The following is a 72,089-nucleotide window of genomic DNA, read 5'->3' as shown; positions in this document are numbered from 1 at the left end:
AATAGTGATGGAAAAGTTGTTTCAAGGGGACTAACACCTGGACTGTGGCATGCCGGAGGGGGATCCATGGCAAAACTCCCATGGAAAATTACATAGTTGATGCAGAGTCTGGTTTTAATCCACAAAGGGCATAAATCACCTAACATTCCTAAATTGCTTAGAATAACGTGCTTTAAAACATCAGGTATGATGTTGTATCGATCAGGTAGTGTAAGGGTTATGCCCACTTAACAGTGAAAGACCAAACTCCCCGTTTAACGCAGCACAAACAACCGCAAACAGTCCATTTGCACAACCGCAAACTCCCCATTTGCACAAGGTTGGATACCAAGCTAGCCATGTCCCGTTCTTTGTCCTCACTGATGTCATTGAAGGTCTCTTCCTCCACCCAGCCACGTACAACACCAAGGGTCCCCGAAAGGTGACAACAAGCCCCCTGGGATGCCTGCTGTGTTTGGTCTTCCACCTCCACAAAGCCACCTTCCTCCTCTTCCTCCTCTGACTCGGTTTTCCAACTCCTCTGCAGAGCCAAGCATTCCATGCTTGGCAGCTGTCAGCAGGTTTACCCAATGCGCAGTGTAGGTGATATACCTGCCCTGACCATGCTTTGCAGACCAGGTATCAGTGGTCAGATGGACTCTTGCCCCAACACTGTGTGCCAGACATGCCATTACTTCCTTTTGCACAATCGAGTACAGGTTGGGGATTGCCTTTTGTGCAAAGAAATTTCAGCCGGGTACCTTCCACTGCGGTGTCCCAATAGTTACAAATTTTTGGAACGCCTCAGACTCCACCAGCTTGTATGGTAAAAGCTGGCGGGCTAAGAGTTCAGACAAGCCAGCTGTCAGATGCCGGGCAAGGGGGTGACTTTGTGACATTGGCTTCTTACGCTCAAACATGTCCTTGACAGACACCTAACTGTGGGCAGATGAGCAGGAACTGCTCAAGGCGAGAGACGGAGTGGCGGATGGTTGAGAGGGGGCAAGGAGGACAGCAGTGGTTGACGTGGCTGAAGATGCTGGACCAGGAGGAGGATGGCGGCTTTGAGTTTGTGTGCTGCTTGTACTCATGTGTTGATCCCATAGGCGTTTGTGATGTGCGATCATGTGCCTTCGCAAAGCAGTTGTACCTAAGTGGGTGTTGGACTTCCCATGACTCAGTTTCTTTTGGCACAGGTTGCAAATGGCATTGCTGTTGTCAGAGGCAGACACAGAAAAAAAATGCCACACTGCTGAGCTCTGCAATGATGGCATTCTGGTGGTGGCAACAGCATGCGTTGATTGGTGTGCTGTCTGGCTGACCCCGGGTGCCGATGCATGCTGTCTGACTGTGCCACTAGCTCCTTGCGACGACCTCCCCCTGTTTCCAACTCGTCTCCTCCTCCTCTCTGTCTCCCCATCTGAACTTTCCCCCTGTTCTTCTTCTCTTCTAGCGGGTACCCACGTGACATCCACGGACACATTGTCATCATCAACCGCTTCACTTGTATCTGACAACTCAGCAAAAGGAAGCAGCAGCGGGTACAACAGCATAATCATCATCACACCGTACGTCCATGTGTGTAATGCTGCCTGACTGAGACATATCCCTGTTATCTACATCCTCTGGCAATAATGGTTGCGCATCACTCATTTCTTCCAACTGATGTGTAAATAACTCCTCTGACAGATCAAGTGAAGCGGCTGTGGTGCTAGTGTTGGTGGTGGGGGCAGGCGGGCGAGTGGTAACTTGAGAGGTGCCCGAAGCTAAGCTGGAGGAGGATGGTGCATCAAGGTTCCGAGCGGAAGCTGTAGAAGATTGGGTGTCCTGTGTTAGCCAGTCAACTATGTCCTCAGAACTTTTCGAGTTCAGGGTACGTGGCCTCTGAACACTGGGCATTATTCTAGGGCCAAAGGGAATCACAGCACCACGACCACGACAGCCTCTGCGGGGTGGCCTGCCTCTGCCTGTCATTTTTTTTTTATTAGTGATACTATGCGTGCAAGCTACTGTGACAACAGATATGAGTGGCACTGGCAGAAGTTGGCAGAGTAGACGCTGTAGGCCTGACACACACGCTTGCAGACAACTAACTGCTATTCAATTCCTTTTTTTTAAAATGTACACTACTGTTACACCAGATATGAGTTGCACTGGTGTGACACTGTGCCCTGGCAGGCCCTGAAATGCACACGTGTGAAGGAAACTGACTGCTATTATTTCACAGTAAAATTTCTAGTTTTTTTTTAACCCCTTAATGACCGAGGACGTACACCATACGTCCTCAGAAAAAATACAGTTAACGCCTGAGGACATATGACGTACGTCCTCGGTTTAGAAAGAAGCTGGAAGCGATCCTGATCGCTTCCAGCTGCTTTCCGGTTATTGCAGGATGCCTCAATATCGAGGCATCCTGCAATAGCAAATTTTACCCCTCCGGTGCATTCGTTGGTGGGTGGGAGCTGAAGTGGGAGTTGGGTGGGTGGCCATCGATGCGGGCCTTGTCAGAGAGGGGGGCGGGATTGGGGGCGGGACCGCCGGGGGCGCGTGCACGGGGAGGGAGTGGGTGGGAACCGCTACACTACAGAATAAAATGTTTTTATAAGTGGGAGAAAGGGGTGCAAAATATTTAGTACTTGGAAATCTAAGTGATCTGAGAGCGGGTGGGGGATTGGTCTTGGGGGGGAAGCTACACTACAGAAAAATGAAATAAAAATAAAAAAACAATATGGCCCCCAATAAGGCAGAGGGGGAGGGTTAGGAAGCTGTTTTGGGGATCCTACACAACAGCATATGTAAATATGCTAAAAAAAATATATATAAAAAAAAAAGATACCTTTTATTTTAGTACTGGCAGACTTTCTGCCAGTACTTAAGATGGCGGGGACAATTGTGGGGTGGGGGAGGGAAGAGAGCTCTTTGGGAGGGATCAGGGGGTCTGCTGTGTCAGGTGGGAAGCTGATCTCTACACTAAAGCTAAAATTAACCCTGCAAGCTCCCTACAAGCTACCTAATTAACCCCTTAACCCCTTCACTGCTGGGCATAATTCATGTGTTGTGCGCAGTTGCATTTAGTGGCCTTCTAACTACCAAAAAGCAACGCCAAAGCCATATATGTCTGCTATTTCTGAACAAAGGTGATCCCAGAGAAGCATTTACAACCATTTTTGCCATAATTGCACAAAATGTTTGTAAATGATTTCAGTGAGAAACCTAAAATTTTAAAAAATTTAACTTTTTTTTTATTTGATCGCATTTGGCGGTGAAATGGTGGCATGAAATATATCAAGATGGGACTAGATCAATACTTTGGGTTGTCTACTACACTACACTAAAGCTAAAATTACCCCAAAAAGCTCCCTACGTGCTCCCTAATTAACCCCTTCACTGCTGTACATAATAATGCTGTACAAGCTCCCTAATTAACCCCTGCACTGCTGAGCATAATACACGTGTGGTGCGCAGCAGCATTTAGCAGCCTTCTAATTACGAAAAAGCAATGCCAAAGCCATATATGTCTGCTATTTCTGAAAAAAGGGGATCCCAGAGAAGCATTTACAACCATTTTTGCCATAATTGCACAAAATGTTTGTAAATGATTTCAGTGAGAAACCTAAAATTTTAAAAAATTTAACTTTTTTTTTATTTGATCGCATTTGGCGGTGAAATGGTGGCATGAAATATATCAAGATGGGACTAGATCAATACTTTGGGTTGTCTACTACACTACACTAAAGCTAAAATTACCCCAAAAAGCTCCCTACGTGCTCCCTAATTAACCCCTTCACTGCTGTACATAATACACGTGTGGTGCTCAGTGGCATTTAGCGGCCTTCTAATTATCAAAAAGCAACGTCAAAACCATATGTCTGCTATTTCTGAACAAAGTTGATCCCAGAGAAAAATGTACAACCATTTATGCCATAATTGCACAAGCTATTTGTAAATAATTTCAGTGAGAAACCTAAAGTTTGTGAAAAAATTTGTGAAAAAGTGAACAATTTTTTTTATTTGATCGCATTTGGTGGTGAAATGGTGGCATGAAATATACCAAAATGGGCCTAGATCAATACTTTGGGATGTCTTCTAAATAAATAAATATATATATATATATATATATATATTTATATATATATACATACATATCAATGGCTATTCAGGGATTCCTGACAGATATCAGTGTTCCAATGTAACTAGCGCTAATTTTGAAAAAAAAAAATGGTTTGGAAATAGCAAAGTGCTACTTGTATTTATGGCCCTATAACTTGCAAAAAAAGCAAAGAACATGTAAACATTGGGTATTTCTAAACTCAGGACAAAATTTAGAAACTATTTAGCATGGGTGTTTTTTGGTGGTTGTAGATGAGTAACAGATTTTGGGGGTCAAAGTTAGAAAAAGTGTGTTTTTTTCCATTTTTTACTCATATTTTATAATTTTTTTATAGTAAATTATAGGATATGATGAAAATAATGTTATCTTTAGAAAGTCCATTTAATGGCGAGAAAAACGGTGGGTACAGTAAACGAGTAAGAGGAAAATTACAGCTAAACACAAACACCGCAGAAATGTAAAAATAGCCCTGGTCCCAAACGGACCGAAAATGGAAAAGTGCTGTGATCATTAAGGGGTTAATGTACACTACTGTTACACCAGATATGAGTTGCACTGGTGTGACACTGTGCCCTGGCAGGCACTGAAACGCACATGTGTGAAGGAAACTGACTGCTATTATTTCACAGTCAAAAAAGTGTTGTTTTTTTTAAATGTACACTACTGTTACAACAGATATGAGTGGTGGCACTGGGCAAGTGGGCACAGTATACGCTGTGAGCCTTACACACACGCTGGCAGGCAGGCAACTACAATTAGATTACACAGGAAAAAAAAAAAAAAGCAGACTGATGTTCTAGCCCTAAAAAGGGCTTTTTGGTGTGCTGTCCTTACAGCAGAGATCAGATGAGTCCTTCAGGACTGTAGTGGACACTGAATACACTAGCCTAGCTATCGATTTCCCTATTAAATCAGCAGCTGCTACACTGTCCCTCCTCTAACTAAGAATGCAGCTTCCGAATGAATCTAAAATTGATGCTGTCCAGGAGTTGGGAGGGTCTGGGAGGGAGGGTCTGCTGCTGATTGGCTGGAATGTGTCTGCTGACTGTGAAGTACAGGGTCGAAGTTTACTCAATGATGACGAATAGGGGGCGGACCGAACATCGCATATGTTCGCCCGCTGCGGCAAACGCGAACAAGCTATGTTCGCCGGGAACTATTCGCCAGAGAACTATTCGCGACATCACTAGAATTGTGGAGAGGTATTAATTTTAGGTACACACTTGGATTTAACTTTCACATTTTTCCTCCAATTAGAATCTGTACTGGATTCATTAAGTATACTTTCCATATTTTTCAGAGTTTCAAGTTCTTTGTCTGTCCATTCTTGATCTTTCTGATTCGCAAATAATTTTTTTAAACTTAATTTTCAGATATAGAGTTGTATATCTTTTGTAACCTCAAATTTATCGATTGCACCAGTAGGACAAAAGAAAGACCTTTACTTAGGACTGATATATGTTCTGCTGATAGTATATGTGGGGAAAGATTAATGATTGATCTTTAAAGATTTATTTTGATCTGCGAAAATGGACTCTGAGCCCTCTGTGGTTTATCTCTCTGTTGGGGTGCCCATGTGTAATTGCGTTGTCAGGTTACTTTTTGTTGGAACTTTTTGCCTCTTCTGGTAGTTCTGCCTCTCCTAATGTGTCTTCCTCTAAAAAAGATTTCCTTTTATTTCTAGAGGGAAGTTGGAATGAAGTTTGTTACAATGTGCCCTAAAGGGCTCAACATTCAGGTGGACCTATCCCTGTTCTACTAACATTGTGATACGAGCTGCAGACAACTAATCTAGACATTTCATACATTTTGCAACAGTTTTAGTTGAGTCTCTAGGGACCGCTTACACTACGTTCAAATCAGATGAGCCTTATGCATTCAGTTATACACCATTTACTAATTGGTTTGTTGACTCGATTTGTATGTATAACAACTTTTTTTTAAGCTTATAAGTCAGTGCTGACACAATTAGTTAACGATTTACTCTGGGTTTTTTCTGCCATTAGCGTTATCAGGTCAAAGTCAAGGAAGAATGGAGCTTAAAATATACACAGAACATATGTCCAGTTAAGATGCCATGATCGGAGGCTCTCTCTGTATTGACGATTGGTTAGTTCCATCACACACCCTTTGGTCTGCCTTCCTATCCCTGACCACGTTGCACAATGACATAAGAACCATAGCGGCTATTTCAAACCAGTGCAGTCAGCTCAAACACATATTCCTATCCTGAATGGCAGCATGAGAAGCCATATTAGTTACACGCTAAGGTAAATATTTCTTGTGTATCTAAGCATAGATATGCTGTTGTTACATCGTTTAATCTTTGGTATGGCAGTTATGATTTGCTTTGATTGGGGCCTTACTGACTCTTACAAAAATTATCGCATCTAGGCCGTATAGGCCTAATTTGGCGTGTTATTTGCAACATAGTTGCTTTGTGAGATATATTGTGTGTTCAGTTCATGCCCTCATTATAAGCAATTTGCGGTAAATGGTAACAATAGTGGCTAATTCTAAATGTATCATTTGGGGTTCTGTTGAGATTTTCTCAATATCATCAGCATGTTTAATACATTTGTAAATAAGATTACTGAGATATACACATAGCAAGCTCTGCTGGATAAAGTGGCATAGATATGTCTATATGTCTGTGTATATACATTTTAAATTTGCAATTGAAGATTAAAATAGTATAGTTTACAATGTATATATATATATATATATATATATATATATATATATATATATATATATACACACATTTGTATGCAAATTTTAGGCACCCCTGACAATTTCCATGATTTTCAGATGGGGTCACTGTGCATCGTTCAACAATTCAGCGCACTTTGCACAAGGAGAAGCTGTATGGGAGAGTGATGCGGAAAAAGCTTTTTCTGCACACACGCCACAAACAGAGTCGCTTGAGGTATGCAAACGCAAATTTGGACAAGCCAGTTTCATTTTGGAAGAAGGTGCTGTGGACTGATGAAACAAAGATTGAGTTATTTGGTCATAACAATTGATGTTATGCATTTTGGCAAAAGAACATAGCGTTCCAAGACAAACACTTGCTACCCACAGTAAAATTTGGTGGATGATCCATCATGCTGTGGGTCTGTGTGGCCAGTGCCGGTACTAGAAATCTTGTTAAAGGTGAGGGTCACATGGATTCCACTCAAAATCAGCAGATACTTGAGAATAATGATGAGGAATCAGTCACAAAGTTGAAGTTACATCAGGGCTGGATATTTCAACAAGACAACGACCCACAACACTGCTCAAAATCTACTCTGGCATTTATGCAGAGGAACAAGTACAATGTTCTGGAATGGCCATCCCAGTCCCCAGACCTGAATATCATTGAAAATCTGTGGGGTGTTTTGAAGCGGGCTGTCCATGCTCGGCAAACATCAAACCTAACTGAATTGGAGATGTTTTGCAAGGAGGAATGGTCCAAAATATCTTCATCCAGAATCCAGACACTCATTACAGGCTATAGAAAGCATCTAGAGGCTTTTATTTCTGCTAATGGAGGCTTTACTAAATATTAATGCAATATTTCTGTTGGGGTGCTCAAATTTATGCACCTGTCTAATTTAATTTTGATGCATATTGCACATTTTCTGTTAATCCAATAAACCTCATTTCACTACTGAAATATTACTGTGTACTTCAGTTATTTGATAGATTAAAACAAAATTGCTGATCCAAACACCCAATTATTTATAATATTTATATACATACACATTACCAGCGAAAAGATTACGACTCACTGAAGGCTCAGATGATGGTTAGCATTTTTTAGCAATAAAGTAGTTTTTAATTAAGGTATGAACATTTTTTTAAGATATAATACTATTGCATACATAATAGACTACAGTACTACTGTACTACTGTAAATATAACGTTTATATGCACTGGGAAACGAGAAAATTAGTGTGACTCACTTTATTGCTATATTCACTATATATGCAGCGGTCTGGAACCAAACCTGCAATATCTCTGAGGTATGCCTGTATACATATATATATATATATATATATATATATATATATATATATATATATATATATATATATATACAGGGAGTGCAGAATTATTAGGCAAGTTGTATTTTTGAGGATTAATTTTATTATTGAACAACAACCATGTTCTCAATGAACCCAAAAAACTCATTAATATCAAAGCTGAATAGTTTTGGAAGTAGTTTTTAGTTTGTTTTTAGTTATAGCTATTTTAGGGGGATATCTGTGTGTGCAGGTGACTATTACTGTGCATAATTATTAGGAAACTTAACAAAAAACAAATATATACCCATTTCAATTATTTATTTTTACCAGTGAAACCAATATAACATCTCAACATTCACAAATATACATTTCTGACATTCAAAAACAAAACAAAAACAAATCAGTGACCAATATAGCCACCTTTCTTTGCAAGGACACTCAAAAGCCTGCCATCCATGGATTCTGTCAGTGTTTTGATCTGTTCACCATCAACATTGCGTGCAGCAGCAACCACAGCCTCCCAGACACTGTTCAGAGAGGTGTACTGTTTTCCCTCCTTGTAAATCTCACATTTGATGATGGACCACAGGTTCTCAATGGGGTTCAGATCAGGTGAACAAGGAGGCCATGTCATTAGATTTTCTTCTTTTATACCCTTTCTTGCCAGCCACGCTGTGGAGTACTTGGACGCGTGTGATGGAGCATTGTCCTGCATGAAAATCATGTTTTTCTTGAAGGATGCAGACTTCTTCCTGTACCACTGCTTGAAGAAGGTGTCTTCCAGAAACTGGCAGTAGGACTGGGAGTTGAGCTTGACTCCATCCTCAACCCAAAAAGGCCCCACAAGCTCATCTTTGATGATACCAGCCCAAACCAGTACTCCACCTCCACCTTGCTGGCGTCTGAGTCGGACTGGAGCTCTCTGCCCTTTACCAATCCAGCCACGGGCCCATCCATCTGGCCCATCAAGACTCACTCTCATTTCATCAGTCCATAAAACCTTAGAAAAATCAGTCTTGAGATATTTCTTGGCCCAGTCTTGACGTTTCAGCTTGTGTGTCTTGTTCAGTGGTGGTCGTCTTTCAGCCTTTCTTACCTTGGCCATGTCTCTGAGTATTGCACACCTTGTGCTTTTGGGCACTCCAGTAATGTTGCAGCTCTGAAATATGGCCAAACTGGTGGCAAGTGGCATCTTGGCAGCTGCACGCTTGACTTTTCTCAGTTCATGGGCAGTTATTTTGCGCCTTGGTTTTTCAACACGCTTCTTGCGACCCTGTTGACTATTTTGAATGAAACGCTTGATTGTTCGATGATCACGCTTCAGAAGCTTTGCAATTTTAAGAGTGCTGCATCCCTCTGCAAGATATCTCACTATTTTTGACTTTTCTGAGCCTGTCAAGTCCTTCTTTTGACCCATTTTGCCAAAGGAAAGGAAGTTGCCTAATAATTATGCACACCTGATATAGGGTGTTGATGTCATTAGACCACACCCCTTCTCATTACAGAGATGCACATCACCTAATATGCTTATTTGGTAATAGGCTTTCGAGCCTATACAGCTTGGAGTAAGACAACATGCATAAAGAGGATGATGTGGTCAAAATACTCATTTGCCTAATAATTCTGCACTCCCTGTATATATATATATATATATATATATATATATATATATATATATATATATATATATATACAAAACAAAGCTTTCCTGTAACCTTAACAGGCGTGAATGTTCTATTGCATCAGTCAGTTTCAGGAAACCTCACAGTTTCTATTTCAAAAAGAGGCACTTAATACATGAAAAGTACCCTTCAGGAGCTTTTCTGTTTAAAACTCATTTGTGGCAAGGCGTTTTCACACAAAATGATATGCATTGTGATCACCCGTGAAACTCATCTACCAATTCGCTCAGAAAGTAAAAAAACTTTTTGTGAACAAATCACTATTTTTTTTTAAGGCCTATAGGCCTATATATGATATCAATATGACACCAGTTTGCCAAAGATTTTAAATGTTAAAATGTTATATATCTACCAGGGTGCAATGCAATATTGGATGCACTTAACAAAAGCAAGCACTCACTGGAAGTAAATAGCCCTCCATTTTTGATAGATAAAGACTGGTGAAACTGTCAGTATGTGTGTGCAGAGAAATGTGTTTCATCTTTTTTAGCATTTAATAAATCACATTTTACTTATCCTGTTGAGACCTGTATTTTTAAGATTCTGAACTAGCACAGCCTGTGGAGATCACAGCATGCAGTGAGACCAGGTTGTACCTGCATTTCTCTGATCATGATGGAATGACTAGAGCCTGCTGAGTTCACAGTGTGCAGCCCATGGATCAGTTATTCGTCTCTCCTCCTTAAAGATTCTTCTTATACATGCTTCTATAATTGGATACTATTTGTGTATGATTTGCCAATTTCTATTATCTCTGCTTTTCTAATGTAGTAAACTATGGGGTACATTATTTTGTGTCTATATTGTTTCATTCAGGTTATATAGATACATCATTTAGGCAGCTTAAAGGGACATGATACCCAAATGTTAAAGCAGTTGAAAGTGATGCAGCATATCTGTACAAAGTTGACTAGAAAATATCACCTGAACATCTCTTTGTAAAAAAAAAAAAGATATTTTACCTTATACTTTCCTCAGAGTCCACATCCCATTGTAAAGGAACGTTAACCAGCCATTCAGGATGCTAGTCCCAGGACTTACAAGTTAACGTGCATCTGGCATTTGCAGACACTGTCATGTTGTTTCCCTCCTCAGTTTAAGGATGTTTACTATGAAATTTTGTGAGATTACTATTGTGAGCTGAAGAAATTTTGAGGTAAAATATTTTCCTTTTTTGTGGGGGCAGAGCCGGCAGCCGTGAGGTATGGCCGCACTGTAAGTGAGCTCCGTGTGCCGACGCCCAAAATCTTTCTGTTATAGGGCAATTTTAGTAATGCCAGCCTAAAGACATCTCATAATATCCTCAGAGATGTGACAGGACATGAAAGGTGTGCTGTAAACAGCAGGGTATCACTGTTTTGGAACGCTCCATAGTGGGGCCTACACTCTTGCCGTCATTTTAAGCCTGAGGGCAGTACTAACTTCAGTGCATAGATGAAAACAAAGCGCTCTATCGGATGACCAGATCGCTAAACAGACTGCAAACACAGAATAGCATGGTCCTCTGAACTGAAAAGGTTGGTAAAACTGTATTTTTCAAAGTGCCTTGATCGGGCTATAAACACCCAGGATACACTATAAGTCAGTATTCCTCCCTCACCATGCATCTCCTTACAATGCATCCTGCACTATGAAGATCAGAGCAAACTTTTTACATCTAACAGGCCCTAAAAAGGACTTTTTTGCTGCCTCACTATACGCTGCTAATCATACAAGCTAATATTTAACTGGGCCTAACCAGTAGCAACATTATATGCTTCCCACCTGAATGAAGTTTTATATCTAATAAACAACAGCCTTCCATATTCCCTATCACAGCACACTACACCCTTAGTTTGGGAGGGGAAAATAAAAAACAAAAAAGCAAATACTGGCAGCAAGGAAGCCAAAGCAAGGTGTATAAATAATAAGGATAGACATTATTGTTCAGCTACAAGATGTTGCCGAAAAAGCTGCCAAAACCAGACAAACAACATAAAAAGCCAGCCAATACACGTACTTCTGTGAGCTTTTTCTTCAAGGTCTCAGACAATATTCAAGTGTCCTTTTCTGAACCTACTGAAATACAAAGATCAGTCTTGTCCACCTCAGACAGTGAGGATAGCTTAATTGAAGAGCCAATACAAATCTCCAAAGCCTTTATGGCTACCATACCATCTAAAGTCGATTTAGACAACTTGGTTGTAAAGGTTCATGAATGTATTAAATAAGAAATTGCAGGCCTCAAGAAAGATATGACTGAAAATTGGCAATCGTGTAGAGGCTTTGGAGGAAGACAACGATTTAAACCAATCTGAAATTTCCATCTTGCAAATCACAACTCAAACACATGATCTATTAATTCTCCAGCTGCAGGAGAAATTAGAAGACCTGGAAAACAGGGGACTTCGACAAAACCTGCGTATCAGAGGGATTCCAGAATCTGTGCTACCTAATACCCTCCCTGAATTCTTACAAGCCATTTTTTCTCATCTCTTGGGTCCTTCGTCAACCAACGATACATCAACAGACTGAGCTCATAGAGTGCTCAGACCATGACCACCTGATCAAGCACCACCACGAGATGTATTACTTAAGCTAAAAGATTACCAAACCAAAGAAGATATCCTCAAAGCTGCCAGACAACACAAAGTTATTAACTTCCAGAACTGTCATCTCCAAGTCTTTACAGACTTAGCTCCCTGCACCTTACAGAGAAGGAAGGAATTAACCACTTACCACAATCCTCAGAGCAAAGGGGATCCCATACAGATGGGGATTCCCCTGCAGATTGGGATTTCCCTGCTTTCTCACAGTCTCTCATCAAGGTATAAAACATACCTGTAAATCTTTGAATGAAGCTCCAGCTCTATGCTCTGCAATTGGCATAGAACCTCCGCAAGACAGCATAAGACAGAGTGTTCATAGATATGCCTCAGTCACAAAGACCCACATGCGCTCCATGGCAACCTCAGCCTGCAAAGAAGGCCAAGAAAACTCTATTGGCTACACCTACAAATAACATATAGGGACTGATACCACTACAGATTGGTGATAAATGCTATGTAAAACCTGATTACTGCTAAAAATTTAATAATTTTCACCCTGATTCTATTTACTTGTCCGGTAGACAGTAGATTTAACTTTAGAAATGTTATTTGAGATCATAACATTTTTTAGCTTATTGCACAGCAATATGCCCTGTTCAATAGTAATGTTTATGTTTTAAAATGGGATAGGCTATTCTTCCCTTATTTAGTGACAAGAGATGTCACGTTATTTGTTTTTGTTTCTATAGTTATTGTTTTTATGTTTTTCATTTGTTCTTAACAGTTATTATCTAGCACTACTTAATACACAATTTCAATGTTTACCTGAAGGTTCTATTGCAGGTCTCGACATACATACTTACCTTACACATCAGATAGGATATTCACTCACAAATGACTCATTCTATCCATTTCAGCTCATACTACCAGATACGTCATGAATGGTATGAAACCAATAAGAGTACTCACGCAAAATGTAAAACGGTTCAATGTATCTCATAAAAGATCATTAGCATTTTCTGATATTAACCACAAACAAATCAAAATTTTATTTTCGCAAGAAATGCACTACGCAGCAGGACAAGAACCCTCATTTTTCAACTCATCATACCCCATCCAACACCACAGCAGTCACACTTAAAAAAAAATCTCAGGAGTCAGTATCTTGATCCACAGATCAATACCTGTCCATTTGCAGCAAGTTGAAAGAGACAATGATGGGAGATATTTAGCACTACTGGGTTTGATGTACGGTATACCAGTTACACTGGTTAATGTTTACATACCAAACACACGCCAAGCATCCTTTTTCCGTAAAATAACTAATGGCATACTATCTTTCTCAAAAAGCTCTCTAATCATAGGAGGAGATCTTAACATACCATTAAATCCATCACTAGGCAATTCTACAGCACAATCTCATATGTCCAAACGCGTTCTTAAAGTGAAAGTAAAGTTTGCTGTATTACTATGCAAATATCAGCAATACAGCACAAATCAATGGCACTTTCATTCATGAAAATTTAAATTTTTACCTTTATTCGTAGTTTTATCAGGTTTTAGTCGCAATCTAACAAGCTTACGATTCAACCCGTGATATATTTTTTTTTTTATCCTGCTGGTCACGTTTTCAGAACAGCCAATTGACTTGCTGGCCGTTAGGCGGCCGTCATTTGACGTCACCGCTATCTTCTAAGCTCTGCGCATGTGTAAGATTCCTTCCTCTCCCTGGCGCGGCCCCGTTTAGCGCAAGTTTACTAACAAAACCATCAATACGTAGCAAGCGTGTTTATAACAAGCATTAACGCATGCGCATTGTGCACCGTCGTCGAGGATTGCCGCATGCGCACTGGTTAACTTGTCCGGGCACGAGCATTGTAGGCACGCTCTATACAAACAGACAGGAAATGGATCGTGGGCGGAGCTTTAACGGAACGGTAGGGGAGAACCAAATACATTTACTAACGAAATATGTAAGGTTAAAAAAAAAAAAAAAAGTTAGCGACAGTTTATTTTACAAGGTGATAGATTAAATAATCCTTGCAGAAAGTCAAAACTTTACCTTCACTTTAAATCGATGAGATGACTTAGCACTTTTAGGAGTACATGACGTATGGTGAATTCAACATCCCACTAAAAAAGAATTTACCTTTTATTCAGCACCTAATCACACTGTGATGAACTTGTTTAGTTTCACAGTGCAAGACCTAAAGTCTCATAAAAATGTTTTGTTGCTCTTAATTTGTACCTTCCAAGTGACAATTGCTATGTTACCTGGAAAGTATACAGGGAGACAATTGATGGTAAAATGAGTAATCACTTGAAGAGATTTAAATTGTTTATCTCAAGCAAAGTAATTATGTGGTAATGCAACTGGATTTGTATGTATATAGATAGAGAATGTTCCAGCACATACACTTAGTGATATGCATAAACTTATATTCCAGATAATAAGATTTATGGAGAACTAGGTTACAGTCTGGTTTGAAGATATTAATCCAATATTGTGACAAGATGCTTCTTCACAAGCTCACACACTCTCATACTAAAATATGTACATATTCCATCCACACAGTAAAGCGTTGTTTTATAGATATATTTACTAAACAAAACGATCCTTCAGCTGTGAGATTGAGGCAAATGAGTAACATAAGTAACAATGAAGTTTGTAATGACGGATCTTAAAGCCCCATCAGAGTTGAGTCATATCATTAGTAAATAAATTCAGAGTAAATACCTTGAGTCCATTAGCCTCCTTAATCCTACAGATGGTGATAAACAGTATGACCGATAAGGATAAGGTACAGATATTACTAATACTCAGTAGAACTCCAGAGAGCTGTCCGGTGCGTTCTGAGAGGTGTGCGGTGAGAGCGTGTCTGACTTCCGGAACACTGAAGAAAGAAGATCCGGAGCGGTTGTAGAGGGAAGTAGGAATCTCAAGCGGAGATGTACTGAAGATTCGTAATGAGCAAATAAAGTAAGAATTACATAAGCTGTGACACAGTTTAAGGGTAAAGCAAAAATATGGGTAATAAAGGCGTTAGAGTGTCAACTCCAGTTTTCACAAGAATTACGACTTGAAATAGGATTGAAAGTGACTCCAAAGTTTGCAGAGTTAGAATACTTCAATTTTCAGGCAAGGATTGAAGAGAGAAGGCACTCTTAAATAAGGAGCATGATAATGGGAGGGTATATACCTTAAAGGTATATCACACACACATACTCACGTATTGACTACATCCTTATAGATTATATAGCTATTACCTCAGTGATAAACACTGATATTCCCCACAAAGTGTGGTCGGATCACTCAGCTGTCCTTTGTAGCATACAGTGGTCCTCAATACTTTTTAAACCCTTTCAATGGTGTGTAGACAATGTGTGAGTGTAGACAATGCCTTACTAAAAGACAAATTAATTTCACAACAAACTGAGAAATCCCTGAATTTTTTCAGAACAATGACTTACCAGGAACTGACCCATACATACTGTGGGAGACACACACATGCTTTCTGGGAGGCGAGATGATAAAAATTAAGTCTGCCCAACAGAAAAAACATGGATTAATATATCAAGATCTGACCAACCAATTCCAGCAACTTGACCAAGCACATAAAACAAATCCTAATGATGTATCTATTGTATCACAGTTAGCTCAACTTAAGCATAAATTGACAGAGTTTTTGGATCATTCCGCACAGACACAAGCACTAAAACTTCAGCAGACTTTTTTTGTTGAAGGAAATAAACCAGGTAAATTATTAGCAAGAGCCCTTAAAACCAAGCAATCTAAGCACTATATTGCAAAACTCCAGAATCTACCCAACAGTAGAGTCATTGAGTATCGCAGAGATTTTTAAGAACTACTATTCCAAGCTCTATAATGTAACCCCTAATAGAAATGTTCATGACCACTCTCTCAGATGCAATCAATACCTAGAATTGGTATCACTCCACACTATCCCACAAGATAGTTTAGAATCTCTAACCACATTGATATCCACAGAAGAAATAGATATTGTGATCCAATCCTTAAAACAAGTCCTGGCCCTAACGGCCTCACTGGTACCTATTATAAGAAATTCAAACATATCTTAATATCATATTTGTTGGCGGTGTTTAACCATATTGATGAGAAAAATGGTTTGCCCACTTCCATGCTAGAAGCCATAGTAACCATAATACCAAAACCAAATAAGCCAACCCTTCCCCTTAAATTATCACCCAATCTCCCTCCTTAATATTTTCATTAAACTGTACGTGAAAATATTGGCCAACAGAATGAATACTGCGCTCCCTTTACTTATACACCCAGATCAGGTGGGCTTTGTGCCGCAGAGAGAGGCAAAAGACAACACTGTAAAGGTTATCCACCTCTTGCAATGCGCCTCAGAACACAAACTTCCTTTCATACTTCTTTCAACTGACACTGAAAAAGATTTTGACAGACTAGATTGGACTTTCCTTAAACTCACCCTAAGAAAATTTGGCTTTCCTGACAGTTTTGTTCATAGATTTTTTTTCTCTCTACACCACACCAACAGCTAAAATTAGAGTAAACAGTATTTTATCTTCCCCTTTCCAAATCTCCAATGGTACCCAACAAGGCTGTCCGCTATCTTCTCTACTGTTTGTATTACCAATGAAAATACTAGCAACAGCGTTACGTGAAAACCCTGACATACACGGACTCACTATAGGCACTACCCATCACAAATTGGCACTATATGCAGACGACCTACTGCTTACACTGACATCCCCAACCCACTCTCTCTCTCTGCGGCTCAGAGATCCCTTTGAGGAGTATGGTTCTCTTTCCAACTACTCAATCAACTTAAATAAATCTGAAATCCTTCCTATTAATTTATCAAACACAGATATTCATAAGTTGCAACAACAAATCCCATACTTAATACTGCAAAACTCCTTAAAATACCTAGGGATTCATCTTTCTATAAACCCTCAATTATTAATATAATTAAATTATGAAGCCCTCCTTAACACTCTCACTAAAGACACCTCAACGTGGCTTCATAAAAAATATAGTGGCTGGGTAGAATAGGGGTGACCAAGATGACTATTCTTCCAAAAATCCTTTACATGTTCCAAACTCTCCCAGATACATATCTCCCTAGACTACAAGCAGTTGTGAACTCCTAGATATGGAAAAAACATCCACCTAGAATTGCTAAATCCACACTATATCTCCCAAAGAAAACCGGAGGCCTGGGATATAACTAAGTACTGCACTGCGGTATTTCTAAGAAGGATTAAAGACTGGTGCACGTTTTCCACGAAATGCGATAAATCCTGGATAATTCTAGAACACGATTTTATAAAAGTAATCTGTGATGGTGCAAACAAAACACAGAAGGGCGCCTCCTAGTGTAATATCGTACAAGCAGTATATATATATATATATATATATATATATATATATATATACAATGGCAATAGACTGGCACTCACAAGTGTGGCAGCACTCACTCGTGCTTAGTGGCACCTACTGGGATCTCTCAGTGTCCCAGTTCACTGTTCTTGGGCTCTCACACACCTCTGTCAGGGGCGTAGCCTCCAACAGCAAAAGAACAGGCTCTCAGTCAAGTGATAAGTATAAAATCACTTTTAATAAAATAGTATAAAAACACAGTGTACAAAAAGTTCCCACTAAGTATTAAAATCATGCAACTAGTTTCTCAGCTGGCACGCTGTTTCCTCAGGCATCTAAAAACTGACTGAGAGCTCTAACCTATAAACTTAACATAACCAATGAAAACACCATTGTATTGCTACACCCCTACACGCAGCTGTTAGCCTGATTGATTTTCTACTTAACCCTTCATATCTCCCATACACATTTCTTTAGAAAGGAAAACCATATAAAGTTATTTGAAACACTCTATACAATAATCAGGTTCACCATTCTCCAAAATGTGTAGCAAATTAGCCAATAATGAATAAACCTTATTTGGTTATTCATGTATAATAGTTATATTAGGGGAAGGGGCTATGAGAGGGTTCTACAGATGTATTAAGGGGAGGGAATATGTGAATATGCTGCAGACACATGGGGGGGAGGGGATATGTGAGGATGCTACAGATGTACAAGGGGGGGGATCTGTGAGGATGCTACAGATGCATTGGGGGGAGGGGATATGTGATGATGTTATAAAAGTACTTGATGAAACGGCCAGGAGCTTGCGGCCGAGAAACCCGTTTAAAGCTCATAAAATAAATTGTTCTTATTCCTTTTTATTTAAGCCTGATTATTTTGGCTTCCTCATATTACCATTAACTTGGTCACTTTCAAAACAGTTTTTTCCTCCACAATATCACTGCGGACAGATTTCCTTGAACACTAGTTTTAAGTGTCTGTTGCACGCAGTGAATAGCTGCTTGTTCCAATACAGCACGGCTCCAGACGATCCCTTCTCAACTCGTGGAGGAGAGCCCACAGCTGTATCTTTGGAAGTTTGGATACCATCTGCTTTCAGCGTACTGATTGCTGCAAAACGTCAGTCTGCCCATTCGCACTTCTTTATATAAGAGTGCCAGTGCTCTTGTGAGTATATCTACAACTGTTTTTCTCCTATTGTGATCCCATCTTTTTGGAACTTACTTGCACTATGAGGCGCTGTCTTCTTTTGTTCAATTTCTAGATATTTTGTTTGATCAGACAGTTCCAAGAACAGCTGCCTGCTGCACTTCAACACTACCATTGTGTCAAAATCCCCATTTAACCCTCAGAGACACTGATGGTTTGAGATACCATTCTCTAACACCTCTTGGGACTTTTGCACGATAAGCATTTCTAATGCTAATTGTTGTCATTATATTGCTAATGCATTTGAATGTTATTGTCATTTTTTGCTATTATTATCAATTGCCACTATTCTAATATGTGACATCATTTTTGTTATGCATAAGAATTAATTCATTATCACACACCACACATTTTTTGTGTTACAACTTTGTCACACTCTGAGACTTTTTTATTATATATATTTTTTTCTACAATATTGTACTTTTTCACTATAGAGCCTAGATTAGTTATTTTGGTTATCTAATACGCTCTTACTGGAAGCTTTTTGGCGCACTCTATCACTACACTGCTGTATAGATAGAAATATGCATTAACAGTAAACATTACATTATCCTGTATGTGAAATATAAATAAATCCTATCAGGTTAGCCCACTCTCTATTGACTTATATGGGGAGAATACATTAACACGGTCGCAGTATTTGGTTAGCGCACAAACTTTTTACTTTCAATTGTAATACACACTCTACCTAACACACATAAAAAGCCTACTTTTAGCGAAGTTTACATTTCAGCAAAGTGCTAAATAGCCCAAAGTCAGGAAAAACTATTAACTTTGAGAGCCCAGATCAACTTTAATAATATATAAGTATATAACCCATAGTATATGTGTGTGTGTGTGTGTGTGTTTGTTTGTGCACATGTGCATTTGTATGTGTATAACTCTGTGTGTGTATGTGTCTGACTTTTATTTTGGAAATGCCATAAACAAATATCCACATTACTCCCTGACCATAAAATATTATTGTCAAAAAAGACCTAAAACCTGGGGGGGCAGCAGAATTTTGAGTGCCTAGGGCAGCACAAAACCTAACTACGCCACTGCCAGGGGTTATTTTTTCTTTTCTTTTGTGTCCTGTAATTCTGTATCTGATATTTACAACTTCTTATCATAACTATCTAAAAAAGGCAAGGATTTGTAAAGAATGTTTTTTACAACCTACATCTGGGTAAATAGATAAAAGGTGCAAATCACTCTTCTCAGGTATGGGCAAACCTGTCAACACAGAGTGACAGAATACAGTGTCCTGATCTCAAAACACAAACCTTAAGTCAATTAGAGGTGACATGCTAGGATATCTTAAGGCATGTTCTATTCACTTTTATTTTACAGGGTGACCAAACATGACAGACATGTCATGTTTGGTATCAAAATAATCCTCATGATGTTACAGTAGGATTGCTTATACGTGTATGTGTACTGTATAAACATAGCTAAAATTATGTGCGATCCTCTAACTCCAGCCAGTGCTTGCAATTTGGTTTATGGCCTGCCATAAAAAAGGGGTGACTACCTTCCTTGCCCACTCTGGAATGGGCCTGACCAGAAACAAGACCTCAGGAAAAATATATAACTTTATGCTTACCTGATAAATTAATTTCTTTCATGGTGGTAAGAGATGTAATCCAATAGTCCTGGAAATTATACTCATGGCCAGTAGGATGCAAAGAACCAAAAACTCTCAGAGTCCTTAAAACCCCTACCACCTTACCGGAAACTAGAGATGTGCCTTAGTTTTTGGACGAAAGTACATTTGTCATGAAAATCAGGTTTTCATTTCATTTTAACAAAATGTAAATCCGAATGAATGCACAAATAAAATTAAAGAAAATGACAATATATTGATGAAAATAATTAGTATTGATTTGTTTACTTAAAAAAAAAATCTAAGGTAAGTATTGTAGCTGTGAACATTTACAAACAAATGCACATCACTACTGGATGCTAGTCTGATATAAAGCCAAGCTAGAATAGAGAGGTAGGAAAAGAAAATAGAAGGAATAAAAGAGAGGAGGGAAAAACATAATTTATGTAAGAACTTACCTGATAAATTCATTTCTTTCATATTAGCAAAAGTCCATGAGCTAGTGACGTATGGGATATACATTCCTACCAGGAGGGGCAAAGTTTCCCAAACCTCAAAATGCCTATAAATACACCACTCACCACACCCACAAATCAGTTTAACGAATAGCCAAGAAGTGGGGTGATAAGAAAAAAGTGCGAAAGCATAAAAAATAAGGAATTGGAATAATTGTGCTTTATACAAAAATCATAACCACCTCAAAAAAGGGTGGGCCTCATGGACTCTTGCTAATATGAAAGAAATGAATTTATCAGGTAAGTTCTTACATAAATTATGTTTTCTTTCATGTAATTAGCAAGAGTCCATGAGCTAGTGACGTATGGGATAATGAATACCCAAGATGTGGATCTTCCACGCAAGAGTCACTAGAGAGGGAGGGATAAAATAAAGACAGCCAATTCCGCTGAAAAATAATCCACACCCCAAACAAAGTTTAAATCTTATAATGAAAAAAACTGAAATTATAAGCAGAAGAATCATACTGAAACAGCTGCCTGAAGTACTTTTCTACCAAAGACTGCTTCAGAAGAAGAAAACACATCAACATGGTAGAATTTAGTAAAAGTACTGTATGCAAAGAAGACCAAGTTGCTGCTTTGCAAATCTGATCAACCGAAGCTTCATTCCTAAATGCCCAGGAAGTAGAGACTGACTTAGTCGAATGAGCTGTAATCCTTTGAGGCGGAGTTCTACCCTACTCAACATAAGCATGATGAATCAAAGACTTTAACCAAGATGCCAAGGAAATGGCCGAAGCCTTCTGACCTTTCCTAGAACCAGAAAAGATAACAAATAGACTAGAAGTCTTTTGGAAATCTTTAGTAGCTTCAACATAATATTTCAAAGCTCTAACTACATCCAAAGAATGCAACGATCTTTCCTTAGAATTCTTAGGATTAGGACACAATGAAGGAACCACAATTTCTCTACTAATGTTGTTAGAATTCACAACCTTAGGTAAAAATTTAAATGAAGTTCGCAACACCGCCTTATCCTGATGAAAAATCAGAAAAGGAGACTCACAAGAAAGAGCAGATAATTCAGAAACTCTTCTAGCAGAAGAGATGGCCAAAAGAAACAAAACTTTCCAAGAAAGTAATTTAATATCCAGCGAATGCATAGGTTCAAACGGAGGAGCTTGAAGAGCCCCCAGAACCAAATTCAAACTCCAAGGAGGAGAAATTGACTTAATGACAGGTTTTATACTAACCAAAGCCTGTACAAAACAATGAAAATCAGGAAGATTAGCAATCTTTCTGTGAAAAAGAACAGAAAGAGCAGAGATTTGTCCTTTCAAGGAACTTGCAGAAACCTTTATCCAAACCATCCTGAAGAAACTGTAAAATTCTAGGAATTCTAAAAGAATGCCAAGAAAAATGATGAGAAGAACACCAAGAAATGTAAGCCTTCCAGACTCGATAATATATCTTCCTAGATACAGATTTACGAGCCTGTAACATAGTATTAATTACAGAGACAGAGAAACCTCTATGACTGAGAATCAAGCGTTCAATCTCCATACCTTCAAATTTAAGGATTTGAGATCCTGATGGAAAAAAGGGCCTTGCCATAGAAGGTCTGGTCTTACCGGAAGAGTCCACGGGTGGCAAGTAGCCATCCGGACAAGATCCGCATACCAAAACCTGTGAGGCCATGCTGGAGCCACCAGCAGAACAAATGAACGCTCCTTTAGAATCTTGGAAATTACTCTTGGAAGAAGAACTAGAGGCGGAAAGATATAGGCAGGATGATACTTCCAAGGAAGTGACAATGCATCCACTGCTTCCGCCTGAGGATCCCTGGATCTGGACAGATACCTGGGAAGCTTCTTGTTTAGATGAGAAGCCATCAGATCTATTTCTGGAAGTCCCCACATTTGAACAATCTGACGAAATACCTCTGGGTGAAGAGACCATTCGCCCGGATGTAATGTTTGGCGACTGAGATAATCCGCTTCCCAATTGTCTATACCTGGGATATGAACCGCAGAAATTAGACAGGAGCTGGATTCCACCCATACAAGTATTCGAGATACTTCTTTCATAGCCAGAGGACTGTGAGTCCCCCCTTGATGATTGACATATGCCACGGTTGTGACATTGTCCGTCTGAAAACAAATGAACGACTCTCTCTTTAGAAGAGGCCACGACTGAAGAGCTCTGAAAATCACATGGAGTTCCAAAATGTTGATTGGTAATCTCGCCTCCTGAGATTCCCAAACCCCTTGTGCTGTCAGAGACCCCCATACAGCTCCCCAACCTGTCAGACTCGCATCTGTTGAGATCACAGTCCAGGTCGGAAGAACAAAGGAAGCCCCCTGAACTAAACGAAGGTGGTCTGTCCACCACATCAGAGAGTGTCGTACAATCAGTTTTAAAGATATTAATTGTGATATCTTTGTATAATCCCTGCACCACTGGTTCAGCATACAGAGCTGAAGAGGTCGCATGTGAAAACGAGCAAAGGGGATCGCGTCCGATGCAGCAGTCATAAGACCTAGAATTTCCATGCATAAGGCTACCGAAGGGAATGATTGAGACTGAAGGCTTCGACAAGCTGAAACCAATTTCAGGCGTCTCTTGTCCGTCAGCGACAGAGTCATGGACACTGAATCTATCTGGAAACCTAAAAAGATTACCCTTGTCTGAGGAATCAACAAACTCTTTGGTAAATTGATCCTCCAACCATGTTCTCGAAGAAACGATACAAGTCGATTCGTATGAGATTCTGCTAAATGTGAAGACTGAGCAAGTACCAAGATATCGTCCAAATAAGGAAATACCACAATACCCTGTTCTCTGATTACAGATAGAAGGGCACCGAGAACTTTTGTAAAAATCCTTGGAACTGTTGCTAGGCCAAACGGCAGAGCCACAAACTGGTAATGCTTGTCTAGAAAAGAGAATCTCAGAAACTGATAGTGATCTGGATGAATCGGAATATGCAGATATGCATCCTGTAAATCTATTGTGGACATATAATGCCCTTGCTGAACAAAAGGCAGAATAGTCCTTATAGTTACCATTTTGAATGTTGGAATCCTTACATAACGATTCAATATTTTTAAATCCAGAACTGGTCTGAAGGAATTCTCCTTCTTTGGTACAATGAAGAGATTTGAGTAAAACCCCAGCCCCTGTTCCAAAACTGGAACTGGCACAATTACTCCAGCCAACTCTAGATCTGAAATACATTTCAGAAATGCTTGAGCCTTCACCGGATTTATTGGGACAAGGGAAAGAAAAAATCTTTTTGCAGGAGGCCTTATCTTGAAGCCTATTCTGTACCCTTGTGAAACAATATTCTGAATCCAAAGATTGTGAATCGAATTGATCCAAATTTCTTTGAAAAATCGTAATCTGCCCCCTACCAGCTGAGCTGGAATGAGGGCCGCACCTTCATGTGGACTTGGGAGCTGGCTTTGGCTTTCTAAAAGGCTTGGATTTATTCCAAACTGGAGATGTTTTCCAAACTGATACCGCTCCTGTAGGGGCTAAGGATCAGGTATTTGTTCCTTATTGTGACGAAAGGAATGAAAACGATTAGCAGACCTAAATTTACCCTTAGATCTTTTATCCTGTGGTAAAAAAGTTCCTTTCCCCCCAGTAACAGTTGAAATAATAGAATCCAACTGTGAACCAAACAATTTATTACCCTGGAAAGAAAGGGAAAGTAAAGTTGACTTAGAAGACATATCAGCATTCCAAGTTTTAAGCCATAAAGCTCTTCTAGCTAAAATAGCTAAAGACATATACCTGACATCAACCCTAATGATATCAAAGATGGCATCACAAATAAAGTTATTAGCATGTTGAAGAAGATTAACAATGCTATGAGTATTATGATCTGTTACTTGTTGTGCTAAAGCTTCCAACCAGAAAGTTGAAGCTGCAGCAACATCCGCCAAAGATATGGCAGGTCTAAGAAGATTACCTGAACATAAGTAAGCTTTTCTTAGAAATGATTCAATTTTCCTATCTAAAGGATCCTTAAAGGAAGTACTATCTGCTGTAGGAATAGTAGTACGTTTAGCAAGAGTAGAGATAGCCCCATCAACCTTAGGGATTTTGTCCCAAAACTCTAATCTGTCAGATGGCACAGGATATAATTGCTTAAACCGTTTAGAAGGAGTAAATGAATTACCCAAATTATTCCATTCCCTGGAAATTACTTCAGAAATAGCATCAGGGACGGGGAAAACCTCCGGAATAACTACAGGAGGTTTAAAAACCGTATTCAAATGTTTAGATTTAGTATCAAGAGGACCAGATTCCTCTATTTCTAATGCAATTAAGACTTCTTTAAGTAAAGAGCGAATAAATTCCATTTTAAATAAATATGAAGATTTATCAGTATCAACCTCTGAAACAGAATCCTCTTAACCAGAAAAATCATTATCAGAAACAGAATCAGAATGATGATGTTCATTTAAAAATTCATCTGAAAAATTAGAAGTTTTAAAAGACCTTTTACGTTTACTGGAAGAAGGAATAACAGACATAGCCTTCTTAATAGATTTAGAAACAAAATCTCTTATGTTAACAGGAACACCCTGAATATTAGATGTTGATGGAACAGCAACAGGTAATGGAACATTACTAAAGGAAATATTATCTGCATTAACAAGTTTGTCATGACATTCAATACAAACAACAGCTGGAGGAACAGTTACCACAAGTTTACAACAAATACACTTAACTTTGGTAGATCCAGCATCAGGCAGCAATTTTCCAGAAGTATCTTCTGATTCAGGGTCAATCTGAGACATCTTGCAATATGTAATAGAAAAAACAACATATAAAGCAAAATTGATCAAATTCCTTAAATGACAGTTTCAGGAATGGGAAAAAATGCCAGTGAACAAGCTTCTAGCAACCAGAAGCAAATAAACAATGAGACTTAAATAATGTGGAGACAATAATGACGCCCATATTTTTTAGCGCCAAAAAAAGCCCACATTATTTGGCGCCTAAATGCTGAAAACGCCAAAAATGACGCCACATCCGGTGACGCCATTTTTGGCGCAAAAAACATCAAAAAAATGCCACAACTTCCAGCGACAAGTATGACGCCGGAAATGACAAAGAAAATTTTTGCGCCAAAAAAGTCCGCGCCAAAAATGACGCAATATAAAGAAGCATTTTCAGCCCCCGCGAGCCTAACAGCCCACAGGAAAAAAGTCAAATTTAAAGGTAAGAAAAATTGATTATTCAAATGCATTATCCCAATAATGAAACTGACTGTCTGAAATAAGGAAAGTTGAACATCCTAAATCAAGGCAAATAAATGTTTAAACACATATAGTTAGAACTTTATATAAAAGTGCCCAACCATAGCTTAGAGTGTCACAAAAATAAGACTTACTTACCCCAGGACACTCATCTATATGTAGTAGAAAGCCAAACCAGTACTGAAACGAGAATCAGTAGAGGTAATGGTATATATAAGAGTATATCGTCGATCTGAAAAGGGAGGTAAGAGATGAATCTCTACAACCGATAACAGAGAACCTATGAAATAGACCCCATAGAAGGAGATCATTGAATTCAAATAGGCAATACTCTCTTCACATCCCTCTGACATTCACTGCACACTGAGAGGAAAACCGGGCTCCAGCCTGCTGCAAAGCGCATATCAACGAAGAATCTAGCACAAACTTACTTCACCACCTCCATGGGAGGCAAAGTTTGTAAAACTGATTTGTGGGTGTGGTGAGGGGTGTATTTATATGCATTTTGAGGTTTGGGAAACTTTGCCCCTCCTGGTAGGAATGTATATCCCATACGTCACTAGCTCATGGACTCTTGCTAATTACATGAAAGAAATAGAGGCGCATACTCAAACTGAGTGGGGGCTTGAGGGGTCTCACCACAGTGAAAGAAATTAATAAAGGTGGTGAGAGTCTACAATTTACTCCTGGGAACAAATACACAATCTGTGGAGTCCACAAGTAATCTGGGTGGGACCAGATTTACCATTCCAAATATATTGGATTTTTACTTGATTTTTTTATTTTTTATTTTTTTTTGGACTTACCTACCAAAAGTTGCTTCAAAAGAAGAAAAACATAAAAATGTTCAAATTTAGAGAAAATACGTGAGGAACAAAAATAAAATTGCCTTGCAATTTTTTTATCAACAAAGGACTCATTCTTAAAGGGCCATGAAGTATTAACTGATCTGGTAGAATGGTCAGTAATCCATTTAGAAATAACTGACCCACCACAAAGTAAGATTTATGAAAAAAGCTTTAACCAAGGGGCTAACAAAACATCAGTAGCCGTCTGACCCTTTCTGAAACTAGAAAAAAAGAATAAACACGCTAAAAGATTGTCACAAATCCTTAGTAACCTGTAAAATAGAACTTCAAAGCTCTGACCACAACAAAATAATGGAGAATATTTTGGATTACGGCAAAAAGACAAAACAAAAATCTTATGATTGATGTTAAAAGAAGAAACCACCATGGGCAAAAGGTCAACCTTAGTCCTCAAAACTACTTTATCCTGAAGAAAAAAAAAGATAAAGATGCTCATATCAAAGAGCAGACAAAACAGAACCTCTTCTAAAAGAAAAAATAACCAAAAGAAACAAAACCTTCCAGGACAAAAGCTTAATATCCAAAACATGCAAGGTTAAAAAAGGAGAAACCTGCAAAACTCTGAAAACCAAATAAGATTACATGAAGAAGAATTGGTTAATCACAAGCTTTATCATGACTAAGGCCAGAAAAAATTCTGAATATTTAGCAATCTTCTTGTAAAACAAGACAGAAAGAGCAGAGCTTTGACCCTTAAAAGATCTAGCAGATAAACCCTTATCCAAACCATCCTGAATAAATGTAAGAATTCAAGGTATTCTCAATGAGTGCCAACTGAAACCATGTTCCACACACCAGGAAATAAAAACCTTTTAATTTTGTTATAAATCTTACCTTATCACAGGTTACGGGCCAGAACCAAAATGGCAGAATTAGAAAAACCTCTCTGACTTAAAGCTAAGCATTTAATCTTCAAGCCAAGTTTAGAGATTTAAAATCCTGTTAAAAAAACTAGCCTTGAGACAGAAGGTCGTGATGCAAGGGTACAAACCACAAAGGAAAACTGAGCTGAGAGTAACTTCCGCCATTTCTGTTCTGTCATGGAAGGTCTCATGAAACCTAAATATGTAATCAAACTCAAAAAAGTATGCCTAGACTGAGGGGACAATGGTTTTTTTTTTTTTTGAAAATTTGCTTTCCAACCATGCTATTGAAGAAACAACAACATTCTGTATGAGATATTGCTAAATGTAAAGGTGGAGCCTGTACCAAGATATCGTTCAGCTAAGGATCCACCAAAACACCCTGATATCTTAATAATAACAACCACATCACAAATGAAAGCATTAGCTGTTTGCAATAGTTTTAATTGGTTAGAAAACTCTTCACCAACAGAATCCTCAGAAAGTTGTTCAGATAAACCCTAAAACCAAAGGGTAGAAGCTGCAGCAACCCAAACAATACTAATTCCTGACTTAAAAAGAAAAGCTGCTTGCTGAAAAGCCTTTCTATGAAAAGACTCAAAAATCCATAGGGTCTTTAAAAGAGGTACTATCCTCAAGAGAAATACTACTACATTTAGTTAAAGTGGGAATAGATCCCCAAAGCTCTAAATTAGAAGCAGGCAAAAGAAAACATTCTTTTAAAACTCTGAGCAGGATTAAAAGGGATACCAGGCTTGGACCACTATTTAGAAATTATCTCAGAGCTTGCATTAGGAACTGGAAATACCTCTGGAGATTTAACAGAGGGTTTCAAAATAAAATCCAGCTGCTTAACAGACTTATCCACAGAAACTTTAGAATACTGAGACCCTAAAGAACATAACACTTCTCTTAGAAGAGAATGAAAGAGATCAAGTTTAAACAAAAAAGAGGAAGATTCAGATTCTAATCAAGAGACAAAGGCGTAGATTTAACAAGGGCCACATGGCCCTTGTTCCCCTTGTTTCCGCGTGAGCCTTCAGGCATAACTTGTCCGCTGCTTCTGAGGCTGCGGTCTGCAATACGCTTGATCCTATACAATCGGGCAGATTGACACCGCCTGCTAGCGGCCAATTGGCCTAGAATCTGCAGTTCCGTTGAACTGCTTGTGCAATGATAAATGCTGACAGCATATGCTGTCGGCATTCAGCGATGTCTGTCAGACATGATACACTACAGCTTATCACGTAGGACAAACATTGGTAAATCTACCCCAAACTCATGATCATCTGAAAAAAACTTCCCCTTCAGCGGAATAAAACAGAAGACGCAGAACCTGGAATATTCAGCTTAACAAACTTAGATGCAGTGGAGCATAAAAAATGTTTCAATCCTGGTGCAAAATCTGAAGAGCTCCCCTGTGTACTACAAAATGAGAGAGGACAGATACTTTTATGTTCAGAGGATCTAGCTTCTGAGGTACAAATGTTAAGAGAAGAGGAAACAGAATCAATATGCTCCATAAAGAATAATAATTAAAACAGGCAGGTAATGAAAAAAGTCAAAATACATATACAGGCAGGATAAATAAAGTAACCTTACACCCAAATAAAGCAGCTATTGGAAGCAATGAAAACTTATCCCCTAGCCAGAGGCTAAAGCAGGCTTTAGGTACGTTAATAATCAATAGAGCATCAGATGATTGTTAACCCGACGACAGGCTAATCACACAGACATGCCTATAATACAAAGTGATTGAAAAAAACAGCAAGTACATGTCATTAACGATAAAAAAAAAAAACGGACGCATGAAAAAACGTGCAAACATACCGATGCATTAAAAAATTGACAAGCGCAAATAAACCGACACATGAAAAAATTAAAACTTAAAACACCTTAAGGGCTACATAGGGTGAAAATAAAGTACTTATAAACCCATGCCTAAAATGTCTGACATAATCATCCCCAGGATATGATATACCCATAAGTGAGTACCTACTAATAGCCTATATGATAAACAGATGCCAACAACAACTCCCGCACTTACCCTGATAGGCACCCATAATATTGGACTTACCATAAGCAGAGAAAAACTGCTTCCAGTAGCCAATACAGGGCGAGATTACATATGCGGCTGTATTGATATCACATATACAGCACCTCATATAAATGCGGTGCATATATTTCACCCGTCGCCCGCTAATTTTACTCCCATAATTTAACGTAGATCCGCATTGAAAGTCGGTATCACATATTCAGTGTAAGGACTTGCTCAGCGAAAATTGAAAAATGTTACTCCATTTTCACCTCGCCACACATAGGCAGGCACAGCATGCCTTGCACTGAATATGTATGCACTGTAACTGCCTTGAAGTATTAATAAACACCTAATGCATGGGCAATATCTACCTGTCAACCGCCATCCCCCACCGCAATAACTAATAAAATATATTAACCCCTAATCCGCCAAACCCACATCGCAAACTACCTAATAAATTTATTAACCCTAATCTGCCATTCACCCACATCGCAAATCTACCTAATACATGCATTAACCCCTAATCCGCCATCCCCCCACATCGCAAAGTAACAAATTAACCTATAAACCCCTAAACCATCAACCCCCCACAATGCAAATAAATAACTCATTTAATTACTAATCATCCTAACCTAACACCCCCTAAATTAACCCCAATTACGTAAAATAAAAAAAATACTAAGTTACAATTAAAATAAAAAAACCTAAGATTACTTAAAGGGATACTGAACCCAAATTTTTTCTTTCATGACTTTAAAAAAAACAACAACCTAAGAGTAAATTAATCTAAAATTACAAAAAATTAAAAAAGTCTAACATTACAGAAAAAAAACAAATAATCAAAAATAAAAAAATAAAGCTAATCTAATACCCCTATGAAAATAAAAAAGACACCCAAAATAAAAACACCCCCTAATCTAAACTATACTACCAATAGCCCTTAGAAGGGCCTTTTGTAAGGCATTGCCCTAAGTTAAACAGTTCTTTTACATAAAAAAATAATAAGCCCCCACCTAACAGTAAAACCCCCCCACCCACCAAACCTCCCAAAATAAAAAAAAAACCTAACACTAAAAAACCTAAACTACCCATTGCCTCTAAATGGGCATTTTGTATGGGCATTGCCTTAAAAAGGGCAATCAGCTCTTTTACAGCCTAAAAAAAACCTTAATCTAAAAAAAAAAAGCCACCCCAAAAAATGAAAAAAAAAGTCTAGGTCTAAGCCCCAAATATTGTAGGTACTCACCGTTCCTGAAATCCGGTGGAGAAGGTCTTCTTCAAGGCACTGAAGATCTTCTTCCAGGAAGCGATATCTTCATATCTTCGTACTATCACCGCCGCACACTGAAGATTGAATGTAAGGTACCCATTTTATATTTGGGGTACCTTGCATTCCTATTGGCTGAAATGTTCATATCAGCCAATAGGATGTGAGCTACTGATTTGAACAGCCAATAGGATTTCAGTAGCTGAAAACTAGTAGGGTAAAACTGAGACTCAAATCGGTCTGAGAACCCTTTTCACAAACACCTGTAGCACCTTCCTTCTTCACCTTCCTCCTGCGAAGGCAAAGACAAGAATAGTTTCCTTTAAAGTGGGAAGGGTTTTAAGGGCTCCGGCAGTGTGGGGATTTTTGCTTCCTCCTGGTAGCAGGAGTGCAATTCCTAGGACTAATAGATCATGGACTCTCACCACCTTTATGAAAGAAAATGTATTTAATGGTGAATTTAGCAAAATAATATGGTCTTTCTACATGGAAGGCTGAGAACAACTGTGTTTGTGGCCATCTTTCTGTCATCTCCCTGGAATAGAGGCTATTCTGGTAACATTTTAGGTTCTATTTCCCCTTTTTATTTTAAAATCTGTTGCTGTATGCATTTGGTTAATTCCTTTTTCTTAAAATGTACGGTGACTCTTTTTTGTTCATAATAAATGCACCTATATTAAGTTTTTGCTTTTGTCAAATATTTGAACCACATTACCAAAGAAACTAGTTATAACAGTATTGTGTTTTGCTAGAATTTTTTTTGCCATATTTTGCTTTGAGATAGTTAATCAATTAGTCTGTGTTTTCCTTAGAATTTCCCATATAATAATCTTAAAGTGGTGGAAGCAGAGATAGTTTAGTGTGGATGGCATTAAAGGGGTGTATGATCATTTTTTTAGGTCTAGTACAAACAATAGTGTTTGTTAACCCTTGCACCCACTGAACTAAGCCACAGGTTTGCCTGAAGTGGCTAGAGAAACTGGTTAAGGTGGAAAGGGTTGGTGACAAACTGGTGAATGTTGCAGGGTTGGTTGACCCCTGTACATCACACACAGTCTTACTCTATCAGTAGGAGTCCTCTCCCCAAGTGAATACAAAATGTTTATTGTCCTCTGCTGGCCAAAAATCCCTTGGGACTTTTCAAAAGAAAATGTCTGTGGAATCTCCCCTATCATATAATAACCCCATGGGCAAAAGAGACAGTCTGTCTCTCGAAGGCCAAAAAGAAATGCATGTTTTCATTTAAAAATTCACAGACCTTAGTAAACAAATCAAAGTTATCTTTTTGTATTATAAATCACATATAATCTGACGTACTAAAGTTATAACTTAAATAAATTAACACTTTTATGCTTGTTTGTTTTTGGTACAGATATAAATGAGTCAGACCCCTCAAAACAATGTGAGATTGAAAAGTGATATTAATTTATATTATTTACATTAATCTGAGACAGTGATAATTTAGAGACAAGCTTACAAAATCTCTAAAGTTGATGTAACACTGACTTTCATTTCTGTCTTTGTAATTCAGCAATACGTACTATATTAGGTAATTCTAAAATTAAATTATGTCTTGTTTATGACAATCTATCAGTGTCAGGTGAAAAAAATCTCACTTCAGACTAGGACACTTGACAGTAAGTATTCTAATGTTTATCTTTCACGTATGAGCTTGTAACAGCAATCCTCGTGTAAGCTTGAGATGCCTATTGTGTATCTGCTGACGGTTGCTTAGGAACAAATATTGCAGCGGAACATGAAATTATAAACAACAAATTAAATGTAGTTCCTACAGAGACATGTTCAGATTGCATGTATAGTATGCATCTGTGTCCAATGTATGTTTATCAGTATTAAAATATACTAGCTCTGCACAACCATTATATTTATGAAAAACATAAACCAAGAATAAGTAAGAAGGGCAGATAATCTAAATGGATTATTAATTATTTATCATATTAAATTATCCTTTTATACCTGGCATAAGATAAAACATTAGGTTAATATTCTTGCTGATGAGTCATTTACCACCTTGTTTTTCTCAGTTATTATAATATAAACATTTAATTACTTGATAATCTACCCATAATAGTAGAACAAATACAGAATATAGATCCACAACTTCATATTCCATTTTTACATTTATTATCAGTGATAACTTCTAATTACTATGGGCCAGATTACGAGTGGAGCATAAAATTGCACCTTTGTGAGTGCGATATTTGCACTCCACTCGTAATACCAGCACACGCAATTGTGTGCTGGTATCTGAAGTGGTCCGCATTGTGAATGTGACCTCACGTTCACATTGCATGGAAGCTTTGAGCTCAATAGAGCGCGCTGAGGTAGGTGGTGAGTACAAAGTGTGTTTTTAATACAAAGCAAAATGTGACACAATTGGTTACATAAAAGGAAGATGTGTTTAATGTCCCTTTAAATAAAAAATAAAACAAAGTTGCAATTTATATTTATGATTTATTTTGCTTGCTGTTGCTGTAAAATATATTTTAAAACTGTTTAGGTCGAATTCTTCTTTCTCTTGAGATGCTGACAAGGCACCATCATACTTGAGTATGGTAAAAACATAATTTATGTAAGAACTTACCTGATAAATTCATTTCTTTCATAGTGGCAAGAGTCCATGAGCTAGTGACATATGGGATATACATTCCTACCAGGAGGGGGCAAAGTTTCCCAAAACGCCTATAAATACACCTCCCACCACACTGATACCTTAGTTTAACGTATAAAAAGTAGTGAGGTGTAAAAAGGAGTAAAAAAACATACAAAAAGAGGAAGTGGAAAAAATAATGTGCTTTTATACAAAAAAATCATAACCACCAAAAATAGGGTGGGTCTCATGGACTCTTGCCACTATGAAAGAAATTAATTTATCAGGAAAGTTCTTATATAAATTATGTTTTCTTTCATGTAAGTGGCAAGAGTCCATGAGCTAGTGACGTATGGGATATAATAATTGTTTTCTTAAAAAAAATTAAAAAAACTCAAATCATACTGAAACAGCTGCCTGAAGAACTTTTCTACCAAAGACGGCTTCAGAAGAAGGAAATTCATCAGAATGGTAAAATTTAGTAAATGTATGCAAATAAGACCAAGTTGCTGCTTTGCATATCTGATCAACTGAAGCTTCATTCTTGAAAGCCCAAGCCAAGAAGTGGCAAATGATCTAGTAGAATGAGCTGTAATTCTCTGAGGCGGAGACTGTCCCGCCTCTAAATAAGCTTTGTAAATCAAAAGTTTCAACCAAGATGCTAAAGAAATGACAGAGGCTTTCTGACCTTTTCTGGAACCAGAGAAAATAACAAATAGACTAGAAGTCTTTCTGAAATCCTTAGTAGCCTCAACATAGTATTTCAAAGCTCTTACCACATCCAAAGAATGTAGAGATCTTTCAAGAGAATTCATAGGATTAGGACACAAGGAAGGAACAACTATTTCCCTATTAATGTTGTTAGAATTCACAAATTTAGGCAAAAATTTAAACGAAGTCCGCAAAACAGACTTCTACCGGCTTCGATGAGGACTTCTGCCGTTTGGATGAGGATGGATGTCCGGTCTTCGAAAAACTGTAAGTGGATCGGTGGGGGTCAGTGTTAGGTTTATTTAAGTTTTTTTTTTTTGGTGGGTTTTATTTTTAGAGTAGTGTCTGGGCAGTAAAAGAGCTAAATGCCCTTTTAAGGGCAATGCCCATACAAATGCCCTTTTCAGGGCAATGGGGAGCTTAGGTTTTTTAGATAGAGTTTTTATTTGATGAAGATGGTTGTGTGGGTGGTGGGTTTTACTGTTGGTGGGGTGCTTGTATTTTTTTTCAGGTAAAAGAGCTGATTTCTTTGGGGCGATGCCCTGCAAAAAGCCCTTTTAAGGGCCATTGGTAGTTTATTGTAGGCTAGGGTTTTTTTTTATTTGGGGGGGGGGGGCTATTTTATTTTGATAGGGCTATTAGATTAGGTATAATTGTTTTTTATTTTTGATACTGTGGTTTGTTTGTTTTGAAAATTAGGGTTTTTTATTTTTGTAACTTGTTTTTATGTTTTGTAACTTACGGCTAGATTACGAGTTTTACGTTATGAGTAAAAAAGCAGCATTAAGACTCATAACGCTGCTTTTTCACTACTGCTGCTTTTACGAGTCTTGTAGGTACAGCTGTCCCGCACACGTCTTTGGCCTTACTGCAAATTAACTTACGCAATTTTCGAATAGTCTTTTTTCAATGAAACTTCCATAGCGCCGATATTACAAGCTTTTTTTTGGAGGCCAAAAAGTGAGCGGTACACCCTATTCCGCAAGATTTGTAACGCATTCTAAAGTCAGTAGCTATGAGTTTTACACTACAAAGCTGTAACATAAAACTCATAACTAAAGTGTTAAAAAGTACACTAACACCCATAAACTACCTATTAACCCCTAAAGTGAGGCCTTCCCACATCGTAAACACTAAAATAAAATTAACACCTAATCTGCCGCTCCGGACATCACCGCCACTAGAATAAACATATTAACCTCTAAACCGCAGCACTCCTGCATCGCAAACACTAGTTATATATTATTAACCCCTAATCTGCCGTCCCTAACATCTCCGCCACCTACCTTAATTTATTAACCCCTAATCTGCCGCCCCCAATGTCGTCACCACTATACTAAAGTTATTAACCCCTAAACCACCGCACTCCCGCCTCGCAAACACTAGTTAAATATTATTAACCCCTAATCTGCCGTCCATAACATCCCCGCAACCTACATTACAGTTATTAACAACTAATCTGCCGCCCCAACGCCGCCGCCACTATACTATTGTTATTAACCCCTAAACCTAAGTCTAACCCTAACACCCACTAACTTAAATTTAATTAAAATAAATCTAAATAAAACCTACTATTAATAACTAAATAATTCCTATTTAAAACTAAATATTTACCTGTAAAATAAACCCTAAGCTAGCTACAATATAACTAATAGTTACATTGTATCTAGCTTAAGTTTTATTTTTATTTCACAGGCAAGTTTGTATTTATTTTAACTAGGTAGACTAGTTACTAAATAGTTATTAACTATTTACTAACTATCCTAGCTAAAATAAATACAAATTTACCTTGAAAATAAAACCTAACCTGTCTTACACTAACACCTAACATTACACTACAATTAAATAAATTACCTAAATTAAATACAATTAACTAAATTAAATACAAATACCTAAATTACACAAAATAAAAAACAAATTACAAGATTTTTAAACTAATTACACCTAATCTAATAGCCCTATCAAAATAAAAAAGCCCCCCAAAATAAAAAAAAACCTAGCCAAAACTAAACTACCAATAGCCCTTAAAAGGGCCTTTTGTGGGGCATTGCCCAAAAGAAATCAACTCTTTTACCTGTAAAATAATAGAAACAATCCCCTAACAGTAAAAACCACCACCCGCACAACCAAACCCCCAAATAAAACCCTAACTAAAAACACCTAAGCTCCCCATTGCCCTGAAAAGGGCATTTGGATGGGCATTGCCCTTAAAAGGGCATTTAGCTCTATTGCTGCCCAAACCCAAACCCTAATCTAAAACTAAAACCTACCCAATAAACCCTTAAAAAAACCTAACACTAACCCCCGAAGATCCACTTACAGTTTTGAAGACCTGACATCCATCGTCAACGAAGCCGGGAGAAGTTCTCAACGAAGCGGCAAGAAGTCCTCAACGAAGCCAGGAGAGGTATTCATCCAAGCCGGGAGAAGTGGTCCTCCAGACGGGCAGAAGTCTTCATCCAGACGACATCTTCTATCTTCATCCATCCGGCGAGGAGCGGGTCTATCTTCAAGACATCCGGCGCGGAGCATCCTCTTCTTATGATGACTCCCGACGAATGAAGGATCCTTTAAGTGACGTCATCCAAGATGGCGTCCCTTAGATTCCGATTGTCTGACATAATTCTATCAGCCAATCAGAATTAAGGTTGAAAAAATCCTATTGGCTGATGCAATCAGCCAATAGGATTGAACTTCAATCCTATTGGGTGAACCAATCAGCAAATAGGATTGAGCTCACATTCTATTGGCTGTTCCAATCAGCCAATAGAATGTGAGCTCAATCCTATTGGCTTCATTCGTCGGGAGTCATTGTAAGAAGAGGATGCTCTGCGCCGGATGTCTTGAAGATGGACCCGCTCCTCGCCGGATAGATGAAGATAGGAGATGCCGTCTGGATGAAGACTTCTGCCTGTCTGGAGGACCACTTCTCCTGGCTTGGATGAAGACTTCTCCCGGCTTCGTTGAGGACTTCTTGCCGCTTCGTTGAGGACTTCTCCCGGCTTTGTTGGTCATGGATGTCGGGTCTTCAAAACTGTAAGTGGATCTTCATGGGTTAGTGTTTTTTTAGTGTTATTTTCAGGGTTTATTGGGTGGGTTTTAGTTTTAGATTAGGGTTTGGGCAGCAATAGAGCTAAATGCCCTTTTAAGGGCAATGCCCATCCAAATATCCTTTTCATGGCAATGGGGAACTTAGATTTTTTTAGTTAGTGTTTTAATTGGGAGGTTGGTTGTGTGGGTGGTGGGTTTTACTGTTTGGGCGTTGTTTGTATTTTTTTACAGGTAAAAGAGCTGATTTCTTTGGTGCAATGCCCCGCAAAAGGCCCTTTTAAGGGCTATTGTTAGTTTAGGCTAGGTTTTTTTTTTGTGGGGGGGGGGTTATTTTGATAGGGCTATTAGAGTTGGTGTAATTAATTTAAATACCTTGTTATTTGTTTTTTATTTTGTGTAATTTAATGTTTGTTTTTTTGTAATTTAGGTATTTGTATTTAATTGTAGTGTAAGGTTAGGTGTTAATGTAAGACAGGTTAGGTTTTATTTTACAGGTAAATTTATATTTATTTTAACTAGGTAGTTAGTAAATAGTTAATAACTATTTAGTAACTATTCTACCTGGTTAAAATAAATACAAACTTGCCTGTAAAATAAAAATAAACCCTAAGCTAGATACAATGTAACTATTAGTTATATTGTAGCTAGTTTAGGGTTTATTTTATAGGTAAGTATTTAGTTTTAAATAGGAATAATTTAGGTAGCGATAGGAATTTTTATTTACATTTATTTTAATTATATTTGTTAGTGGGTGTTAGGGTTAGGGTTAGATTTAGGTTTAGGGGTTAATAACTTTAGTATAGTGGCGGCGACATTGGGGGCGGCAGATTAGGGGTTAATAAATGTAGGTAGGTGGTGGAGATGTTAGGGGCAGAAGATTAGGAGTTAATAATATTTAACTAGTGTTTGCGAGGCGGGAGTACGGTGGTATAGGGGTTAATATGCTTATTATAGTGGCGGCGACGTTGGGGCGGCATATTAGGGGTTAATAAATGTAGGTAGGTTGCAGCGACATTGGAGGCGGGAGATTAGGGGTTAATAAATATGATGTTGGGGCAGCAGATTGGGGTTAAAAATTATAATGTAGGTGTTGGCGATGTCTGGAGCGGCAGATTAGGGATTAATAAATATAATGCAGGTGTCGGCGATGTCGGGTACAGCAGATTAGGGGTTAATAAGTGTAAGATTAGGGGTATTTAGACTCGGGGTTCATATTAGGGTGTTAGGTGTAAACATAAAATGTGTTTCTCCATAGGAATCAATGGGGCTGAGTTACGGAGCTTTACACTGTTTTATTACAGGTGTTAGGCTTTTTTTCAGCCGGCTCTCCCCATTGATGTCTATGGGGAAATCGTGCACGTACAACCAGGTCACCGCTGACTTAAGCAGCACTGGTATTGCAGTGCGGTATGGAGCTCAATTTTGCTATACGGTGCCTTCTTGCCTGTTAATGCCGGGTTTAGGAAAACCTGTAATACCAGCGCTGTAGGTAAGTGAGCGGTGACAATAACGTGCAAGTTAGTACCGCACCCCTCTTACCGCAAAACACGTAATCTAGCCGTTACTGTTTTTTATTTTTTGTAACTTAGCATTTATTTATTTTTTGTAATTTAGTCATTTCTAATAGTATATGTATATAATTTGAGTAGGGTTAGTTTTTTTATATGTAATATAGTTAATTTAATTGGTAGTTTAATGTAATTTTAGTATAATAGTTAGGGTAGGTTAATTAATAGTTTAATATAGTTTAATGTAATTTTAGTATAATAGTTAGGGTAGGTTAATTAATAGTATAATATAGTTTAATGTTATTTTAGTATAATAGGGTAGGTTAATGAATAGTTTAATGTATTTTATTTTAATTCTAAAGGTAAGTTTTAACTTATAAGATAGGGATGAGGTAATTTTAATGTAAAGTTAGCGGGTTGTTAGGTTTAGGGGTTAATAGCTTAATTTAATTTATGGCGGTGTGGGGGGCTGGCGGTTTAAAGGTTTATAGGTTTAGTTAATGGTAGTGATGTGGGAGGCCAGGGGTTTAGGGGTTAATAATTTTATTACAATTACGGCGGGGTCCGAGTGCAGCGGGTTAGGGTTAATAAATTTTCTTTAGCTTGCGGCAATTTCGGTGCACCAGATTAGTGGTGTTTGGACTCGGGGCTTATGTTAGGGTGTTAAGTGTAAACGTCAGTTGTTTTCTACCATATAAATCAATGGGATATCTGGCAGCATCGAACATAAGCTTTTGCTGCTTTCAGACTCCCATTGATTCCTATGGCATCTGCGGCCTCCAGGGTGGCGGATTGAAAACCAGGTATGCTGGGCCGGAATAGTGGCGAGCGTACCTGTTAGAAATTTGTTAACTTGCAAAAAATGTCAGATAGTGCTGAATACAGAACATCTGTAATTACGTAAGCATCGATCTGTATCGGATTGAGAACGGCGGATCGTATGTTACGTCACAAATTTCAACTTTTGCCGGTCTGTAGGCTTTGATAACTATGTTGAATCAAGCTCGCCACAATTACGCTGCGGAATTCCGGCTTATTTGTGGTTGACGAATTGATAAATAGGCCTCAAAAGGTCTGACCTTAAAGGAAGTGGCCAAGGTTGGCAACTGGACATCTGGACAAGATCCGCATACCAAAACCTGAGAGGCCATGCTGGTGCTATCAGAAACACATGAGATTGTTTGATTATGATCTTGGAGATCACCCTTGGAAGAAGAACTAGAGGCGGAAAAATGTAAGCAGGTTGGTAAACCCTAGGAACTGCTAAAGCATCCACCATCTCCGCCTGAGGATCCTTGGACCTGGGAAGGTATCTGGGAAGTTTCCTGTTGAAACGAGAGGCCATCAGATCTATTTCTGGAAGACCCCACATCTGCACAATCTGATGAAACACATCTGGATGGAGAGACCACTCCCCTGGATGCAAAGTTTGACGACTGGGATTATCCGATTCCCAATTGTTTACACCTAGGATATGAATCACAGAAATGAGACAAGAGTTGGACTCCATCCAAGAAATTATCCGAGATACCTCTTTCATTGCTAAAGAGCTGCGAGTCCCTCCCTGATGATTGACATTTGCCACTGATGTAATATTGTCTGTCTGAAAACGAATGAAAAATTATCTCCTTAATAGAGGCCAAGCCTGCAGGTCTCTGAAGATAGCACAGAGTTCTAAAATATTGATTGGTAACCTCACCTCTTAAAGGTTTCCAAACCCCTTGTTCTGTCAGAGACCCTCAGACATCTCCCCAACCTGTAGAACTTGCATCCATTGAGATCGCAGTCCAGGAAGGATGAACAAAAGAGGCCCCTCGAACAATACGGTGATGGTCCAACCACCAAGACAGAGAGAGTTGAATGTTGGGATTTAAGTATATCAGTTGTGATATTTGAGTATAATCCCTGCACCATTGATTCCGCATGCAAAGCTGCAGAGGTCTCATATGAAAACGAGCAAAGGGGATCGCGTCCGATGCTGCAGTCAGACCTAAAACTTCCATGCACATAGCCACTGAAGGGACTGATCGAGACTGAAGTTTTAGACAAGCTAAAACCAATTTCATTCACCTCTTGTCTGTTAAAGACAGAGTCATGGACACTGAATCTATCTGGAAACCTAAAAAGGTGACCCTTGTCTGAGGAATCAAGAAACTCTTTTGTAAATTGATCCTCCAACCTTGCCTTTGAAGAAACCACACTAGTCATTTCGTGTGAGATTCTGCTAAATGAAAAGACTGAGCTAGTACTAAGATATCGTCCAAATAAGGAAACGCTGCAATACCCTGCTCTCTGATTACAGATAGAAGGGCACTGAGAACCATCAAAAAGATTCTTGGAGCTATCGCTAGGCCAAATGGAAGAGGAACTGGTACAATTACCCCTGAAAGCTCTAGGTCTGAAACACATTTCAGAAAAGCCTGAGCCTTTACAGAACTTGTTGGAACATGAGAAAGAAAGAATCTTCCCATGGGAGTTCTTATTCTGAAACCTATTTGATACCCTTGAAACACAATATTCTGAATCCACTGATTCTGAACATAATCTGTCCAAATGTCCTCAAATAATTTCAATCTGCCCCTCACCAGCTGAACTGGATTGAGGGCTGTACCTTCATGCAGTCTTGGGGGCTGGATTTGTTTTTTTATAAGGCTTAGTTTTGTTCCAATTTGAAGATAGTCTCCAATTGGAACCAGAGGCCTTAGGAGTGTTTTTTGTTCTTTATTCTAACGAAAGGAACGAAAACGATTAGGAGCCTTAAATTTACCCTTAGAATTTTTAACTTGGGGTAGAAAAACTCCCTTCCCCCCAGTGATAGTGGAAATAATAGAATCCAATTGAGAACTAAACAAATTATTACCCTGGAAAGATAGAGATAGTAATCTAGATTTAGATACCATGTCAGCATTCCAAGGTTTAAGCCATAAAGCTATTCTAGCTAAAATAGCTGAAGACATAGATTTAACATTGATCTTTATAACGTCAAATATAGCATCACAAATGAAATTATTGGTATGTTGAAGCAGAAGAACAATGCTAGACAAATCAGGATCTTCTACCTGACGAGCTAAACTGTCCAACCAAAAAGATGAAGCAGCAGCCACATCAGCCATAGAAATGGCAGGTCTAAGAATATAGCCAGAATGTAAGTAAGCTTTTCTGAGATAAAATTAAATCTTCCGGTCTAAAGGATCCTTAAAAGAAGTAGTATCTTCCATAGGGATAGTAGTACGCCTGGCAATAGCCCCATCAACTTTAGGGACTTTTTCCCAAAACTCGAAATTAGCCACAGGTAAAGGATATGACTTCTTAAACCTAGAAGAAGGATTAAAAGAAGAACCAGGCTTAGACCATTCTTTAGAAATCATATCAGAGATAGCATCTGGAATAAGAAAAACCTCAGGAGCAACCTTTGGAGGTTTAAAAACATAATTTAAATGTTTACTGGCTTTGTTATTAAGAGGACTAGACTCTTCAATACCCAAAGTAACCAAGACTTCCTTCAACAAAGAACTAATATAATCAATCTTAAACAGATAGGAAGATTTGTCAATTTCAGAGTTTGATTCAGGATCCTCTGAACCAGAAGGATCCTCATCAGCAGAGGATACTTCAGTATGTTGTCGGTCAATAACATTGAGAAGTTTTAAAAGACCTTTTACGTTTATTTGAAGGCGGAATAGCAGACATAGCCTTTTATTTAGCTGCAGCAATATAATTACTTACATCTACAGGAATATCAGGTACATTAGACGTTAAAGGAAAAACAGACAATGTATTGGTACTAATAGAAACATTATCAGCATTCAATAGCTTGTCATGGCAAATGCCACATAACTGAGCTGAAGAAATAACATCAGCTAATTTACAATAAACACACTTAGCTTTGATAGAACTGTGTTCAGGCAGCAGGGTTTCTACAGCAACATCAGAGGCAGGATCAGACAGACATCTTGCAAAATGTAAAAAGAAAAAAACCCATTTAAACAAAATATCCAATTTCCTCATATAGCAGTTTCATGAATGGTAAAAAAATGCTTATGCTAAAGTAATATGCAAAAAAATAAGCATCATAGCTCTCTAACATATAAAGAGAACAAGAAGCACTAAAGTAAGAGGGGTAATATACAAAAAAAATTTGCGCCAAGTATAGCACATGACGCAAAAGAAAGTGAAAAAAAAATTTTGGCACCAAAGCTAAAACCAGGAAATTACACAACTCGCATCATAACAAGCGTGACTTTGCGCCAAAAGAACTAACGTCAACAAAGAATGACGCAATAAAAAAACGGCATTTTGTGTCCTCCGAGCCTAGTTTGCCTGCGAAAATTTTGGAAAACAAAGTCAAATTGAAAGAATTGGAACCCCAGGTAAGACAAAGAAATTAAAATAAACTTCCTAAACATTAATTCCATACCGAAACTGACAGTCTGCAAAAAAGGAAAATATACATAGACCTGACTCATGGCAAAATATAAGTAAACACATATATTTAAAACTTTACAATATAATATAAAGTGCCAAACATAGCTGAGAGTGTCTTAAAAAATGATACATACTTTCCAGCCAATAGGATTTTAGCAGCTCTAATTCCTATTGGCTGATTCAAATCTTTCCGCCAATAGGAATGCAAGGGATGCCATCTTGGATTCAGTGTACGGCAGCGACCGTATTAAGAGGATGCTTCGCGCCGGATGTCTTCAGGATGGACCCGCTCTGCGCCGCCGGGATCAAGATAGAAGATGCCGCCTGGATGAAGATTAAAGAGGCCGTCTGGATGAAGACTTCTCGCTGCATGGATGAGGACATCGCCACCAGGATGAAGATTGAAGAGACCGCCTGGATGAAGACTTCTCGCCGCCTGGATGAGGACTTCTCTGCCGGGATGAAGATTGTTCAAGCGGGACTTCAAAAACTGTAAGTGGATCTTTGGGGGTTAGTGTTAGGTTTTTTTATGGGTTTTTTAGGTGTTTTTTTTTAGTTTAGGGTTTGGGCATGTAAAAGAGCTAAATGCCCTTTTAAGGGCAATGCCCATCCAAATGCCCTTTTTAGGGCAATGGGTAGCTTAGATTTTTTTAGATAGTTTTTTAAGATAGTTTTTTTATTTTGTGGGTTTGGGGGGGTTGTAATGTTAGTGGGTATTTGTATTTTTATTTTATTTTTCAGAAAAAGAGCTGATATCTTTAGGGCCCTACAAAAGGCCATTTTAAGGGCCATTGGTAGTTTATTCTAGATTAGTTTTTTTTTATTTTGGAGTGTTTTTTTAATGGGAATTAGAATAGGAATAATTTTTATTATTTTTGATAATTTGTTTGTGTAATGTATTTTTTTAGGGGGTGTTTGTTTTTTTGTAGCAAAAGAGCTGTTTAACTTAGAGCAATGTCCTACAAAAGGCCCTTTTAAGGGCCCTTGGTAGTTTATTCTAGATTAGGCTTTTTTATTTTGGGGTGTTTTTTTTTTTAAAGGGTATTAGAATAGGAATAATTTTTATTTTTTTGGATAATTTTGTTTATTATTTTTTGTAATGGTAGGTTTTTTATTTTTTGTAATTTTTTGTGTTTTTAATTTTTTGTAATGTTAGGTTTTTAGTGTAAGGGAGCTTATGTTTTATTTGACAGGTAAGTTTGTATTTATTTTAACTAGGTAGTAAGTAAATAGTTAATAACTATTTACTAACTAGTCTACATAGTTAAAATAAATACAAACTTACCTGTGTAATAAAAATAAAACCAAAGCTAGCTACAATATAACTATTAGTTATATTGTAGCTAGCTTAGTTTTTCTTTCACAGGTAAGTATTTAGTTTTAAATAGGTATTATTAAGTTAATAATTGTAAATTTAATTTAGATCTATTTTAATTATGTTACAGTTTGGGGGTGTTAGGGTTATGTTAGGGTTTGGTTTAGGGTTAGGTTTAGGGGTAGGTTTAGTGGTTAATAGTTTAATTTAGGTTGTTGCGATGTGGGGGGCTGGCAGTCTAGGGGTTAATAGGTTTATTTAGTGGTAGTAATGTAGCAGGCCAGAGGTTTAGGGGTTAATAACTTTATTTAGTTGCGGTGATGTCGGGGAGCAGCGGAATAGGTGTTAATAACTTTAATATAGTGGCGGCGATGTTGGGGTGCAGTGGAATAGGGGTTAATAAATTTAGTATAGTGGCGGCGATATCGGGAGTGGCAGATTATGGGTTAATAACTTTATTTAGGTGTTGGCGATGTCGGTGGGGGGCAGAGTAGGGGTGTTTAAACGTGGGGTTTATGTTAGGGTGTTTACACATTAGTTTTCTTTTCCCATTGATATCAATGGGGCTTTGTAATGGAGATTTTCTTTCCACGATCGCAGGTGTTAGACTTTTTCTGACCCGCTCTCCCCATTGATGTCTATGTGGGAAGCGTGCACAAACACGTGAGAACAGCGCTTGTTTTGGTGCGGTATTGAGCTTAAAAACCCCATATCGCCTGCACAAGCCGTGTTTTTTAAAACTTGTAATGGCAGCGCTATAAGGGATTAAATAACGCCACTTTTGTTGCGTTCGTTAATTTCCCTATAGCCCTCAAAACTCGTAATCTAGGAGAATGTTTCTTTTTGGCATTTCCTTTAATCAACCACTTACCAAACAGCTGGTTTTCCTCCATTTTTCCCCAAACCCTCTCTGTTGTGCATTGTCTTATTCACCTACAACCCGTTTGCCTCACTGCCTTTTGCACTGTTTGTTCATCCAGCTTCTGCTTGCCCTATTTATTGCTTCCTGCAATCACCTCTGCCTTTTTTCCTACTGCTCATCCTTTTTCATCTCACACTGCCACTCCTTGCATTCATTTCTATGGACAACCATCTTCTGACTTAACACCATTTGCAACAAGACCCATCCCAAGATGTTTACTACTGTTTATGAGACAAAAACCTGTGGTTTTCAGGGTAAATTTATTGTGGTTTAGTTTAGAATGTTGCTGAACTGGATAATTTTAATATACAGCCCGATGTGACCTTTTCCATGGTGTATGTGTGCTACTTTGATAATCTAAGAAGAGGGTGTTTGCATTTAGGGTAGGTAAGTAGCAGCTAGTGGAGTTGTAATGTCAAAAGTATTTCATTTTCAAATAAATAGTAGCTTGCAATGTAAAGTACCAACCTCAGAAACATAATTTTGTTTTTTATGTTTTATTATTATCTCATAGGGAATGTAACATCAAAGTGGACAGCAGATTGAGAAAATCCCTTTGGGATGATTTTTTTTTACATAGTTAAGGTTTTAAATGTAGCTATCTTGATAAAAGAAATATCTTGCAAAAATGTGGGGGGGTTTCTTTTATTAGATGATCTCTCAGTGTCACTAGACATTTTTTTCTAGATATAATTATCCTGATGCTCTAAGATGCCTTTTGCTGTGTCATTAAGCATAACTGTCAAAACTGTGACAACAAGTGACAGCTCAAGTGAAATTCCTTTCTGAGACAATAAAAATATCCATATTAATCACAATGGTGAGATTTCGGTGTGTCTCTTGTGTTTCCATCTTCATAAAGAAAAAAAACATTGTGCAAGGTCATACCTTGTGCTCTAAAGTTTTTTTTTAAAGTTTTTCCAATATTCTTGCTACTACATTATTGCTATGGAGTAAACCTAGTCACTTATAGGTTTCACGATTTACAGTATAAGAACTGGTAAAATCCTTTTCTAGATTGGAAATAATAAAAAAAAAAAGGATTTTTTTTAATGATTCAAGTAGAACATACATTTTTGATCAGCTTTCCAATTTACTTCTATTATGCTCTATCTGAATCATGAAAGAAAACATTTGAGTTCAATGTCCCTTTAAGTGTCATTGTAATTATTGTGCAAACATGCCTAGTATACCCATCATTCCTATATACAAATGACATTCATATTTTTTTTTTTTTACCAGTTATCAAGATGGATTCCGATAAAAATAGGTTAATCTGACACATGTAAATTATGGTTTCCCTTACACACTGTACAAAGGGATTACTTCAAAACAACTGTAATGTAACCTAAAGAGGTGTGAAATTGCAATTGTATGTGCCAGATTTGGCTGGATTCACAGCTTGAAAACATTTTCAGGAACTTTCGGAGTGAAAATGTGTCTGAGGCTGTGAGGCTTTAGCAATCAAATTCATTTTAGATTTTGATCACCTTAAAAACACACCCCTTGTCCAAAAATTAAACCTCGTTATCGTGAGCAAATATTGGAAAGATTGTGATGGACCCCCTGATTGGTATAGCATAGTCAAATTATCCTCATGCAGGTATTGAATCCACATTAAGAGTAACTTCCACCTACCTTTTAAAGGAACATGAAACCCAAAATTTTTCTTTCATGTTTCAGATAAAGGGGCCTATTTATTAAAGGTCTTGCGGACCTGATCTGACAGTGTGGAATACGCTCTCCGCATTTAACATTGCACCAGCAGCTCACAAGAGCTGCTGGTGCAACGCCGCCCCCTGCTGACTCGCGGCTAATCGGGCGCAAGCAGGGAGGTGTCAATCAACCCGATCGCACTCGATCGGGTTGATTTCTGGCGATTCCTGTCCGCCTCATCAGAGCAGGCGGACAGGGTTATGGAGCAGCGGTCTTTAGACCGCTGCTTCATAACTGGTGTTTCTGGCGAGTCTGAAGACTCGCCAGAAACACGGGCCCACAAGCTCCATTCGGAGCTTGATAAATGGGCCACAAAGAATACAGTTTTAAACAACCTTCTAATTTCCTTATATTACCTAAATTGCTTAATTCCCTTAGAATCCTTTGTTGAAGAAACAGCCAATAAGAAGCCTCTGAGCCTACCTAGATATGCTTTTTAACAGAGAATACCAAGAGAGTGAAACAAATTAGATAATAAAAGTAAATTGGAAAGCTTTTTAAACTTTTATGCTGTATATGAATCATGAAATAAATAATTTGGGTTTCATGTCTCTTTAAATATATAACTGAGTCACTCCCTGGCAATTCAGTAGTTTGTAAGGTAGAAAAAGGCTTTCACACAACTGAATGTGGTAGAAATGAAGATATGCTGACAAGGACATCATTCACTTTAAGGTTTTGCAAAAATCCCATAAGCACCAATATTTCATTTTCATGCTACACTATAACCACCATATGCGAAAACAACTACATAATGTACATAATTATATCCAGTATTGTGTAAATATTTGCTGCTTTTGATATGTTTGCAAAGCTACAGACAACCCAACTAGCAGTTGTATCTTATTACTAAATAAAGGGAAATTAGATTTTCATTTACACAGATCACTGACACGTGTTTTATAAGTTATGTCAATTAAATGGACACTAAACCCAACATTTTTCTTTCAGGATTCCGAAATAGAATACAATTTTAAACAACATTCCAGTTTACTTCTATTATCTAATTTGCTTACAATTTTAGATATCCTTTGTTGAAGAAATAGCAATGAACATGTGTGAGCCAATCACACAAGGCATCTATGTGCAGCTACCAATCAGCTGCTACTGAGCCGATCTAGACATGCCTTTCAGCAAAGAATATCAAGAGAATGAAGCAAATTAGATAATAGAAGTAAATTAGAAAGTTGTTTAAAATTGCATGTTCTTTCTAAATCATGAAAGGAAAAAAATTGGGGTTCATAGCCCTTTAATAACAGCTATTTTCTAGCAATAATATCAGCTAAACATTCTCTTAACCACTTTATTATCCTATTATGGCTTAGATTACAAGTGGAGCACTATTGATAGCACAGGGTGCACTCTCCATATTGCAGCCTTGCACTAAGAATAGAGCACAATTTGGCATTACAAGTGAATGGTAAAATCTTGTAGTTGGTGGTACACTAACATAAGTGAGGAGTTATTGTTGCGTGTGACTGTAACACATAACAGCTCTGGAAAATTTAGAGTATGGAGACCAGGAGTAAAGTGTTAGGGCTTGAATAAGAGTATAACTAAACACATATATAGGGGAACATTTATCAAGCAGCAGATGCTGCTTATCCTGGGTGAGCCTTCTGGCTCGCCCGAAACAGGATTTAAGAAGCAGCGGTCTTAAGACCTCCTTACCTCGTCCACCACCTCTGAGGTGGCGGACTGCAATCATACCGATCAGATACGATCAGGATGATTGACACCCCTGCTAGCGGGCCAATTGGCAGCGAATGTGCAGGGGCGGCATTGCACAAGCATTTATTGTGAAATGCTTGTGCAATGATAAATGTCGACAGCTTATGCTGTCTGCATTTAGCGATGTTGGGCGGACTTGATTCGCTACAGCAAATCATATCCACCTGACGTTTGATAAATAGGACCCATAGTATGTTAAAGTATTTCACACATGCAGTCTGTTGGACTGCGAAGGGCTCACAGGTGTGTATATATACGTATATATATATAAATGTGACCCACTGTAAAGAGGTTCACATAATAAAAGCACCAGTTCAGGCTTCCATCCAAAGGTTAAAATCACATCAAGGATCAGCTCTTCTCCAAATGTAAATCCAGGATACTGCAAAAGAATAATCAAAGAAGGCACTCAACTGGTACAGTAATACTCACAATTTTAAATGCACTATAGTAATTGCAATATAGGTAAACTGGGTGAATCAGAACCCCCCCTCAGTTAGCTCCATCCGGTAAACAAAGCTTGCTCAGGAATAGATAGACTCCACTAGTATCAAATGGGTATATTAAATTACCAAATCAATGTGATTCAGTGTAAAAAAAAAATCCTTAAGGCACAGGGGATTCGTTTTTTAAAACTTAAAAAACAATAATAAAATACTGCAACACAATTTTCAAGTACTAAATAGTACTACTTCTTCAGGCAGAATATATATATATATATATATATATATATATACTATATATATTCTTATGCACATACACACACAAATATATATATGGGGTTAAAACTGCATACCGATTGCACTTTCATACAAATCGAGGTAAATATATGGCTAGTGACACGCACATACCATCCTCGCTCAACATTCAGTGGTAACATCACAAGCTTATTTTTTTTCACTACACTGACCCTTTAAATGCTGCAAGTTTTGTTTTTATCCTTGAGGATAACTGTATCTGTTAAATGACCAGTCCCCTTTACTCTTTCTTAATTTATTCTCAAAGTCAACAAAAGGCAAATGGAGCAATAGTCACATAGTGACAACATCTGCTACTAAATTATGTTTGTATTACAAAATAGCATAGCATCAAGAAAGTGTTTATTCAACTTATTTATTCATATACTAGAGGTACTTCCTGTTATGAAATTGCTTGTTTAGAATTTATTTAAAAATAATCTCTGTTGATACACTCAAACCAGCTATTTTTCAGCCCATTAAAAATAAAAAAAGTCCTAAAAAAACTTGTTAATGCCTACAGTTTAAGTGATAGGTGATGTTACTAGTGATGTCATTGATGGTGTCATCAGGAATGTCATGTGTGATATAATCAGTGATGACATTGATGAATTCATGCAAAGCACCCAAGCAGTTAAAGTTGGGAATTTTCTTGCTTTTTAACATTTGTTTAAGAACTTAAAGTCTAGGCATTAACTTAAAGGGCCACTAAACCCAAAATCTTTCTTTCATGATTCAGATAGAGAATAGAAAATTAAACAACATTACAATTTACTTCCATTATTTAGTTTGCTTCATTTTTTAAATATCCTTAGTTGAAGAAAAAGCAATGCACATGGTGAGCCAATCACACGAGGCTTCTATGGGCAGCAACCAATCAGCAGCTAGTGAGCATATCTAGATATGCTTTTCATCAAAGAATATCAAGAGAATAAAACAAATTAGATAATATAAGTAAATTAGAAAGATGTTTAAAATTGTATTCTCTTTCTAAATCATAAAAGAAAAAATGTGGGTGGCATGTCCCTTTAAATTTTTTGCCAATTAATTACTTGTTGTTTTAAATTTTCTTGAATTCACACTCATATGCACAATGCATATTTTTATACTTAAAGAAAAGCAAAATTTATGCTTATCTGATAAATTTCTTTATTTCCGGACAGAGTCCACAACGTCTTTCTAATTACTAGTGGGATATTCACTCCTGGCCAGCAGGAGGAGGCAAAGAGCACCACAGCAAAGCTGTTAAGTGTCACTCCCCTTACCCATAATCCCCAGTAATTCGACCGAAGGGAAATTAAAGCAAAGGAGATAACACAAAGGTGTAGAGATGCCTGAGGTTTAGTCAAAAATAACTGTCTAAATTAAGGGTGGGGTCATGGACTCTCCATGTCTGGAAAGAAAGAAATTTATCAGGTAAGCATACATTTTGTTTTCTTTCCTAAGACATGGAGAGTCCACAACGTCATTCCAACTACTAGTAGAAACCAATACCCAAGCTAGAAAACACGGAATGAACAGGGAGGGAGAATAAGACAGGCGGACCTAAACAGAAGGCACCACTGCTTGAAGAACCTTTCTCCCAAAGAAGTCTCAGCCGAGGCAAAAGCATCAAATTTGTAGAATTAGGAAAAAGTATGCAGAGAGGACCAAGTTGCAGCCTTGCAAATCTGTTCCACAGAAGCTTCATTTTTGAAAGCCCAATAAGAGGAGACCGCCCTAGTGGAATGAGCTGTATGTCTCTCAGGAGGCTGCTGTCCAGCAGTCTCATTAGCAAAACTAATCATACTTCTCAACCAGAGGAAAAGAGAAGTAGAAGTAAACTTCTGACACATGCTTTCCAGAGAAACAAACAAACAGGGCAGAGGACTGGCAAAAAAAAAGTAGCCTGTAGATAGAATTTTAGAGCATGCACCACATCCAAGTTGTGCAACAGACGTTCCTTATGAGAAGAAGGATTAGCACAAAGAGAAGGAACAACAATTACCTGATTAATATTTATATCCGAAAATACCTTAGGGAAAAACCCCAATTTAGTACAAAGGGCAGCCTTAAGGCAAATCACACTGTAAAGTCGAGAGTTCAGAAACTCTCCGAGCAAAAGAGATAGCAGCAAGAAACAAAACCTTCCAAGATAACAACTTAATATCTATTGAATGCACTGGCTCAAACGGAGCCTGCTGTAAAACTCTAAGAACAAGGTTAAGGTCCAAGAAGGAGCAACATGTTTAAACACAGGCCTGATTCTGACCAGGGCCTGACAAAAAGATTGAACATCTGGCACATCTGCCAGACGCTTATGAAAAAAAAATAGATGGTTCAGAAATCTGACCTTTCAGAGAACTGACTGCCAACCCTTTCTCCAGACCTTCCTGGAGAAAAAAACAAAATTCTAGGAATCCTGACCTTACTCCAAAAATAGCCCTTTGATTCACACCAATAAAGGTATTTACGCCATACCTTTTGGTAAATTTTACGAGTAACAGGCTTGCAAGCCTGGATCATGGTCTCAATGACCGATTCAGAAAACTCACGTTTAACCAGAACTAAGCATTTAATCTCCAAGCAGTCAGCTTCAGAGAAACAAGATTTGGATGGAGGAATGGACCCTGAGCTAGAAGGTCCTTCCTCAGAGGCAACCTCCAAGGTAGAAGAGATGACATCTTCACTAGATCTGCATACCAGATCCTGTGAGGCCATGCAGGAGCTAATATAATTACCAACTCTCTCTCCTGTTTGATATGAACTATGACTCATGGAAGGAGAGCAAATGGAGGAAACATGTATGCTAGACTGAAATCCCAAGGAACCGCCAGAGCATCTATCAGAGCAGCCTGCTTATCGCTTGACCTTAAACCGTACCTTGGAAGCTTGGTGTTCTGATGAGACGCCAACAGATCCAACTCCGGTACCCCTCACTTTAAGGGTTAACCTGGAGAACACCTCTGGATGGAGAGCCCACTCCCCGGGATGAAAAGTTTGTCTGCTCAGGAAATACGCCTTCCGGTTGTCCCCTCCTGGAATGTGGATGGCAGATAGATAACAATTGTGAGATTCCACCCACTGAATAATCCATGCCACCTCCTTCATGGCTAAGGAACTCCGAGTTGTCCCCTGGTGTTTGATGTAAGCCACCGAGGGGATAATGTGCCGATTGGAATCTGATAAACCGTGCTAAGGACAATTGAGGCCAAGCCATCAGGGCATTGTAGATCGCTCTCAACTGCAAGATATTTATGGGGAGAGCAGACTCCTCCCGAGTCCATAGGCATTGTGCCTTTAATGAGTCCCATACTGCTCCCCAGCCTAGCAGGCTGGTGTCCGTGGTCACAATCACCCAGGAGGGTCTCCTGAAGCATGTGCCCTGAGATAGATGATCCTGAGAAATCAACCATGAGAGAGAGTCTCTTGTCAACAGGTCCAGATCTATTCTCTGAGACAGATCTGAATGGTCTCTGTTCTATTGTCTAAGCATGCATAACTGCAGAGCTATCAAATGGAATCAAGCAAAAGGAATTATGTCCATGGAAGCAACCATCAGACCAATTACCTCCATACACTGAGCCACTGATGGCCGATCAGTAGACTGAAGAGAGAGGCAAGAAGAGAGCAGTTTGGATTTTCTGACCTCCATCAGAAAAATCGTCATAGACAGGGAATCTATGATGGTCCCTAAAAAGCAAACCCTTGTAGATGGAACAAGGGAACTCTTCTCCATATTCAGTTTCCATTCTTGGGAATGTAGAAAAACAACAAGATCTCTGTATAAAAAGTTTGCTTGTTGAAAAGATGGCGCCTGAACCAATATAAGGCACCACGGCAATTCCCCAAGACCTGACAACTGCCAAAAAGCCCCCAGAACCTTAGAGAAAATTCTGGGAGCTGTGGCAAGGCCAAACGGAAGAGCAACAAACTGAAAGTGCTTGTCTTGAAAAGCAAATCTCAGGAACTGGTGATGATCCCTGTGGATGGGAACATGCAGATAGGCATCCTTCAGGTCTATGGTCGTCATGAACTGACCTTCTTGGACCAAGGGAAGAATGGAACGAATAGTTTCCATTTTGAAAGACGGAACCCTGAGAAACTTGTTGAGACATTTTAGGTCTAAGATGGGTTGAAAAGTTCCCTCTTTCTTGGGAACCACAAACAGATTTGAATAAAATCCTAGACCCTGTTTTCTTACTGGAACTGGAACAATCACTCCCAATAAAGAGAGATCTTGAACGCACTTTAAGAATGCCTCTCTTTTTATCTGAGCCACAGATAATCTTGAGAGGAGAAATCTGCCCTTGGGAGGACAAATTTTGAATTCTATTTTGTAACCCTGAGATACTATGTCCACAGCCCAAGGATCTGGGACATCCCATATTCATGCCTCTTGCATTTCCCCAACATAGGAAAAGCAGATAATGCTGCAGATACCGCAGAAGATATCTGTGCCACAAAATCTGATGGCAAATAAACTCCTCCAGGAGGTTGAGAGGAACCGCCATTAAGGCTTGGGACATTTGAGGAGAAAGCTGTGGCATTGCCTGAACAGCATCATCCTGAGAGACACTGGGCTCAGTGGGCAATAGTTTATCCTTACATTCTAGCATTCTAGCTAAACAAGTAGCGCAAAATTGCATAGGCAAAACAATTTGGGCCTCTAGGCATAATAAGCATTTATCACAAGACATAGATTCTTGCTCCATTTCCATAATTAGCAAAACAAACAAATCCTCAAAAATAAATGAGTAAATAAAAAATGTTGATACTGCCACTGTAACAAAAAAAATTACACCCTCAGAGCGGTAAAGGCAAATTAAATAGAATGCCTAAATAAAAAAATATTTACTCAGGGCCCCTACACCTCCGCTTATACTGAGGTGCCCTACCGTAATCACTTTCAACAATCTTTTTCTGTCAGTGAACTCTTCTGTAGAAGCGATCCAGCAGAGGCTGAAAAAGAAAAGACGCTACTCTGCTCCGATATATAGATGGAAGAGGAGGAAGTCATGTGACCGCCACAGAAAATAAACTGCGCAGCAACTAAAAGCAGGCCCTTCTCACAGGCTAATAATACCGGAGCTACTAAGATTCACAGACTTTCATAAAAACAGCCTGGGGAAATTGACCAATAAACAATTTCACAAACAAACATATATTTCTGTCACTCAATTTCAGTTACCAACTGAGTACAGTAAAAACATAAGTCCACATACAACTAAGCCTGAATAAACAAATTATGCTGACTTAGTCCCCTAGTCTCCACATACACTGTGTGCCTGTCCTCTGCCAAAGTGAATCCTGAACAAAGGGCCAATAAACTGCAATTAGAAAAAATCTTCAGAAGTGCAAGTCTCCAAGACCTAAATGACAAAAGCACTTACCTGCAGTCTAGCTGTCCAACAGGGAGACAGCTCACCAGACGTGAAAGGACATGTACTCCTCATAGAGACCTGATGAAAAATAAAGAACAGAGTAACCAATTCTGGCTTTCTGTGACTAGGGTAGCAATATGTTAGGAAAACAAGTAAGGACCACCTCACCACCTCCTAACTGCTTAAAAGCCACCACTACTCTTACTCAAGAGATTGACGTTAACAGAGAAAAACCCAAATCCTTGCTTGCAGGGATAAGTACCCAGAAAAGGAAAAATATCTTCAGACACTGTACTTTACCTCCTCCATTGACAGAGGCAAAGAGAATGCCTGGGGATTATGGCTAAGGGGAATGACACTTAACAGCTTTGCTGTGGTGCTTTTTCCTTTTTCCTCTGGCCAGGAGTGAATACCCCACTAGTAATTGGAATGACGTGGTGGACTCTCCGTGTCTTAGGAAAGAAATATTCATTTAAAAAAAATACACAAAGAAGATAAGCAAAAAGAGGATTAAGATTAAACAGCAATAAGTCTTACACACTGAGCTGTGCAAATACACACAATAGTTGATTACTAAACAACACTATACAATAAGTCTGACACTCTGAGATGTGCACATACAAACAGTGATTGATTACTAAACAACACTATAAAATAAGTCTGACACGCTAAGATGTGCACATACACACAGCGCAATATGGTCTTTTTTGCAATTCATTTCCATTGCGCAGCCATTACAAGTTTTACAAGGTGCGCATTCGCCTTTTAATCAACAATCCTTTCCGCAATCGAAGAGCTGTAGTTAACAGTTTAGCGCAACATAAAAGTTTCACTTAAAAAATACATTATAAAGTACAGTTACACTAATTATAACACTGTCTAATAAAAAATATTTAAAAAAAATATTGCACAAAAAAGTTATAAGGGATCAAAGATACAAGATTGTGGGTGATAGGAAAAAAAGCAGACACAGGTATTTTTCATTGACATACATACATATACATGTATATATATATATATATATATATATATATATATATACACAGTATGTATATATATATATATATATATATATATATATACATACACACAGTATATATATATATATACACACAGTATATATATATATATATATATATATATATATATATATATATATATATATATGTTTAACTAAGGAGATAATGAAAATATTTTAAATTTTGCACATTAAGCAATATCTCAGAGGGATTTTCAAAGAGATATTCGCATATAGATCTTGAGATATCTTGACATATATATATATATATATATATATATTCACATATATATCTCGTTATAAAAAGATATATCAGTCAAAAAATCATCACATATGTAGAGAAATATTTATTTATAAATAAATAGAACATATTTCGTTGTGACATTTTCTCAATATGAAATATTTGCATTTTCATTTACACTTTTCAAGGAAAATACATCAAGAGCTTTACGTAACATATTAGGGTTTTTGTGTTTTTTTTTCTATATGTCTTCTCAATTGATTTCTATGGGGAATACGTGAATAAAATTCCCCAAATGCGAAAAAAAAAAAACATGCGCAGTGTTTTCGCAAATGATTTGCTGCGTGACTTGTAATCTTGCCCACAATGATTACCATGCAACACTATACAATAACTCTGACACACTGAGCTGTGCACACACACAGTGATTGATTACTATACAACACTATACAATAAATGTGACACACTGAGATGTGCACATGCACACAATGATTGATTACTATACAACATTATACATTAAAGGGATACTAAATCCAATTTTTTGAGCATGCAATTATAAGCAACTTTCTATTTACTCCTATTATCAATTATTTGTTCTCTTGTTATCTTTATTTGAAAAAGCAGGAACAGAAGCTTTGGAGCAGGATAATTTTTGGTTAAGCACCCTAAATATCACTTGCTGATTGGTGGCTGCATTTAGCCATCCAATCAGCAAGTGCAACCCAGATGCTGAACCTAAAATGGGCTGGCGAAACAGATCTATAGAAATATGGTGTAGTAGCCAAGCGCTAAGACAATCCCTAAGCTAAGTACCAATAGAGGGCCTAACCAACCCCCAAAGAAAAGAACTAGCAATAGAATAATATGTACAGCGCCAATAAAGGCTAAGGGATAAATATAAGCACTAAAAAATGGTGTAGGAGTACCAGGGCTAAAATGATAGTTTAATACAAAATGGTAGGTAAAAACAATGGTATAGGTAAAAAGTGGCCAGGGATATAATGACAGATCCCTATAATAAAAAGCTCAAAATTACGTTAATTACTTAACAGTAAAGATCATGGATCCATGAATTATAGGTGAGAACATAATATAAACTCCACGTATGGACATAAATAAACCAGTGTGCAAAGTGATTTACAGCATAGGTGGGCAATAAACACACAAGTGTAATAATAAAAATATAAACAGTGTATAAATATACAAGATTAAAAACAACCCAAAAATAGCTGAACAGTTCTGCTGATAGCACTGCAGTGCAAAAATAAACACAAATAAGAAATTACAAATAAGTGAAAAATGTGAAAAATGGTGAAAAAAATGGGATGAGATGACACAGTAATGTGAAAAAATGAAAAAATGAAATGGGTCAAGAATCCAGTGAAAAAACGAAAAATAAAAATAAAAGTGATGTTCAACAAATGTTAATGAAGATCAAAAAATGTGTTTTGTAATCCAACCTTGGATCCTGAGGGTGAAAGTTCCCAGGTGAATCCTGACAGCGGTCAGCTGCTTATCCAATATCCTAGAAATGTCCCTGTAAAAAAAGGATGAACATAGCGTAACAAGTCCTTAAAATAGTGGAATCTTAAAATGGTGCTTATTATATGCTATTGGTAAGCACCATTTTAAGATTCCACTATTTTAAGGACTTGTTACGCTATGTTCATCCTTTTTTTACAGGGACATTTCTAGGATATTGGATAAGCAGCTGACCGCTGTCAGGATTCACCTGGGAACTTTCACCCTCAGGATCCAAGGTTCTTTCTTGTGACTTTATTTTTAATTCAACTGTTTATTTATTTGGATTACAAAACACATTTTTTGATCTTCATTAACATTTGTTGAACTTCACTTTTATTTTTATTTTTCGTTTTTTCACTGGATTCTTGACCCATTTCATTTTTTCATTTTTTCACATTACTGTGTCATCTCATCCCATTTTTTTCACCATTTTTCACATTTTTCACTTATTTGTAATTTCTTATTTGTGTTTATTTTTGCACTGCAGTGCTATCAGCAGAACTGTTCAGCTATTTTTGGGTTGTTTTTAATCTTGTATATTTATACACTGTTTATATTTTTATTATTACACTTGTGTGTTTATTGCCCACCTATGCTGTAAATCACTTTGCACACTGGTTTATTTATGTCCATACGTGGAGTTTATATTATTTTCACACCTATAATTCATGGATCCATGATCTTTACTGTTAAGTAATTAACATAATTTTGAGCTTTTTATTATAGGGATCTGTCATTATATCCCTGGCCACTTTTTACCTATACCATTGTTTTTACCTACCATTTTGTATTAAACTATCATTTTAGCCCTGGTACTCCTACACCATTTTTTAGTGCTTATATTTATCCCTCAGCCTTTATTGGCGCTGTACATATTATTCTATTGCTAAAATGGGCTGGCTCCAAAGCTTTCATTCCTGATTTTTCAAAGAGAACAAATAAAAATTAATAATAGAAGAAAATGAGAAAGTTGCTTAAAATGACATGCTCTATCCTAACCACGAAAGGAACATTTTGGGTTTAGTATCCCTATAAGTCTGATACGCTGAGTTGTGCACATATACACAGTGATTGATAACCATACAACACTATACAATAAGTCTGACATGCTGAGCTGTGCACATACGTGGTGACTGATTACAATACTATACAATAAGTCTGACATGCTGAGCTGTGCACGTACGTGGTGACTGATTACAATACTATACAATAAGTCTGACATGCTGATTTGTGCACATACACAGTGATTTATTACTATACAATAAGTCTGACATGCTGATTTGTGCACATACACAGTGATTTATTACTATACAATAAGTCTGACACGCTGAGCTGTGCACCACACACATTTATTGATTACTATAAAAGTCTATACAATAAGTCTGACACACTAATCTGTGCACATACACAGTGATCTTGGAGTAAAATAGCTCAAAATATTTAAAAAAAAAAACAATAATCAGACAAAAGTTTCACCCAGTTTAACAGCAGATCCTCACAACATAATCGATTCAAATATGATCTTTCAGACAAATCCATGCAGCCGATTATTAACCCTTTGGGCTCCATGTACGAAGCAGCGAAAGCTGCTCCGGAGCCTTTGCGGGGCAGGTTCGCATATGCGAGCCTGCTTCCCGCAATGTAAGAAGCAGCGGTCATTAGACCGCTGCTTCCTACACCCTACGCCACCTCTTAGGTGGCGAAGCAAAATCACCGAGAGCTCGCTCGCTCTCGGTGATTGACAGCCCCTTCAGTCGCGTGATTGGTCGCGCGACTGAAGGGGCGGGCATTACACACTCCGCTGAGTGTGTAATGGTACATACGGGCAAGCGGATCAATAGATCCGCTGCCCGTGTGTAGCGGAGGCGGGCGGACAGCGTCGCGAGTTAAGAAGCTGTCCGCCCGCCTCTTAGTACATGGAGCCCTTTGGCCGCTAAGTCATTTCCCTCCTGTGTGCTAAGCTGGTTTTTAGCTTTTTGTTGCAGTTCACGTTTAAACACTTTTAGAAATAAAGTTTGTGTGAATAAACTATACGAACTATTTATTGTTTTTTTTCAACAGACCTAGCAGATTTTAAATATACCATTATTATATGTGTATGTCTTAACAGGTTTTAAAAATAAAGCATAAAATATGAAAAAACGTGTATTTTTGTACTTCACAATCAATAAAAATTAGATAGTAATTTTATTTTTCTAAACTCTATCATCAAAACCTGTGTTGCTTGTTAAATATTTGCAGTAGGTAACCTGTCTAAAATAAGCAGACATTGAGAACATTTCATTGTGTTTGTCTACTGTTTTATTCCGGACATGTCAATTTGATAGACCTTAACAAAAAGCATCTTTAAATTTAATGTATTGTTGCCAGCAATTAAACAGTTTTAGCTGCCTTGGAAGTTAAGATATGACAGCAAAACTATCGGCTAGATTACGAGTCGTGCGTTAGCCTTAAAAAGCAGGGTTGAGAGGTCCCAACGCTGCTTTTTAATGCCCGCTGGTATTACGAGTCTGGCAGCTACAGGTGTACCGCTCACTTTTCTTCCGCGGCTTGACCTTACCGCAAATCCCATTACGTCAATTGCGTATCCTATCTTTTTAATGGGACATGCCTAACGCCGGTATTACAAGTCTTGGAAGAAGTGAGCGGTAGACCCTCTCCTGTCAAGACTCCTACCGCATTTAAAAGTCAGTAGTTATGAGTTTTATTGGATAACGCCATAACATAAAACTCTTAACTAAAGTGCTACAAAGTACACTAACACCCATAAACTACCTATTAACTTCTAAACCGAGGCCCCCCCACATCGGAAACACTTAAATAAAGTTTTTAACCCCTAATCTGCCGACTGGACATCGCCGCCACTGTAATAAATATATTAACCCCTAAACCGCCGCACTCCCATTTCGCAAACACTAGTTACATTTTATTAACCCCTAATCTGCCGTCCCTAACATCGCCGACACCTATCTACATTTATTAACCCCTAATCTGCCACCCCCAACGTCGCTGCTACTATATTAAATTTATTAACCCCTAAACCTAAGTCTAACCCTAAGTCTAACCCCCCTAACTTAAATATAATTTAAATAAAACTAAATAAAATTACTACAATTAAATAAATTTATCCTATTTAAAACTAAATACTTACCTATAAAATAAACCTAGATACTAATAGTTACATTATTATCTATCTTAGGGTTTATATTTATTTTACAGGCAACTTTGTATTTATTTTAACTAGGTACAATAGTTATTAAATAGTTATTAACTATTTAATAGCTACCTAGTTAAAATAAGTACAAATTTACCTGTAAAATAAAGCCTAACCTAAATTACAATTACACCTAACACTACACTATCATTAAATTAATTACATAAATGAACTACAATTAACTACAATTAAATTAAATAAACTAAAGTACAAAAAAAAACCCCACTAAATTACAGAAAATAAAAAAATAATTACAAGAATTTTAATCTAATTACACCTAATCTAATCCCCCTAATAAAATTAAAAAGCCCCCCAAAATAATAAAATTCCCTACCCTATACTAAATTACAAATAGCCCTTAAAGGGCTTTTTGCGGGGCATTGCCCCAAAGTAATCAGCTCTTTTACCTGTAAAAAAGTACAATACCCCCCCAACATTAAAACCCACCACCCACACTCCCAACCATACTCTAAAACCCACCCAATCCCCCTTTAATAAAACCTAACACTACCCCCTTGAAGATCACCCTACCTTGAGCCGTCTTCACCCAGCCAGGCACAAGTGGTCCTCCAGAGGGGCAGAAGTCTTCATCCAATCCAGGCAGAAGAGGACCTCCAGGTGGGCAGAAGGCTTCATCCAGGCAGCATCTTCTATCGTCATCCATCCGGAGCGGGTCCATCTTGAAGACATCCGACTCGGAGCATCCTCTTCTTTCGACGGCTAAGACTGAATGAAGGTTCCTTTAAATGACGTCATCCAAGATGGCGTTCCTTGAATTCCGATTGGATGATAGGATTCTATCAGCCAATCGGAATTAAGGTAGGAAAAATCCTATTGGCTGATTGGAAAAGCCAATAGAATGCAAGCTCAATCCTATTGGCTGATTGCATCAGCCAATAGGATTTTTCCTACCTTAATTCCGATTGGCTGATAGAATCCTATCAGCCAATCGGAATTCAAGGGATGCCATCTTGGATGACGTCATTTAAAGGAACCTTCATTCAGTCTTAGCCGTCGGAAGAAGAGGATGCTCGCCGTCAGATGTCTTGAAGATGGACCCGCTCCGGATGGATGAAGATAGAAGATGCCGCCTGGATGAAGCCTTCTGCCCGTCTGGAGGTCCTCTTCTCCCTGGATCGGATGAAGACTTCTGCCCCTCTGGAGGACCACTTGTGCCCGGCTGGGTGAAGAAGGCTCAAGGTAGGGTGATCTTCAAGGTGTAGTGTTAGGTTGCATTAAGGGGGGATTGGGTGGGTTTTATAGTAGGGTTGGGAGTGTGGGTGGTGGGTTTTAATGTTGGGGGGTATTGTATATTTTTTTTTACAGGTAAAAGAGCTGATTACTTTGGGGCAATGCCCTGCAAAAAGCCATTTTAAGGGCTATTTGTAATTTAGCATAGGGTAGGGAATTTTATTATTTTGGGCAGCTTTTTTATTTTATTAGGGAGATTAGATTAGGTGTAATTAGTTTAAAATTCTTGTAATTATTTTTTATTTTCTGTAATTTAGTGTGTGTTTTTTTGTACTTTAGTTTATTTTATTTAATTGTAGTTAATTGTAGCTAGTTAATGTAATTAATTTTAATGATAGTGTAGTGTTAGGTGTAATTGTTATTTAGGTTAGGATTTATTTTACAGGTAAATTTGTACTTATTTTAACTAGGTAGCTATTAAATAGTTAATAACTATTTAATAACTATTGTACCTAGTTAAAATAAATACAAAGTTGCCTGTAAAATAAATATAAACCCTAAGATAGATACAAATGTAACTATTAGTTATATTGTATCTAGCTTAGGGTTTATTTTATAGGTAAGTATTTAGTTTTAAATAGGATAAATTTATTTAATTGTAGTAATTTTATTTCATTTTATTTAAATTATATTTAAGTTAGGGGGGTTAGACTTAGGTTTAGGGGTTAATAAATTTAATATAGCAGCGGCGACGATGGGGGCGGCAGATTAGGGGTTAATAAATGTAGGTAGGTTGCGGTGACATGGGGGGGCAGATTAGAGGTTAATAAATATAATGTAGGTGTCAGCAATGTTGGGGGCAGTAGATTAGGGGTTCATAGGGATAATGTAGGTGGTGACAGTGTCCGGAGCGGCAGATTAGGGGTTAATATGTATAATGTAGGTGTCAGCGATGTCGGGGGCGGCAGATTAGGGGTTAATAAGTGTAAGATTAGGGGTGTTTAGACTCGGGGTTCATGTTAGGGTGTTAGTTGTAGACATTAATTTTATTTCCCCATAGGAATCAATGGGGCTGCGTTAGAAGCTGAACGCTGCTTTTTCGCAGGTGTTAGGTTTTTTTCCAGCTGAATCTGCCCCATTGTTTCCTATGGGGAAATCGTGCACGAGCACGTTTAACCACCTCACCGCTACCGTAAGCAACGCTGGTATTGAGGTGAAATGTGGAGCTAAATTTTGCTCTACGCTCACCTTTTTGCGGCTAACGACGGGTTTAAAAAAACCTGTAATGCCAGCGTTGTCTTAAGGGAGCGTTGAAAAAAAATGCTTGTTAGTAACTCACCCATGTTACCGCAAAACTCGTAATCTCTGTGTATATATTTTCAGAAACTACACCCCCAGCTGCATCAAATTACGTCTTATTTGTATTTATATCACATATCTGAAGTGTGCAACAAATAAGCGAATACCACACTTGTAAAAAAAAAATTAAAAAAATTAAACAAAGCGACATGTTCATTTAAATCTTACGCACTCCAAATTTGTGCTAGCAATACATGCAGTCCCTCATTTGATGCGCCAAGGCGTGTACTTTCCAAAACTGTGTACCTTGTATACTGTACCTTAAATTCCCAGGTGGCTACAGCTGTCTAATTGTAGACATCACCCCAAATGTTTAAAGACAATTTTTAAATAAGATTTTCAAGGTTGCCATATCTGCACTTAAACAGCTCTAGCCACTTGGGAAGTTAAATTAGGGTACATAAAGCACACATTTGTAGAAAGTACACCCCCTTATGCATCAAATGAGGGGCTATATGTACTTTCTAACCAAAGTGACATGTTCATTTATGTCTTAAGCACTTCAAATTGCTAGCAATACATGCAGCCCCTCATTTGATGCTTCAAGGGGTGTATTTTCCAATACTGTGTACCTTGTATACTGTGGCCCATATTTATCAAGCTCCATACGGAGCTTGAAAGGCCGTGTTTCTGGTGAGTCTTCAGACTCGCCAGAATCAAAAGTTATGAAGCAGCGGTCTAAAGACTGCTGCTCCATAACCCTGTCCAAGTACGATCGGGTTGATTGACACCTCCATGCTGGCGGCCCATTGGCCGCGAGTCAGCAGGGGGCGGCGTTGCACCATCAGCTCTTGTGAGCTGCTGGTGCAATGTTAAATGCGGAGAGCGTATTGCTCTCCGCATTTAGTGAGGTCTTGCGGACTTGATCCGCACTGTCGGATCAGGTCCGCAAGACCTTTGCTAAATAGTGGCCTGTATCTCTAATTCCCAGGTGGCTACAGCTGTTAAACTGCAGAAATAGCTACCTTGAAACTCTTTAAATGTATAGGGGCTATATATGCTATTAAACAGTTTTATCTACCTCATTAATTGACTAACCTAATTCTAAATGATTTTATTTAATGTTTAAAAATATAACACTCTTTTGCATTACCCACACAAGCATTACAGGCACTCACACTGGTTGAATTAGCACATGAATACCCATGTGAGCAGTAACGCCATGTCAAGGCTTCAACCCTTGCTACTGACCATTTCACACCTTTCATGTCTGATTCACTCACAGAAGCACCCACCCCCTACATACATCAAGACTTTCATCCCTACTACTGACCATACACACACCTTTTGTATCTTTATTCACTCACAGAAACACAACCCCTACCACTGGCCAGTCACCCACCTTTCATATCTCCCTTTATACGTACCTTTTGCTAGGGGCAACTCAATCACTGGGCTGGTCAGGCGTAAGCCTCAACCAGGACACTGGGCTGATTAGGCGTAAGCATCAACCAGGGACATGTATCTGCATTTCAGAGCCTCCTGGGGTTTTGAGGGTATGCAGCTAGTATGTTTCTATAGTATGATAAATACGGAAGCATTCTGGCATGCATATCACTGGTATAGAAGGGCAGTCTGAACAGTAGTAACGGGTGTCTTTACGATGTCCATGCTGACTGCACACTCTACACCTTCTACTAGGGAAAGTTTTTTTTTTCAGTAGCTGGTATATACACAGCAAAGTGACAGCCATGCAACCTTTCATTCTCCTCACTTGGCCCAGTTACTAGAATATCCCCTGATGAGAAAGGGCTTTTAATAACAGATTCCTAAAATTTCAGGAAACGTAGCCCTCTTCCTTGGGTAGCCTGATACAGGACAAATGCATTAAGCATTGACAATTGTATCAAGTGGACTGCCAGTTTCTTGTACCATGTATATGCTTTGCGAGAAGCAGAGTATGGTTCAAGCATCTGGTCAGTCTTATCTACCCCTCCCATGCTGATTGTTATCCAGGACACATATGGGTTTCATAGTTGGAGTACTCTGCCCCCTGACATAAACAGGTGATGTGCTCTGATCATGTATAGTTGTGAGAAGATGCACATCCTTCTTGTCTGTGAATTTCACAGCTAGCAGCTCATCAGAGCACAAAGCTGTTGTCTCTCCTCTCTTTTGCTTTCTAAACATGTGAGTCGGAAAGTCTTTGCGATTGTCACGGATTGTGCCACACGCAACAGTGCCCTTGCTATATAGCAAGTTAAATAATGGCAGACCAGTGTAACAGTTATCCACAAAAACATGGTAACCTTTATTAAATATTGGGTGGAGTAAGTCCCACATTATTTTTTCACTGGCAGCAAGGAAAGAGGGAAAGCCAGGGGGTGCTAGAACAGAATCCTTGCCAGTGTATACCCTAAAACGATAGGTGTATCCACTAGAGCTCTCGCACAGCTTATACAGCTTGATCCCACAGCAAATTCTTTCGGAAGGAATGTATTGTTTAAAAACAATACGTCCTTTATATAAGATCAAGGATTCATCGACCGATATGTTCTGGCCTGGAGTATAGCACTCTTAAAATCTTGCCAATAAATGGTCAAGAACAGGCCTTATTTTAAACAACCGGTTATGTTCTGGGTTGTCACGTGGCAGAGCATTTGCATTATTATTATAATGCAAAAACTTGAGCAGTAACATATACCTGTCCCTGCTCATTGTAGCAGTGAAGATAGGGGTCATCTGAGTAGACTGCTTTGACCAATATGAGGCTATGCTTGGCTTTTGCACAATCCCCATTAGCAGAGTGAGGCCCCAAAATTTCCTCATCTCTTGCAAATTGGTTGCAGTCCATCAATATGCTCTGACATGGCAGCTCAATTCTGCCCCAGTATTTTGAAAAAAATTGCTCAGCATACAGATTTGTCTGCTGAACAATAAATTCTAAGAACTCATCATCCACAAACAACTGAAAGTAGTTGATGGGTTCAAAATTTGCAGTGCCCACCAAAAGGCCAGAATTGCCAGTAAATGGAGGCAACACTGGCTGAACCATATTAGGGGAGGTCCAGATGTAGCTTGGAACAGGCCTGCCCATGACTCCCAGACTATGCTGGGTGGCCACTGCGGATGTTGTTGCAGCATCCCCCATGCCCATGACTCTCACCGTATGCTGTGTGGCTACTGCAGATGTTGTTGCAACATCCCCTATGTCCATGACTCTCACCGTATGCTGTGTGGCTACTGCAGATGTTGTTGCAACATCCCCTATGTCCATGACTCTCACCGTATGCTGTGTGGCTACTGCAGATGTTGTTGCAACATCCCCTATGTCCATGACTCTCACAGTATACTGTGTGGTGACTTCAGATGCTGTTTCAACATCTCCCATGACTCCAACAGTATGCTGTGGGGCCACTGTGGATGTTGTTGCCATCCCTCTGCCAGAGGAACTGACAGCTCTGAACTGTCTGCGGCCACGCCGTGGCTCAGTTAGTTAATCTGACTTACTTGAACTGTCACTATATGATGAAAGCCCAGGGAAAGTGTTGCTGTCAGAGTCTTCTGCAGTAGATAGGTCATCAGGGAAGGAATCAGAGTCTAAGTTCATAAGAATCTCAGCTGCTTCCTCAGCATTAATCAGACGCTTAGCCATAATTCTATTTACAAAAATAAAGATATACATTTTACAGCTAAAAATAAGCTTTTTGCAGCAAAAATGAAAAGATTTTAGACTATGGGGAGAGCTGATAATAAAAATATTATTAGTTTTTCATAAAAAGCATCCCTCTACCATTAGTCATTTGTAACCACATGATCTAAGTGATCATGAAATTACAAATATATTATCAGGAGCCATATTGGAAAAGGGAATGTGACATTTCATAGCTAAGTGTTCACTGCATTTACACTGATTACTACAGTGATCATTTAGCTAGAATACATAAACTTTTTTTTTAAAGATATACTAGTTAATTTTTAGAAAATATATTTGGGGGTCTTTAGGCAGTTTTGATTTTTTATTTATGAGCCCTTAAAGACCCCCACATGCTTTGTATTATTTTTTTACAACATTTAGTTTTATAGCCTTTTTTAAACAAATTGCAGATGCCACATACTGTATACCATTGGAAAGGTTAGGGGTCTGTAGTTGCTTAGATGTCTGAGATACAGGCTTCTAAGTAGCATGCCCCCATCTCCATATAATTGACAATTGTCAGTTGTCAATAAAGTTGTGCGGTGACGTCATCACGTCATTGCGCGTGGCGTCACCATATGAAACGTGAAGCCCCAGCGATGCCTGTCACTATGCAGGCCAGATCACAGGGGTAGGAGCAGTTGGGAGCCCCCAGATCTCCCTCAAGGTGGGAGAGTGCTAACGATGGCTCTGAGCCATCGTTAGCACCTGACTGAGACAATTTACGATGACTCAGAGCCATCGTTAGCTCTCAAGGTGTTACATAAACTTGTCCAAATCTCCAATGTTAAGTCTATGGCATTTTCAACTCATACCCCTGTTTTTTCAATCTCAAATATCTTAAAAACTAATAAACCTAATCCCTTAAAATTTTCAAGTTTTGTAGTAATTCCCAGTCTGGATCTAACTGCTAAATATGTCACCCTACTGCAGAGATATGAGTATTTGAAAAATCAGATTTATAATGCACAGTTGTCCTCACCTTACTCTGCATTTACTCTTCACAAAACAAACAACATGCACAAGCAAAAATATGCTTATGGTGCCATCTTGGATTTTAATGTAAAATGAGTTAAAATATCTCAAATAGCACTGATCAGACAAATTTTTCAGAATAATCCATGCAGCTGATTCTTAGATAAACTTATCAACTCATACCCATGTTTTTTCAATCTCAAATATATTAAAAACTACTAAACCTATTTACTTCAAATTTTCCAGTTTTGTAGTAATTCCCAATCTGGTTCTAAAATAAAATTTATAATGGAAAGCGGTTCTGAACATAAACTATGGGGACACAACAGTGTCCCCAAAGCCATTTATTTATAACGTGCCTACATATTATCTAGTGACAAAAGTATACAATTGTAATGATCCAGCCTAGACTTGAACCTGAGACATGTTTCCACATCTGCTACATTTGTTTCCCAGTCTGCTAACTTACCTCTTCTCCACCAGATGGATTGTTCACATGTTGAGGTTTTTGGAATTCTGTTTGCTGCAACCTTGGCTCTCTGGCTCCACTTGGCTACTAGCTGAAGTTAATAATCTATCAGCAGGCTACTATATTAGGCAGGGTTGTGCTCAGTTCTGGGCCTTAACATTGAATGTTGCACTCTGGCAGAGCCTCTGTTCCAGATTCCTGTTTGTATGCAGATTTGTTGGATTTCCTTGTGCCTTACTACTGCTTCATTTTTAGACTACTTTTCTGGATTTTCCATTGGCACTGTGTTTAGTTTATGGACTGATTCCCTGGCATCTGACCTTGGCTGGTTCACTAATATTTCCTAAGGACTGCCCCAGGTACTTTTGCTTGCTTGTTACATGTTACTACAGAATTACCAGTCTACAGCCTATGCACACATCCTGCCTGTTGTTACAGAATTACTTGTCTACAGCATATCTGCATTCTCTGCTTGCTACTACAGACTTCCCTGTCTATAGCATTTCTTCGTATCCTGCCTGTTATAACAAAGTTTGAATAAACAAATAGAATACAGCACTCACAAGTCACAGGAACACGGAAAAGGCTTACCAAGCCTGCCAAAATGTACACAAACAAAGGAATTTATCCAGCTGTGACATAAAAGACCTTTATTGATCAGCTTGAGAAAAGGCGAAGTGCTAGCCCAAAACATTGCTTTTTCTATGGACCCTGCATGATCAATAAAAGTCTTTTATATCCCAGCTGGAGAAATTCCTTTAATTGTTATAACAAAGTTACCTTGTATACTTGTCTGCACAGAGACTTTGCCTTTTATCTAATTAATAAAACCTTTACCTTTATTCCTAAAATCCTTGTACCAGTTTAATTATGCCAAAAAGGAAAGACTCACACAGACAAAACACAACTTCAGCCCCAGAACCTGACACCACTGAACAACAGCTCCCATCACCTGAACCTGATCCTACGCGGAGTATGTCAGAATGTCAAGGCAATAAATCGGATTGGAACCGGAGCTTGCAGAGGTGAGCCGTTCTTTGACTGAAGTGTCAGAGAGAACTTTGTCTGTGGACTCTCATCTGCTACAACTTAACCAAATTCTAAACTCACTTTAGAATGCATTAAAGTCACTTACCCAGCCTTTTACTGCAGGATTACAGACTTTTCAGGATAGCCTGAAAGACTTTATCAATAAAAAAATTTCAGGATTGGGCACTCCTACTCCTATGTCTACTACCCTAAAGACTGCATCCTTACCATTTCAAAGAAGGATATTAATCACTCTTTCCACCCAGGAAATGACCAGGACACGTAATATCTTTTTGTCCAGTGAGACCCCCTAAGAAGTCCGTTCCAAGGTTTCCACCTCTAAGTCCTGATTCATCAGCTGCACAGGCTACAGAGAGGAAGTCAGACTTTAATCCCACTTCGGATTCCTCTGGGGAAGAGCTCTACGTGGGTTCTTTTGTTTTACATCCCCCACTTGATCATGTGTCATCCACATAATTCTAGTACTACTAATCTTAAGACTTAACTACCAAATCCAGCTGCATTCTTATCTTTGTGCTTTTCAGAAGAAACATCTAATAACTATTCTACCATTGAAGATGACACTAATTCAGACACTGAAGAGACGGTGCTTCAAACTGCTCTTTGGAAAATGGGCCCTTTACCTTCTATTCCTCAGACCTACAACTTCAGAACCTACAAGCCTAGAACTACACAGAAACCAAATATGTGTCCATTGGTGTCCTCTCTACTGATTCCAGTCCCCATAATCCTTTTCTGGAGAACCCTTTAAAAAAGATAATACCCCCTGATTGTACCTATGCCTCCGATGGCACTCAGTTACGCATCAAAGATATGGAGCTATACAAGAATGCCACAATATCTTATGCTTCTTCAGACAATATTTACATGTCATAATGCAGCTATGACTACGGAGCTAATCCGAAACGTGTAAGTCATACAATGCTGCGCCCTCTACACCTATCAAGTGTTTTGTGCTGTGATTCTTCCTCTTTTAATGGATCAATAAAGAATTATATGTTTAAATTGCTAAGCTGGACTATTCTTCTCTTTGCTCATACATTTCCTTCCAGTTCCCAGCTTATCGTTTGTTTGCTGGTTTCCAACACAGAGCACATGTGCAGCTTGCTACTACTTTTTGTGTATCAAGGAGCTGTGGGTCAGCAGCATACAGCCTACTGAGGTGGAGTCTCACCAGGGTTTCAACGGAGGATCCAAGGGTGACGTCACGTACAGCGGAACAGGCAGAGTTGCAACAGGATCTCCATACAGAGTGACATACAAGCACGGACGCCAGGACAGCATCTGGGATAAGTTGAGACTAGTGGGGACATACACAGCCTCATCCCAAATTGGATCCATAGCGTTGCACGGTGCCACCTAATACTTGTAGGTGAAACTTTTCCCGGCTTTTGCACTCGAAGTCCTACAGCTGTACACGAACTTGGATTGGTGAATGACGGGTTATTACCTATCTTTTACACCTGTTGAGGCTAATATTATTGATTGGAGACTATTGTATATGTAGCAGCACATGTAATATATTTCTGAGCCCATTCTACTTGGGGTTTTTTTTTATTGATTGCTTTATTGATACGGGGTTTCTCTCTCACACATCATAATGCAGCTTATACATGCAACCTAAAGGTAGTTTTATATACTTTTGTATACATACTACCCTGAAAAAGATATCTACAGTTCATTAAGGTAATATTTGTTGTTTTAAATAAATATACACTATTATTTGCATTTTAGAACAGAAAAAAATACACAGGCAGATAAGATTGTGACTTACATGTAGAAAAAATAGTAATTTTTGAGAATTCTTTTTATTTTTTTATAAAAATCAATTAAAAATTTGGGTTTCACACAGAAATGTTATATGAGAGGGGAATTTGTAAAATATAATGCAGAGAAAAATAAGATAGCACGTAAACACTACCAAGAACTTACTAAACAACTTTCATCTTTAGAATTTCGGCATAGAAAATAACCCTCTGATCCAGACATTTTAATAGACCTACAAGCTAACAGACAAAAATGAAAAGAACTTTTAGCCCAAGAACAGC

This window comes from Bombina bombina, chromosome 4 (assembly GCF_027579735.1).
Source record: "Bombina bombina isolate aBomBom1 chromosome 4, aBomBom1.pri, whole genome shotgun sequence".
In the NCBI taxonomy this organism is placed as follows: Eukaryota; Metazoa; Chordata; class Amphibia; order Anura; family Bombinatoridae; genus Bombina; species Bombina bombina.
Note: the sequence above shows the minus strand (reverse complement) of the source record.